General features: G+C 58.7%; 1 protein-coding gene across 4 annotated transcripts; it reads left to right on the top strand.

Moving 5' to 3' along the window:
* The first annotated feature begins 9,907 nt into the window (after positions 1 to 9,907).
* On the top strand, positions 9,908 to 67,430 carry PCDH1 (protocadherin 1). Of its 4 annotated transcripts, XM_056502126.1 has the most exons (6): positions 10,313 to 11,439; positions 17,317 to 18,131; positions 19,641 to 21,833; positions 38,637 to 38,856; positions 61,713 to 61,755; positions 63,564 to 63,650. In XM_056502126.1, exons 1-5 carry the CDS (start codon positions 11,376 to 11,378, stop codon positions 61,736 to 61,738), a joined length of 3,318 nt encoding a protein of 1,105 aa, XP_056358101.1. In that variant the 5' UTR covers positions 10,313 to 11,375; the 3' UTR covers positions 61,739 to 61,755; positions 63,564 to 63,650. The 4 variants fall into 4 exon arrangements, with proteins under 4 accessions (XP_056358102.1, XP_056358100.1, XP_056358101.1 ...); XM_056502127.1 differs by lacking the exons at positions 10,313 to 11,439; positions 61,713 to 61,755 and adding an exon at positions 9,908 to 10,279 and having other exon boundaries at positions 63,564 to 67,430; XM_056502125.1 differs by lacking the exons at positions 10,313 to 11,439; positions 61,713 to 61,755 and adding an exon at positions 9,916 to 10,283 and having other exon boundaries at positions 63,564 to 67,430.
* Positions 67,431 to 68,529: the final 1,099 nt, after the last annotated feature.

Genomic DNA, 68,529 nt, shown 5'->3' with positions numbered 1-68,529 from the left:
TCACAGCAGTGGTGTCACAGCAGTGATGGTGTCACAGCAGTGATGGTGTCACAGCAGTGGTGTCACAGCAGTGGTGTCACAGCAGAGGTGTCACAGCAATGGTGACACAGCAGTGATGGTGACACAGCAGTGATGGTGTCACAGCAATGGTGTCACAGCAATGGTGTCAGAGCAGAGGTGTCACAGCAATGGTGCCACAGCAGTGATGGTGTCACAGCAATGGTGTCACAGCAGAGGTGTCACAGCAATGGTGACACAGCAATGGTGTCAGAGCAGAGGTGTCACAGCAATGGTGCCACAGCAGTGATGGTGTCACAGCAATGGTGTCACAGCAGAGGTGTCACAGCAATGGTGACACAGCAGTGATGGTGACACAGCAGTGATGGTGTCACAGCAATGGTGTCACAGCAATGGTGCCACAGCAGTGATGGTGTCACAGCAGTGGTGTCACAGCAGTGATGGTGTCACAGCAATGGTGACACAGCAGTGATGGTGTCACAGCAATGGTGTCAGAGCAGTGATGGTGTCACAGCAGAGGTGTCACAGCAATGGTGACACAGCAGTGATGGTGTCACAGCAATGGTGTCAGAGCAGAGGTGTCACAGCAATGGTGCCACAGCAGAGGTGACACAGCAGAGATGCATCACAATCGCTGTGCCCTCCCCACCCTCCTTGGCTTTGTGCAGCTGCCCCATCCCACATCTCCGGGAGGTGACACTGTGGGTGTCACACAAGGCCAGGAGCTGTCCCCTGGAGCAGCCCAGCGTGGGCTGTGGGGCAGGGAAGCAGGAGGGGACCCAGATCTCCTTCTGCCCTGGATTTCAGTCTGGTGCTGGCTGTGCCACCCCCTCCTGTCACTGAGCCCTCTGGTGACACCAGCGCTGCCCCTTCAGCCTGCAGAGGGGCTGAGCAGCTCCCTGCCCGCTGCACAGCACCCCTGGCTGTGCTCTCAGCCCACTCCAGCTCCAAGGTGCTGCTGCAATCAGGCCAAGAGGTTTCATTTTGTGAGAAAACTGTGACCAGTTTCACTCCAAATGTCTCACTGTGAGCCAGGCCAACACCCTCCAATGACTTTCCTCCCTCTGCTGCTCTGCCCCTTCACTTGGTGTGCCTGGCACAGCCCTTCCCAACCCTGGTGGCACCAAACCCTGGCTCCACGCTGGGCACAGCTCAGTGGGATTTGCTGGATGGGGAGACCATGAGTTCACTTTCCTGCAGCTCCTCTCAAAGCTCCCTGTGACCCCCCTGTGCCATCTCCACACTCAGTCCTGATTTCCTGAAGGCTTTTGGTGGTTTTGCCAGGGACCTCAAGCTGAGGTGGCCAGGGATCTCGTTATCCCATAACAATGGGGTCTCATCATCCAAATCCCCCCTCCAAATTGTCTCATTTGCTGTGGAGACACCAGAAGGGCTCCTGCTTCCTGACCTCCACATCCTGCAGCTCAAAGTCTCTTTTGTGGTTGAGACCCCGATGACTCTGAGCCAGGATGAGGCTGGAGGGTCAGGGCCAGGCTCTGGCCACAGGGGGGGTGACAGGACGAGCACCCACCCCATGGTGAGACTGTCCCCATCATTCCCAGGCTGTCCCAGGAGCCTGCTCCCTGCCCTCCCCAGCCCCTGCATGGCTCTGAGACCCACAACTCCCTGCTCCCAGCCCCAGCCCACACACATCCCTCCAGTTTCCAAACCAAGCCCCTGGGCAGCAGAGCCCAGAGCTGGGAGCAGCACCTGGGCCACCAGCCCATCGTCCTGGGCCACCAGCCCATTGTCCCTGCAAGAGGCCATGCCATGGAGGCTGGGAGGAGACACAGGTGCCCACCGCATTCCCCAAACTCTCTCCAGGTCACCCCAGCACATCCCTGACCTGGCAGAGGGCAGTGCCAGTGCCATAGCAGCAGGGCCAGCTCCTGCCCTGAGCTGGGCCACCGGAGCTGCTGCTGGTGGCCATGGGCTCGTGTGCCCGCTCAGCTCTCTCAGCCCGTGGCTGCCAGGCTCCCAGGCATGTGGGCTGCAGTCCCTCCTGGGGGCCCTTGCACCGTGCCAAGGGAGCTTTTCTTATCTTCACAGGAATGAAAACCTTTCGGAAATCAAAGTGCTTGGGTGGCTTTGAAGAGTTTCCTCTGGAGATGAAACGAGGCTGTTTGTGAGCGCCAGCAATCGCTGCTGAGCTGCAGCTCCTGGGGACACTGGGGGCTGCTGGGCAGCACTGGGCAGTGCCCTGGGCTGGGCACTTTGGCCACTCCAGGCTGGCAGCTGCCCCTCAGGGCAGAACCCACCGACACCGAGCTGTTCTGAGTCATTCCCAGCCGGCTCCACGCTGGGAATTGAGTGCCATGAAAGGGAACCAACAAAGGGATGGCAGAGAGGATTATGTGGAGATGCTGGAGGTGTACAAAGCACACCCTGCACTGCCAGGGGCTGCAAATCCTCCAGTCCCCAGGACCCACGGGGCCCTTTTGTGAGGGAAAAAGGAATTAAGGGCCAGTGCAGGAAACTAGCCTGAAGAAAAACTGTCCCTCTGGAGGAACCCACCCAGCTGGTCTGATCTGAGGCACTGGTAAGGGGTGGATGTGGAGGGGCCAGCCTTGCACTGGGCTTGGGGCAGGTTGGGCACGTGAGGTGGCACTCAGCAGCACTGGAGCTGCCCTGGGGAGCAGAGGACACCTGGCAAGCCGGTGTGCAGGGAGATTATTTGTTGTTTGATATCTTCCCTTTAATGTGCTTGTCCCAAAATAAATACACAAAAGTTCAGGGCCCTGCAGGCTGTGTCTGTTAGGGATGGTGCAGTCAGGGATTGCTTTGGAGTGATCCATGCTGTTTGTTTACCAGGATGGGCAAAGTCTGCTCTCCCTGCTTGCTCCCACTTCCTCAGGATCCTTCCCCAAAGCTGCCTCACCCCCTTCCTGCTCAGCCCTGCCACCCTTCCCTGCTTCCACAGCCTTCCTGCTCCGGGCAGGGCACACTGGGGTGTGTGGCAAAGCTTCTTTTCTGGGGACAGATGGACTTTGTCCCTCTGTGGGGAAGCTGTGAGCTGTGTGCCATCGCCCTGGCACCTGGGCACAGCTGGGAGTGATGTCTCCTTCCCAAAATTCCACCCACTGCATCCCAGGCTCAGCACTGGCACTGTGCCCCAACCCCAAGAGAGGATTCCCACCAGGATCCCCCACTCCAGACCTGCAGTCATCCCATAAAGCCATTCTCTCCCTCAGGCTATGCTGTATCTGATCTTGGCTGGCCTTTCCCTTGGATCCCAGCTTGTCTGCCACTTGTTTAGCCCTGTATTTCCCTTCAATCCTCACTCTGGATTTTGCCCTGAGAAGTGCTGGCTCCAGGATATTGCAGAGCAAACACAGAGTGGAGATAAAGGGGCAGCATCACCCCCCAGGAGCAAACACAGCAAACGTCACTCAGGTCCGTGACTGCTGCCACCACTTCCCACCCCAGCCCCTTGCTGGCCCCCTGCTCCTGCCACATGCCACATCCAGAGGGACAGTGACCATCCCAGAGCCATTCCCTGCTCTCCAAATCCCACTGCCAGCTCCAGAGGGACAGTGACCATCCCAGAGCCATTCCCTGCTCTCCCCATCCCACTGCCAGCTCCATGGGACAGTGACCATCCCAGAGCCATTCCCTGCTCTCCCCATCCCAGTGCCAGCTCCAGAGGGACAGTGACCATCCCAGAGCCATTCCCTGCTCTCCCCATCCCAGTGCCAGCTCCAGAGGGACAGTGACCATCCCAGAGCCATTCCCTGCTCTCCAAATCCCACTGCCAGCTCCAGAGGGACAGTGACCATCCCAGAGCCATTCCCTGCTCTCCAAATCCCACTGCCAGCTCCAGAGGGACAGTGACCATCCCAGAGCCATTCCCTGCTCTCCCCATCCCAGTGCCAGCTCCATGGGACAGTGACCATCCCAGAGCCATTCCCTGCTCTCCAAATCCCAGTGCCAGCTCCAGAGGGACAGTGACCATCCCAGAGCCATTCCCTGCTCTCCCCATCCCAGTGCCAGCTCCAGAGGGACAGTGACCATCCCAGAGCCATTCCCTGCTCTCCAAATCCCACTGCCAGCTCCATGGGACAGTGACCATCCCAGTGCCAGCTCCAGAGGGACAATGACCATCCCAGAGCCATTCCCTGCTCTCCCCATCCCAGTGCCAGCAAGAAAGAACAAGAAAGAGCAATTTATTGAAGGAAACCTTTGCTTTAAATAAGACACTTCATGCATAACAAAATGCAGACAGTTCATTGGTCAGAGAAGGAGACATCTTTTGTCCCAGGCTTTCTCAAGGATCCAGCAGGTGTTTATCTTTGTTATAATTCTTTCTCTCATATTTACAGTAGAGAAACGGCTCTAGCTTGGGGAAAAATCCTTTAAGATTCTCCCTGGGCCTGTAATGGCCACACCCATGCACTGACCCTGCCCTCAGTCTGTCCCTGCCACCTCCTGCCAAGCCCACGCTCACCCTGAGCTCTCCTGGCTGTCCCCACCGCAGCCCCTGACCTGCTGCTGTCACCCACGATCCCCATCTGTGCCTGAACCCTACAGAACTCGCCAGGGATGAGGGATGAGCCTCTCCCTTTCTCCAGCTCCTCTCCTGCCCAGCCCAGGCTCCACGGGCAAGTGGCAGCCTGAGCAGAGGTTCCTGCGTGTCCCATCCCCGTGCCAGTCACGGGCAGGGCAGGTCTGCTCTGCTCTCCCCGAGTCTCCTGCTGCTCCTCTGGAGCGGGCAGGATGTGGAAACCTCCCTTCCCCGGTGCCTGCCTGCTTGTCTCCAGGGCTGGAGCATCTCCCAGCAGCAGCTGGAGGTGGGATTGCAGGCAGGAGACCGTTGGACCCTAACAAAGGCAGGAAATGGGTGTAATTCTCCTTCGGAGGAGGAATGAATAGCAGATCCCCGGAGGAGGCGAGGCCAGCTCAGCGAGCGGCAGCGCCGTGAGAAACGCGGCTCATTCCTCGCAAGGCTGCATTTCCTGAGACCTTCCCCCTTCCTGCTGCTCCCCAGGCTCCCCCAGCTCTGCCAGACCCTCGGCAGTCCAGCAGGAACCACCAGAGTCCTGCCAGGGCGCCTGTTCTTCCCCAAGCTGCTCCTGGCAGTCATGGGGAGCCCGGGCTGGGCACAGCCGAGGGGGCCAGGGGACCTGAATGATGTGATTTTGTGGGTGACATCCCAATTTTGCATTCAGACGAATTTTTCTTCCAACCCAAACCGTGCTGTGATTCCATGACTCTGTGACCCCACACCATGTACAGCCCTATTCACTCCTACCTCATACCCAGGAGCAGGAATGTGAATATTTTGGGAATAAAGAGAGTGCAGGGGATGGGAAGGACCCCACACCACTGGTATGGGAACAGCAGGAGCTGCCCCTTGGGGGTGGCTCCCACCCTGGGGAAGCTGCTGGAGCATCCCACGGGTTTCCAACAGCCTGGAGTGCCAGGGAAGCTCCTCTCCAGTCTGAATCCCAGGATCAGCACAGGCACTGAGCACCAAAGCTCAGTCAGCCACCAGGGTCTCATTTTGGGGCCCTGCTGCTTCTTCTTGAGGAGATCTCTGGTGCTGCAGAGGATGGGTGGGGATTGGAGAAACCTTCCTGAACCCTGGAGCAGGGGATTGATTAATCAGTGCTTGAATAATTGCAGGGCACTGCAGACATTCTGTTCCCGATGCTGTGAGGGAAGGGATGAGCTGGAGGATGGGGCCAGGGAGGTCACTCACCCCAGCCCGTCCTCACCTCAGCCTCAGAGCTGCTCCTAGGATTAAATGGTTTCTTTCTTCAAGTGAGATCTAATCTGGTGACAAAAGCTGCAGCAGCGCTGTGAGCCCGTCATCTCCCCGAGAAAAGCCTCTCCAGCCTTCAAATGCTTCCACCACTTGGCTGCTGGACTGCAATCCAAGGCTGAATGTGCCTCTCTCCAGCTCCAGCCCTGCTCTTGTTATGGGTATTGTTGTTTACGGGTTCCCCGCTCTGCTTTCCATGTGGGAGGACACGGCCAGGTGCTCAGATCACCTGATAACAGAGTTTTCACAGCATCACACCCCCAGGCCCGGCTTTTCCAGCCTGTGGTGGTGTCTGTGGTGCTCCTTCCAACCCTCCTGGTGTTCCCCTGACATCCCTGAGTGTGGGTGCCAGACAAAGAGCTCCAGCAGGGCGCTATTCACTGATTTCCAGCCCCCACACATCAGTACACAATGATCCCTAATTACTCTTTCACAGACAAATCTGCATCACTGGACCAGGCAGATATTCCTGGGAGGGTTTAAACTTAAAGCTCCCTTGGTTTCTGGTTAAAAGCCAGGATTCCTCACCCCAGCTTGTATGGGCATGTCCAAGATCCTGCTTTCCAAGATCCAGCCTGAGGGCTTCAAACCCAAACTTCAGTCCAGGAAATATTCCGAATATCTGCAGTCCAACACCCCCTGACCATTGAACCAGGTGAAAACATCCTCTTCCCTTTCTGTCTCATCGCTCTGGGTGTCATTTTCCAGCTTTCCCAGCACAGATTTCATCTCTTCATCTCCATCATTGATAAAAATGTTTCATAGCAGCGGACGAAGCGCGGGGCCCCGGGGGAGGGAGGTGGGAATAATGTTCCTTTCTGCTCTCTCCCCATTAGCAGCCCCCTCGGAGATCTGCCAGGGAAGCAGTTTGAATCCATCTCATCTGTGCCCTGTTAATTCCTTCTAATGCAAGTTTTAATCAAAATGTCAGGTGGAAGGAAGTCAAATGCCTCGGAGAGATCCGAGTGTGCTCTATCAACACAAGTGCCTCTCTCCCCCAGCCTGCTGATGCTGTCACACACAGACAGCAGGTCTGGGTGACAACCCTGCTGGCCCTGCCACCAACTCTCCCGAGTCTGGGGATGTCACATCACCAGGTGGGGCTTGTCCCAGGGATTCAGGTGTGGATGGAAACCCACGGGACACCAGCAACCCCCCCGAGCAATGCCCTCACCTCCTTCTCCAAGCCTTTCCTCCTTGTTGTCTGGGGAATGGTGCTCCCTGAGGAAGGGGAGGAGCTTTCTGGGATGCTCAGCACCAGTGTCCATCCTGGGAGATGATGGTGGAGCTGATGTGGCCTTGAGGGACAAGGGACAATGGTCCCTGAGGATGGGAAGAGCTTTCAGGGATGGATGAGGAGGTTGGAGATGCTTGGCCCCAGTGTCCACCCTGGGGGAAGCTTCCAGCCTGACAATGGTGGAGCTGATGTGGCCTTGAGGGACTGGGGACAGTAATCCTGAGGATGGGAAGAGCTTTCAGGGCTGGATGAGGACATTGGAGATGCTCAACCCCAGTGTCCATCCCAGGAGGAGTTTCCAGTGTGGTAATGGTGGAAACCATGTAGGAATGAGGGACAAGGGACAGAGATCCTTGAGGAAGGGTTCCCTGAGGATGGGAAGAGCTTTCAGGGCTGGATGAGGAGGTTGGAGAGGCTTGGCCCCCCTGTCCATCCCAGGAGGAGCTTCCAGTGTGGCAATGGTGGAGCTGATGTGACCTGGAGGGACAGGGAACAGTGATCCCTGAGGAAAGGTTGCTGAGGAAAGGTCCTTGAGGATGGGGAAGAGCTTTCTAAGCTGGATGAGGGTATTGGAGATGCTCAGCACCAGTGTCCATCCCAGTGGGAGCTCCCAGCATGACAATGGTGGAGTCCATGTGGCCTTGAGGGACTGGGGACAGTGATCCTGAGGATGGGAAGAGCTTTCAGGGCTGGATGAGGAGCTTGGAGATGCTTGGCCTCAGTGTCCATCCCAGTGGGAGCTCCCAGCCCGCGTGCCCTGGGATGTGGGGTGGGCCGAGCTGTGGGAGGACCAGGGCTCAGGGGCTTCCCCGGCTTGCAGGATCTTTCATCCTCCGTCACTACAAAGCCAGGCCAGATCTGCAGATTTGCAGCAGCCCACAGAAGCTGCCTCTGTTGTCTTATTTTTGTTATTTTTGAGAGGATATTTTAGCGCTGAGCACATTCCCTCCTGTTGCCATGGCAGCCGTGACAGGGGTTATATACCGTGAGAAAAATACCAAAATTAATGAGTGAGTGAAAGAGCAGCCAAGAGAAAAACAAGGTTAAAAAAAGAGTTAAAACAGTAATAAAAACAATCTCCCAATAATTTGGCAGCGAGCATCCCACAGGCAAGGCGGGCTGCGAGCACCCGAGCCCCGCGGCCGCTCCGTGGATCCCAGCCGGGGCTCCTGCCTGCATCCCACAGCCAGAGCCTGGCCGTGGTCCGAGGGATGCTGCTCCCACCCCGTCCCACCCCATCCCAGCAGCGATCCGGATGGGGCTGCACCCACCCAGCTCCTTCCCCCGCAAACCTGCAGCCCTCGGTGACGCAGGAGGCGAGCGGAGGAGAAGTTCTTTAATGTGCTCATTTCCTCGCATTTGGGTTTTGAGGATCTTTTTGTTTTTAATTGTAGAAACAAGCGGATTGTCAGAACATCTGTGTTATTAGCATTTGCTGCCCAAATCCGAGCTGCTGCTTCTCCTGCGGAGCCCAGAGCTGATGAGAGAGAACAGAGGAGCCTTTGAACTCCTTGCAGCAGACGGCAGCCAGGTTGCTGCGTGTGTGCGTTGGGGAGGGGGTATTTATTCTCTTGTAAGGTTCATTTGCTTGCCGTGTTTCCCTTTCTTCTTGCTTTCCCAGAGATTTAGCTGCATGCTCTTCCCTCGCAGGCTTTGTTCTTCTGACAAGGCCCCACTGGCACCACGGAGCTGCTGCCTCTGTGTGATGCCAGCACAGCCCAGCACGGGGCACCTGGAGCAGCCGGGCTCGGGGCAAGGCAGAGCCTCCAGCAGCACTGCCAGCCCTGCCGGGGCTCACGGAACAACTCTGCAGACAGAGCTGCAGCCTGAGGCTTTCTTGCTGCTCAGACTGGCTCTGCTTTCCGGGAACGGTGAAGACAAGGTGAGGATGGGTGACTCATCTGGAGCTGGTGCATATAAGGGTGGAATTCCTTCTTCCCTGTGAGGGTGGTGAGGCACAGGTTGCCCAGAGAAGCTCCATGCCTGGAAGTGTCCAGGGCAAGGTTGGACAGGGCTTGGAGCACCCTGGGATAGTGCAAGGTGTCCCTGCCAGATAAGGGTGGAATGAGGTGGTTTTGAGGGCCTTCCCAACCCAAACCATTCTGGGATTCTACAACAACGCACAGGAGAAGGAAGTACGGGAATGGCAAAGTTTCCTGTGTTGTCAGAGAGCAAGGAGCACTCTGGGAGGGGCTTTCAGAGGCAGTGGGGTGGGGGAGGAAGGCAGAGATGGACGAGGCACCCCTGGGATGCCAGGCCAGCAGTGGCCTGGACATGCCATCCCCTCAGCTCCTCTGGGCTGCACAGATCTGGTTCCCGATGCCAGGACACTTTTCCCCTGCATTCCTACAGCCTGGACCTGTCCCTCAGAAACGTGTGTGAGCAGAGGCTGAGGTGACAGTCACCAGTGTCCCACAAATCAGAGATCCATGTACTTGCCCAGCTCCCCGGCACTCCCCGTGCCGCTGCCGATCGACTGCCCCGTGACTCTTGTGAAATGCAAACCTTTGGTCCCCAGCAATCTCTAAAGTTTGCTGTTCCTGTTCCACGGGCAGCCTTGGATCCACGGGGTCACTCCCTCGGTTTCTCCCTTTGCTCCAGCTCTCTGTCCCTCCAAGGAGGGCTGCCAGTTACTGATCCATCAAACCTCCCCTCATCTCCTCAGAATTTCGCTCCCTCTCCCTGCCCAGCTCATGCTGGATCAGCAGGGCACAGCCTGACAAACCCCACAGCTCCTCTCCCTGCCCCAAAGGTGGGCTCTGACCTTCCCTGCCTTCTCACTTCACATCTTCTGCTAAATTGGCTTCATGTGAATTGACACTCGGAAAAAAAACCCCGCGCACGGACGCGGAGGAGCCGACATCTCTGCAGGAGCAGAAAGTCGGGGAGGAGAGTGGGCTCTCCATCCTGAGCGATGACTCTCCAGCCCCCTTTTCCTGCCTGGCGGGACGCAGCCCTGCCACGGGGCCGAACCCGCTTGCTGCCGGGGAAAAGCGGGGAGATTTGGGAGAAAAGCACGGCAATTTGGAGGGGAAAACGGGCTGATTTAGGGGGTGAGATGGAGCCGGGCTGCTCCGAGCAGGCAGGCGCAGCCTCTAGATGGTGCAGTCATGCAGCCGAGCTGAGCATGTGTGCAGCGAAGGGCGCTGCGCAACAGGTTGGCGTAGCTCAGCGGGGAGACGCGCTCCCATCCTCGCTGCGGCGGAGCGGGAAGCACTTTCCAGCATCCTGGCGAGAAATCCGCGCTGCAGCCGGCCCGGAGCGCGGGTGAGGGGCAGCGCCGCGGGCTGCGCGACCCTCGGAGGCTGCCGAGGGTTTCGGCAGGGTCGGGCTGCGGCTCCAGCCCTGGCAGGGAGCGCGGAGGCGGCGGAGGCAGCAGGGCTGTCCCCACAGCGCGGGGACTTTGCCGAGGTGCCGGGGTGAGGGAGAGCAGCTTGTGAGAGCATCGCAAGGGCGCTGGGAGCTCGCGGCTGCTTTCGGGAGCTCCGTGCCTGCTGCGCCCCGACACCCCGCAATAAATAAAGCCGTGATTCACCCAGGTGTGACGGCAGGGCACGGCCGCTCCAGCCCCAGCGCCGCAGCCCAAGAGGAGCTTTGCAGGCTGCCCGCAGCCCTGCTGGGCTGGGGGGCCGCGGAGGGGTGGGCACAGTCCCGCGGAGGGACCTCCCGGCCGAGCTGGCCCTGTGCAGAGGGGTTGTGGGGCTGTGAAGCGCCGGCTGGAAGAATAAATGGGCGAATTAATCATTAAGAGCACCGAGAGAAGAGTGAAAAGGGAGAGCCGAGCTTCACGTGTGCGGGCGCGGAGCGGAGGGGTCCCGGAGTGAGGGGCTCGGCGGGGACCCCCGTTCTGCACGGGCACGGCGCTGGGCGCGGTGCCGGCACCCCGAACCGGCGGCTCTGCCCGCTGGTCCCGGCAGCCCGGCCGGGCTCGGGATCTGATAAGGAGCCGGAGCTCCACCTCCCCGTGGTGGCGGCGAGAGGCGGAGGCAGCGGCGGGCGGGGGGGGAAGGGGCCGTGCCTGCGCTGCGCTTCCCCTGCACATCCTCACACACACCGAGGGACGGAGGCGGGCACGGACCGAGCTGCCCACCGGGGCTGCCTCCAGCCTGAGCCGCCGCTCCGCCGAAGGAGCCGCAGCCCCGGCCCGGGGAGGGGGGCGGTTCCCACGGGACATTTATATATTTTCTGCCCCCCCTCCCCCTTTTTTTTTTCTTCTTTTTATTTTTTCCTTTTTTTTTTTTCTTTTTTTTTTTTTTTTTTTTTTTAATTTTTTTTTTCCCCATTTGGTTTTCATCCGTGGATAACGCTCGAGAGGAGCCGGGGGGGTGGGGGGAGCCCGGTCCCGGCGGGAAGGAGGCGATGGAGACACCGCGGGACCAGCGCGCAGGGGCTCGGCACGGAGCGCAGCGCCGGCACCATCCAAGTAAGAGCTGCGGCGAGGCCGGGACCCCCGCCCGCAGCCAGGCAGAGCCGCGGGGGGGGTGCGGGATGCCCCGAGCCGGAGCTCGGCGCTGTGCGGGAGCGCGGGGCCGGGCGGCGGCGGGAGCGGCGCTGGCGAGCATCCCGCTCTCGAGCATCCCGCATCCCTCCGCTCCCCTCCGCGCCGCGCTGCGCGGGGCTCCGCGGCCAGCGGGGCGGCTCCCGCTTGTCCCCGCTCCCGCCCGGCGCTGCCACTTGTTGTGCGGAGCGGAGAGAAGCGGAGCGCGGCCAGCCCCGCACAGCGCAGGGCGGGCGGCGGGTGCGGGAGGGCGGCTGTGGCGGGGGGTGCGCGCGTGTTTCGGGGTGTTTATTTTTCCGAGTGGGGGTGGCCCCGAGTGCGTGTCCCTCGTCCAGCCCTGGGTGTGTGCGCCCGCGGGATGCGCGGCTGCGTGGGAGCCGCAGAAGTTGCGGGTGAGCCGGAGCCGGCTGGGAGCGGGGCTGTGCGTGAGCCGGGAGCCGGGAGCCGGAGCGGCGGGACCAGAGGGGCTGGCGGGGTGTCCGAGTGGGGTGCGTGCGAGTGGGGTGCGCGTGTGTGTGTGCGGAGAGGTGCGTGTGTGTGACGGGGTGTGCGTGCGGTGAGTGTGTCAGCCGGCTCTGAATGTGTCAGCCCGTTCCGGGTGTTTCAGCCGGCTCTCAACGTGTCCGCGGGTTCCGAGTGTGTCAGCCCGTTCCGGGTGTTTCAGCCGGCTCTCAGTGTGTCCGCTGGTTCCGAGTGTGTCAGCCCGTTCCGAGTGCGTCCAGGGCTGTGCGTGCCTGCGCCGCGGACGATCCGTGTTTCCCGGTACGCGAGTGAGCGCGAAGCCGGTGCCGGCAGAGCGGCTCCCGTGGCTTTTTTCACGGGTGTCAGCGTGCGTGTGTCCGTGTGTGTGTGCGTGTCTCCGTGCGTGTCTCTGTGCTGCCGGAGCCGCCTGGGGGAGCGGGGGCTCCGCTCCGCTCCGTTGCCCGCAGCCGGAGCCGGCGCCAGCCGGAGCCTCAGCCCGGGCAGCGCCGCGGGGACCGGGAGCCTCGGCCGCGGCGGGCGGCGGCGGAGCCCGGCCTCCATCCTCCCTGCCAGCCGCTGCAGACCATCCTCCCCATCCTTCCCCGGCGCGCTGCGAGGCCGGGGGGGACCCTGTCCCCCCTCTCCAAGGTCCCCCCAACCCCCCGGCTGCATCCCCCGAGCAGAGCCGCTCCCGCTGTGCCCAGCTCCCAGTGGCCCTGCCGGGGTGTTTCAGGCCCGCGACATTTTAGCCTTCCCCCAGGGTCCCTCTCCAGCCGGGGTGGACGGTGGGATGGTGGCGGGAGGGGACAGGAGCCCGGAGTGGCTGTGGGGGACCCGCGGCGGGGAGGATGGGGGTGCCACTCCAGGGAGGCTCTGACAGGTCTCTGCCTCGCTGGATGCCAGAGTTGGGAGGGATGTGGAGAAAGCAGCGAGAGGAGGGAGGGCCCTGGGCTTTGCCGGCTTTTCATCACTGCCCAGCTCCTCGGGGATGATTTTGGAGTGACGCTGTTGCCAGGCCGGTGGGGTTCCTCCTCGCGGGGTGCTCTGGCTCCGGGGCTCGGGCCCAGCCTGCAGAAACGCCGAGCAGCCGCAGTGGCAGCCGGGGCTGGAGCGAATCCTGGGACGTGCCGCGGAATACCCAGGATTCAGCCCATCCGTGCCTTCGGCGCAGGACTGACCATCGGCGGCCGTTCTCTGGGCTGACAAACCCCCGATCTCCGCGCCGAGCTGGGATGAGCTGTTTGCCGCTTGCTGGGGTGTCGGAGCAGGGCTGGGGGGAGCGCAGGGGGGGATTAGCACTTGTGTGCTCAGTGCAGGGTTTGGACTGACTTGTAAGCCGTGGCTCCGAGCCACGCAATCAGCCGCTGGGAGCAAGGAGAGGCTGGACTTCGGTGCCCGTTCCCGAAGCGGTGCTGCCTCCCGTGGAACGGGGCCAGGAGGCTGTGGGAATCACAGGGAGCACAGGCTTGTTCGAGCAGTTGCTTAAATTCGCGGCGCTTTTTAGCCTCTCTCTCATTAAGGCTTGTTTTTTTTTTTTTGGTGGGGATGGCTGAATTCTGTCGGATTTTGCATGCCACTGTCCTCCGAGAGCTTCCCAGTCATGCATTAAGCAGCGTGACTAACGCCTCTCTCATGTGGTTCAGTCTCTCTCACACTCTCCCCGTAGGGAGAATTGTGTGTGCGGAGGAATAGTTGTTTTGGGAGGGGTTTTTATTTTTAAGTGCTCTGTGCTTTGCCAGCAGGTTGGAAAAAGGTGCCTGGCACCAGAGAAGAAAGTGTGGGATGGTCCTTAGATCCCATGGGAAAATAGCCTGGTGCCTTGGACTGGCCCCTGGGAAGCCTGAGTCTCCTGCACAGACGTGCTTGTGGAGGCTTCCTCCTCCTCCTCCTCCTCCTCACGCCCAGCTCTGGGCTCTCACGTCTGCGCTGTGTCATTCGCACCCCTGGGTGCCGAGCAGGATTCCTGGCCCTGCTGGTTCCTTTTCCTGCCGAGCTCAGGGCCCCTCGTGCCTTCCAGCACTGCCCCTCAGGCTCCCAGCCCGTCTTCTCCTTCCACCTCTCTGCTCTGCAGGGTTCCTTCCTTCACCTGCAGGAATGGGGCTTGGGTTCAGACTCCAGCCCCGTTTCCGGAGCAGGAACCCTGGGTGCTGGGCACCTTTGGGTGACACCCTTCCTCCTCCGGGCTGGCACAGGGCTCCTGGCATTTCCAGCTGCTCCCTCAGCCATGTGAGGCATCAGCGCTGCCTTGAGACTTTCCCCTTTCTTTCCCTGCGATCTTTCACCTCGCACAGGCTTAGTCAGGATGTGGCTACGTCACAGCAGCCAGGGCCCAGCCCAGTGCAAACAGCCCAGTGCAAACAGCCCAGCGGCGGGCACGGTGCCCCTCCCAGCCCGGGCATCCTCCGGAGCCCTTTCCCAACGGCTGGAGCTGCCCAGCCTCCCTGTCCTCGCTCACAGCCATCCCCAGCAGGAGCGCAGGGCTGGTGGAGCTCAGGGAGCGTGGGGGAGGATGTGGGGGGTCTGGCGTGGGGGTGTGGCAGACACGAGTGTGACCCAGGTGGCAGTGCCCCCGCACGGGTGACATCACGCACAGGCACAGGCGGCAGTGCCATGCGCACACGCGCTCTGTGGGGCACACACGTGCAGGAGCGCCAGCTCACACCCGGGGCACGGGCCTGGAGCGGGCAGGGATGGGCTCCTTGCCCCGTGTGACACAGCTGGACACCCTGCCAGGGCACAGGTGTGATGTGTGTGCCTTTACCTAGAGACACACAGCCGTGCTCCGGGCAGGTGCACGCCCCTGGAATGCTCACAGGGCACAGCAACACACACTGCATGTGTGATGCACAGATCTGCTGTGCTTCTGCTCAGCTCCCAGCCTCCTCCATCCTCAGCCTGGCCCATGGATTAAAGAGAGCTTGCTCTCCTCATCCCTTCCCCCTGGAGTCACACATCCCAGCGCTGGTGTGGGCAGTTCTGCACGGCCTCAGCTGGCTGGGAATGGCTTTGCTCTGCACACGAAGGAAATGGCAGGACAAGGGGGCAGAGGCAAGCTTGGCTTCAGGGCCACAGTCTCCTCTCCAGGCACGGAGATGTGTTTTCACTGCGGAGGCAGAGCTCATCTCTTCCATGTCCCCATGTCCATGGGGAAGCAGAGGGGTGGAGGCACTGGGAGCTTGTAGGAAGTACCAAGGAGGACAGTGCAGGGTGTTCCACTTGCTGATGAGCCATGCAATGCCAGGCTTACCAGGAACTGAGCACTTGCTCTGTGGCACCACAGTCATGGAGCGCTTGCCCATGGAGCATTTGCTTATTCCTGGGTGCAGAATATGGAGAGAGGGAGCGACGGGAGCGGTGAGAGCAGGGTGATGCTCTGGGGCCTTGGCAGATGTTTGTGGCTGTTAATTTTAGGGCACCCAGTCCCTGGGCTTTTGGGTTCCAGTGAGCTGTGTTGAACCCCTTTATGCTCACGGCTCAGCAGAAGCTGTGTGGGTGCTCCTGGACCCTGGAGGAGGAAAATGTGTTCCCAGAATGGAAACCAGGGAACGGGAAGGCTGGTGGCCAAGCGCAGCACCAAATGGGCTTGGTGGCAGGGCACGTGGCTTGGCACAGGAGGGGACAGTCTGTGGGGCTGGCGGTGTTGCTGGCACGGCCTGGGCAGTGTGTGAGGTGCCAGTGGCGGGGGCAGCAGTGCAGGGGTGCAGCAATGCAGGGGAGTCTCTGCAATGCAGGGGGGCAGCGCTCCCGGCGCCGCCGCTGCAGCAGCAGGGTGGGCACCGGCACGGGTGGGCACCCAGTGCGTGCCATGTCCCAGACTGGAGTGGGAGGGAATGGGAAGGAACAGTGTGTCTGCAGTGAGGAAGGGAGCAGGAGCTGCTGGCGCAGGGTGTGGGGTTGCCTAGTGACTGTGCAGCGAGGGGGATGCTGCGCTGCCGTTGCAGTGCGCCGGGGCTGGGCACTGCTGGGGGCTGCCCGGGGGGTTCCTGCGCTGCAGCGCAGCCTGGGCAGGGAGCCCGTGTCCCTCTGGCTGCCAGGGCCAGCGGGGGTGGCAGCGCTGCACAGGCAGCGCGGGAGGGATGGTGCTCAGGCCGTGCATCCCTGCAGTGCCGGGTGGGTGGTGCCTCTGCACCTGGCAGTGCGAGGCTGGCAGTGCCACTGCTGCCAGTGCAGCAAGGGCAGCGCTGCTCCGTCCCTGCCACAGCGGTGCCCCACGGCCCTGCAGTGCTGGAGGGGTGGCAGCCCTGCATCTCCACAGCGCCCCAGGGCCCTGCAGTGCCCTGCAGCCTGCAGTGCTGGATGGGCAGCAGCCCTGCATTCCTGCAGTGTTCCCGAAGTGATGGCTGCTGCTGTTCCTGCACTGCAGGCAGTGATGGATGTGAGGGAGCTGTCTGCTGGCAGTGTCCCTGCAGTGCTGGGTGCATGGCAGCCCTGCATCCCTGCAGCAATCCCTGCAGCCCTCCATCCCTGCGTGGGTGGCAGCCTTGCATCCCCGCAGTGCCCTGTGTCCCTGGGTGGGTGTCAGCCCTGTGTCCCCTCAATGTCCCATGTCCCTGCAGGGCCAGATGGGTGTCAGCTCCACATCCCTGCAGTGTCCCATGTCCCTGGGTGGGTGTCAGTCCTGTATCCCTGCAGTGCCCTGTGTTCCTGGGTGGGTGTCAGCCCTGTGTCCCTCACTGTCCCTTGTCCCTGGGTGGGTGTCAGTCCTCTATCCCTGCAGTGTCCCATGTCCCTGCAGTGCCAGATGGGTGTCAGCTCCACATCCCTGCAGTGTCCCATGTCCCTGCAGTGCCAGATGGGTGTCAGCTCCACATCCCTGCAGTGCTGGACCCCGCAGAGCAGGCAGAGCTCCCCATTTAGTGCTCCCGTTTCTGCAGTGCTGGCAGCTGCGTGCAGTGCCCGTGTGTCCCTGCCGTGCGTGGCAGGCAGTGCCCCTGCACTGGTGGCACACAATGCTCCTGTGTTTGGGTGGTGAGGAGCTGTCTCAGAGTCTGGCCGGCTCCCATCGGGTTGTTGGCAGCAGGCTGCCTTCAGTCCACCCTGTTAGTGTGCCTCGTTGGGTCTAATTACAGTTGGTGTGGTGACGAAGAGGGTGGACAGTGGCAGGAGTGGCTTCCTGCAAGTGGCAGGGCTGAGGTTTCAATGACAGGGTTACTCACTCCAGCAGGGCGTTGCAGGAACTCTGCGAGCTGGGACGGATCCTCCGGGGCACTGGAGGCTGCCAGGAGCCAGCCCCAGCAGCCCCTTCCCTTCGGGAGCCGTGCCAGGACCGTGTGCAGTCCCGGTGGGATAAGCCAGGGAAGTGGGCTGGTCCCTAACCTCCGGTGTCTGTGTCTCCTCCAGCTCCCCTGCAGCGCAGGATGAACCCGCTGGCGTCCTGCCTGGGCCTGTGGCTCCTCTGCCAGCTGCCTGCCCTGGCCTCGGGGACACGTGCGATCTACAAAGTGCAGGAGGAGCAGCCCCCCAACAGCCTCATAGGGAGCCTGGCCTCTGACTACGGCTTGCCGGACATGGGGCACCTCTACAAGCTGGAGGTGGGGGCCCCGTACCTCCGTGTGGATGGCAAGACTGGGGACATCTACACCACAGAGACCTCCATCGACCGGGAGAACCTGCGGGAGTGCCAGCACCTCCTGCCCGGGGACCCCTGCTACCTGGAGTTCGAGGTGTCCATCACCAACCTGAACGCCAACAGCAGCCCGCGCCTGCTCGAGGGGCAGATCGAGGTGCTCGATATCAACGACAACACCCCCAACTTCGCCTCGCCTGTGCTCACCCTCTCCATCCCTGAGAACACCAACATTGGGACGCTCTTCCCCATCCCCCTGGCCATGGACCGGGACTCGGGCCCCAACGGCGTTGCCTCCTACGAGCTGATGGCAGGTCCGGAGGCGCAGGAGCTCTTTGGGCTGCAGGTGGCCGAGGACCAGGATGAGAAGCAGCCTCAGCTGATCGTCATGGGCAACCTGGACCGGGAGCAGTGGGACTCCTACGATCTGACCATCAAGGTGCAGGATGGGGGGAACCCCCCGCGGGCCAGCAGTGCCCTGCTCCGCATCACCATCCTGGACATGAACGACAACGCCCCCAAGTTCGAGAAGGCGCTGTACGAGGCAGAGCTCTCTGAAAACAGCCCTGTGGGGCACTCTGTCCTCCAGGTGAGTGCAGGGGACTCTTCTCCTCACCGTTTCACCTCATGCCTGGCTGTGGGGACAACCCAAGAGCTGTGGTTTCTCCAGGGAGGAGGGAGGGTTGGATGGAGGAGCCTGCAGTGTCACCCGGGGCTGGCAGGCTGGCCCGTCCCTGGGATGTCACTTCTGCTTGAGCGAGGTTGGAGAGGATGCGCAGGAAGGCACAGCCCGAGTGGGGCAGCAGGACACGGCTGAGGGGCAGCAGCAGGGCTGCGGGGAGCAGGGTTCTGGGTTCCTGGGAGGGCTGGGACCTGAGGGCCACCGGGAGTCTGGCTTGGGGCCAGCGCGGTCTCAGTGCTGCCCGCAGACAAGACACAGAGCCTTTCATGAGTTGCATTCCCTTGGCTGCTCCATGGAAACTCGGGAGGTGGGACAGGGAGCATCCCTGCTGCCCGTGTGCAGGGCTGGCCATGGCTCTGGAGGTGCCCTGCTGTCTGCAGCGAGCGGGGCTCTGCCTCGTCTCGGGCAGCGTGGCGAACTGGCCCGGAGAGCCCAGGGGGTTGGATCTTGGTGGATTTGGCTTGGAGGGGGCATTGAGATGATAGTAGTCGACATCTGTTTATCTGCAGCTGCCATCTTAATAAGCGGAGCGCGGCCAGCTCTCATCTGCCTGCTAATTCTGATGTGAATTTTTTAAGAATTCATTTTTCACTGTTAAGAGAATGGGAGTTGGAAGCAGATAAGGGAGCTGCATGGCCGGGAGGAGAATGGGCTGAGACGCCGCTGCTGCCATTGCTCAGCTTTTATCTTTCAGGGGGAAAATGACTTCCGCCTGTTTTGTGAGTGGAGGTAAAAGGTGGAATTTACATTTAACAACTTTCGTTCTCCATCCAAATCTGCTGAGCAAGATAACGGCGGAGCAGCAAATGGTGCAGAGAAGAGGCTGCTCAGAGAGCCGATTAGGGAGGCAAATGTTAGACAAACCTCATCTTCTTTAGAAAGCAAATAATAGGCGTAGAGGCAGGTTTATGGGGATGCAGGGCTCCTGGCGGGTGGGTGCGGATGGATGGTGCTGTGCAGGGCTCAGGCAGCCCCAGCCCCTGCTCGGCTGCATCCCCGGATGCCGCGGCGCAGCTGCCGCAGCTCCGCTCATCATTGCCTCCCTCCTTGCCCTCACCTGAGCCAGGCAGCTGCTCCAGCCCCTCCTCGGGGGCACAGCTGGAGCTGTCCCTCCCTGCTGCTGGCTGGCTCTCAGCGGCACGGTTCCATGGCTCCCGAGGATTCCCTGCATGCCGGAGCCGGCCGGGAGGGGAGCGCAGCCAACCGGCCCGGCCGGTTTCTCCGGAAAAGCGAGGCAAAGCCTCCGTGCCTGAGGGCGGCTCCCAGCTGCTCTGCCGGTCCCAGGCTCTTTACCCCACAGTCCTTGGCCCCAGAAGAGGAAATCCTGGTTTTTCCCCCCCCGGCTGTCCTGGTTTGCGGAGGGACTCACTCCGCCGTGCCCTCGTCCTGCTCACGGATTGTCCCTCTGTCCCCCAGGTGAAAGCCAACGATTCGGACCAGGGCGCCAACGCCGAGATCGACTACTCCTTCCACCAGGCCTCGGACATGGTGCGGCGGCTGCTGCGCCTGGACCGCGCCACGGGGCTCATCACCGTGCAGGGCCCCATCGACCGCGAGGACATCGGCACCCTCAAGTTCTCCGTCATGGCCAAGGACAAGGGCGCCAACCCCAAGAGCGCCCGCGCGCAGGTGGTGGTCACCATCAAGGACATGAACGACAACGCGCCCTCCATAGAGATCCGCGGCATAGGGCTGGTCACCCACCAGGATGGCATGGCCAACATCTCGGAGGACGTGCCAGTAGAGACAGCAGTGGCTCTGGTGCAGGTGTCCGACCGAGATGAGGGGGAAAACGCCGTGGTGACCTGCGTGGTGGCCGGTGACGTCCCATTCCAGCTGCGCCAGGCCAGTGAGACGGGGAGTGACAGCAAGAAGAAATACTTCCTGCAGACCACCACGCCGCTGGACTACGAGTCGGTGAAGGAGTACACGATAGAGATCGTGGCCGTGGACTCGGGCAACCCGCCCCTCTCCAGCACCAACTCCTTGAAAGTGCAGGTGATGGACGTCAATGACAACGCGCCTGTCTTCAGCCAGAGCTTCACTGAGGTGGCCTTCCCTGAGAACAACGAGCCCGATGAGCTGGTCATGGAGGTGAGTGCCACTGACGCTGACAGCGGCTCCAACGCCAAGCTGGTTTATTCCCTGGTGACAGACCCCTCCTCCAAGGGCTCCTTCACCATTGACCCTGACTCCGGGGAGATCCGGGTGAAGGCCGTGCTGGACCGAGAGCAGCGGGAACGCTACGAGTTTTTGGTGGTGGCGGAAGATAAGGGCAGCCCCAGCAAGCAGGGCACGGCGTCTGTGGCCATCAATGTCATGGACAGGAACGACAACGACCCCAAGTTCATGCTGAGCGGCTACAACTTCTCGGTGATGGAGAACATGCCGCCCCTCAGCCCCGTGGGCATGGTGACGGTCATTGATGCTGACAAAGGAGAAAATGCCCGGATCCAGCTGTCGGTGGAGCAAGACAACGGGGATTTTGTCATCCAAAACGGCACTGGCACCATCCTCTCCAGCATCTCTTTTGACCGGGAGCAGCAGAGCACCTACACCTTCCGACTCAAGGCAGTGGACGGTGGGGATCCCCCCAGGTCCGCCTATGTGGGGGTGACCATCAACGTCTTGGATGAGAATGACAATGCCCCCTTCATCACTTCCCCCTCCAACGCCACCTACAAGCACATCCTGCCCCACACCAGCCCCGGCCAGCAGGTGAGCAAGGTCAAGGCGGAGGACATCGACTCGGGCATCAACGCCGAGCTGATCTACAGCATCACGGGAGGAAACCCCTTCGAGCTCTTCCAGATCTCCCCGCAGAGCGGGGACATCACTCTGGAGAAGGAGATCCTGCGCAAGCACCACGGCCTGCACCGCCTGGTCGTGCGCGTCAACGACAAGGGCAAGCCCTCGCGGCACGGCACGGCTCTGGTGCACTTCTACGTCAACGAGACGCTGGCCAACCGCACGCTGCTGGACACGCTGGTGGGGCACAGCCTGGACACCCCGCTGGACATCGACATCGCCGGCGACCCCGAGTACGAGCGCAGCAAGCAGCGCAGCAACATCCTCTTCGGGGTCATCGCCGGCATCGTGGCCGTCACCCTGGTCATCGTGCTGGTGGTCCTGGTGCGCTACTGCCGGCAGCGCGAGGCCAAGAGCGGCTACCAGGCGGGCAAGAAGGAGACCAAGGACCTGTACGCGCCCAAGCAGGCCAGCAAGGGCGGGAAGAGCAAGGGCAAGGTGAAGAAGAGCAAGTCTCCCAAGCCGCCCAAGCCCACGGAGGATGAGGAGGAGACGGGGCTGCAGAAATCGCTCAAGTTCAACCTCATGAACGACTCCGTCAGCGACAGCCCCCGGATCCACCTGCCCCTGAACTACCCTCCGGGCAGCCCGGACCTGGGCCGCCACTACCGCTCCAACTCGCCGCTGCCCTCCATCCAGCTGCAGCCTCAGTCACCCTCCGCCTCCAAGAAGCACCAGGTGGTGCAGGACCTGCCGGCCACCAACACCTTTGTTGGCACCGGGGACAACAACTCGACGGGCTCCGAGCAGTACTCGGACTACAGCTACCGCACCAACCCCCAGAAATACACCAACAAGCAGGTAGGAGAGCTCATCCTGAGGCCGGCAGCGGCCCCCCCGCTGCACCGGGGAGCCATCTGGACAGAGGTGTGGGAGTGAGCCTGGACTGGCCCCCAGCCCTGCATGCGTGGCCCAGGGGGCTGGCGTTGGACTACCCCGGAGCCGAGCCACTGAGCCTGGGCGTGGTGCAGGGAGGGGATGGGGGTGGTGTGGGGAGGTCAGAAACTGTCCGAGCCCTTGTCGGAGCGCCCGGGGCTGGGTCCTGGTGGCGCTGCCTGAGTGACGGTGACGCGAAGGGCGCTGCATGTGTGTGGCTCTGCATGTGGGGCTCTGGGCAGGGAATGCCACCCGCCTGCCTCCCCTTTGGGGACCGCTCTAAGAGCACCAAGGAGGGCGAGCCCACCCTTCCAGCCCTCCCTCCGCTTGGGCTGGCTCATGGGGAGGAGGGACTGGTCCTGCTCCTGCCATAGCCAGGTTCAGCCCTGCCCTGCCCCAGGAAGCAGTTGGGAAGGCTCTGCCCTCACCTGGCTCTGCTGGTGCGGCTGAACTTGCCACCTTCCCTGCCCAGGGCGCCTCAAAGGGAGCTCTGCGCCCGCTGCCCTGCCCGGGCAGGTGGGGCTGGGTGGAGGAGCAAAGCTCTGCTTTTTTCCCAGGCTCAGGCTCCGGCTTCCCCCAGGCTCGGGCCCTCTGCCACAGCCGGCACGGTGAGGCCGGGCTTCCCTGAGCCCAGCGCCGGGCCGGGGCTGTGCTCTGCAGGAGGGGCTCGCAGGTCCTGGTGGCACAGGAACAGCCCGTGGCAGGGCTGGGGTTGTGCTGGGGCCGGGGGAGAGGGGCACCGGGTGTCTGCTGCGGTCGGGTCACTGCTCTTGGTGTCGCCGGGGGTTCTCTGCGTGCGGGGCGGAGGCAGGTCTTGGCTGCTGCTGGTGTGCACTGGAGCTTGGAGCTGAGCCACGAGGTCGTGGGCTGAGTGCAGAGCTTGCAGGACCCTCTTTCTCGGGCTGTCTGGCCACTTAGGAGCTTGCACCACATTTCTGCTTTGGCACTTCTGTCCTTAACCAGCCAGGGAGGGAGAGGGGGAGCGAGTGCCTGTGGCTTTGTCTTCTTCCTGGGGCCCCATGGGTGAGGACCACCCATTTCCCCCCCATGCTGTACCCCCTGTGCCTCACGAGACCCCTGCCCCCTTCTCTGTACCCCGGTGAGCGGCAGGCTGGGCTCCTGCCGTGGGGCTGAGCTCAGCTGCCCTGTTGGATTTGACTTCAATAAAGTTTTCTATTTTTGACCGGTTGTGCCTTATTTTCCCTGCTGCCCCTGAGGAGGCTCTCACTCCCAGCAATTTCCCAGGCATATTTTCCATGTCCTTGGCCACTGGAGCACCCAGGCCCTGTGAGGAGGCCAGAAGTGATGCTCACATGGGCTGGCCATCTCCACAAACCCTTCACCACACCCAGCGTGGTCATTCCAGAGGCCTCATGGTGCTGACCCTTCATCCCCAGGTTGATGTGCCCCATGTCCAGTCGCCACCTGGCCCTGTGAAGATGTTCCTGCAGGACAGGGCTCCCAACACCTGCACACACACACACACACACACACACACACACACACACACAGTGTGGATGTGGACGCAGTCTAACCACGGCCCAGCCTGCCCAGCTTTCATTTCATTTCACACCAACATCCTCCCTCCAAGCTTCTCCTGGTTGATCCCCACATCCTCCTGAGCCACACCCACGTCCCACAGGCAGATCCCCGTGCCTGACCCAAATCCCCGGGCGGGCTGGCAGCCGCCGCAGTGCTGCAATGAGGGCGCACGCGGTGCAGATGGAGCCTTGGCGTGTCAGCAGCGCCCGGATCCCGGCACTCCCCCTCCCCAGGAGGCCACGGGAAGGACGATCCTCTCGGGAAGGCTTGCTGGAGCTGGGTGGCTCTGCCCTGTGTGGGATCTCCTGGCAGGATGGATGGGGTGATGCCAATGCCGTGGGGCTCGCTCGGGGTGTTGGCTCCAGCTGTTTGGAGAAAAGACGGATCCTGGTGGGCAGGAACAGTCCAACAGCCCTGTCCCACCATCCCATGTCCCATCCCAGGGACCCTCTCCCTGGCCACCCGTTCCTGTTTCTCCTGGTTTTTCTTCCAGACTGGGGCACCCAGCCCTGCTCCTGTCACACCAGTTCACCTCTTCCCCAGGGCCTCCGGTGGCTGCCGGGGCCGAGGAGCTCTGGCGCTGGGAGAGATTAGATCAGCCGGGGAAACCAGTGGTTCTGGCTTCGGTGGTTTGAGCCCTGTGCCAGCCTTGGCTCTCACAGCCTCCTCGTTTGTTTTGCTAACAGCATAAGGTTTTATCTTGAACCATCCAGGAAGTGTCTGGGCCTCCTGGGCAGGCAGGGCTGGGACCCGCGGGGAGATGCGATGGCTGCAGAGGAGGAAAGGAGACACCAGCAACCACCTCAATAAGTGCTCCCCGCAGGGCTGGGCAGGGCAGTCTGGGGGCTTGGCTCAGCCCTGCTATCTGCTTCCCTTTGGGAACTTTCTTAGAGAAGTTTCCCTTCCTTCCTCGTCCTCGGCAGCTCTTTGATGAACCTGGGGTGAGAACCCAGGCGCTGGCGTGGGGAGCGGCTCTTTCTTCTGCCCGGCTCCCAGGCTCCATCCTTTTTTGCTTTATCCTTTATCCTCCACCCTTTCCCAAGAAGTGCCCCGGGTCCTTCCAGCCCCCCAGCACCCGGGAAGGCGGCTGGAGCGGTGTGAGGCTGAGGGAGCTCAGCCGAGGTTCCTGCACCTGCCCGCGGCTCGGAGCGCGGCGCAGCGTTAATTACTCTCCGCGGGAGGGGAGGGGAGGAATACTGTAGCTGTAATGGATAGAAATGAAATCGTCTTGTTCGAGAATTTAGCTCCGAGTCTCCATAAATTGCAGGTTTAGGTGCTGGCAGATGTCTGGGAAAGTCTCCCACTGTCCTGGGTCAGTGGGTTTTCTCAAGGTCGTTCACGTGGAATGAGCTGATAAATGGATCCAGCAAGGAGCTGCAGATGGAGCTGAGGGTTCATGGGGGACCTGCCCTGCTTTTCCCCAGTTTCAGAGAGACGCTGTGCTGGGAGCAGTTCCTCTGTGCTGTGAATCAGCTCCTGCTCCTGGGATCGATGGGGCTCGGCTCAGATTTGGCTCTGCCGGGCTGATACCGAATGAGAGAGGTGTGGTTGAGGGGCTGCGGATCCCCGGACCTGCTGGGAAGAGCGGCTGTGTCAAAGCCCAGCAGCTTGTGAGCATCCCTGGGATGTCTGGGGCAGCTGGGGAGCACAGGGCAGGGTGGGGAGCGGTCATGCACCGTGCTGGGGCGTTGTGAGGATGCTGAGGGCACCAGGGCAGGGCAGGAAGGTGTGGTGGCTCCTGGCACGTCTGTGCTGGGGACTTGGGGTGATGGCAGGGAGTGAGAGCACCGTGGGGTGTTTGGGACCTCAAAAATGAGTAGCTTCAGCCGTGGAAGGAGAGTACAGGCTGGGTGTGCAGCCAGGGGCAGCGTGGGTGTGCCGGGCTGTGCTGCAGGGGAGGTGACAGCGGGATGCTCACCGCCAGCACCCTGTGGTGTGGAGGGCAGCACGGTGACAAGGAGTGGCAGGGACACACGGACAGGCTGTGTGTCAGGGGCAGGGGATGCAGGGGATGCAGCCAAAGTCTGCCCCGGGGGGATGGTGGCTCAGTGCTGTCCCCAAGGAGGTGGCAGTGGGGACTGTGCAGCCTGGACAGTGGTAGGAGGTGGCACAGGGGGTGCACAGCCCCAGGGAGAGGGCACAGGGCTGTGCACAGGCTGTGCTGTGTGGGGGGTGGCAGTGGGGTGGGCACAGTGACAGCAGGTGACAGCAGGGTGGGAGGCCCTGGCCAGGTGACAGCGCTGTAGGCAGTGTCTGCGAGGAGGTGGTGGCACTTACTGTCCCTAACCCCTCAGGAGGTCATCAGGTCTCTCCTGCCTGGCTGTCCCTGGCCCCACCAGCACTGGGAACCTCATCCCTTCTCCCCTGAAGGCTCACCCAGCCCGTGCTCCTTTCCTGGGGCTGGGTGACATCCCTGCCCAGTTCCCCTCTTGCCATTCCTCCCTGCCCTCCTCTTCCTCTCCCCTCACAGCCTCAGCCTCTTCCCTGCCTGCTGCCTTTGGAGCCAGCATTGGCCTTTCCTAGTCTGGATCTGGGGAACTCCTCCTTTCCCCCCCCCAAATCTTCCTGCTGCTTTCACAGCCGCGTCTGCTCCTCTCCACCCTCTCTCCTGATCTCTCCCTTCGCCCTGGCTTTCCCCAGTCTCTGCTGGCCGTGCTGGCCCCAGCACAGAGGGATGCAGGGCTGAGCCCCTGGCTGGCCGAGCTGTGGATCCTGGGGGATGAAAGCCCTGGCTGTGTGTGCAGCTCCAAGCCTCCCTGATTGATATTCCCAGCACTGCTCTGCCCGCTCGGCCGGGCTCTCAGCTGCAGTGCTGTTCCCTGGAGCCCGGCCCTGCAGGCTGCTTCACCCAGCACCCAGACCCTGGGGCAGAGCCTGGGGCTGGGACAGGAGTGTCCCCGTGGTCCCTGTGTCCCTGTGTGTCCCTGTGTGTCCCCATGGTCCCTGTGTGTCCCCGTGGTCCCTGTGTGTCCCCATGGTCCCTGTGTCCTGTGTGTCCCTGTGTGTCCCCATGGTCCCTGTGTGCCCCCATGGTCCCTGTGTGTCCCTGTGTGTCCCCATGGTACCTGTTTCCTGTGTGTCCCCGTGGTCCCTGTCCTGTGTGTCCCCATGGTCCCTGTGTCCCTGTGTGTCCCCATAGTCCCAGTGTGTCCCTGTGTGTCCCCATGGTCCCTGTGTGTCCCTGTGTGACCCAGTGGTCCCTGGGTGTCCCCATGGTCCCTGTGTGTCCCCGTGGTCCCTGTGTCCTGTGTGTGTCCCGTGGTCCCTGTGGTCCCTGTGGGCCCTGTCCTGTGTGTCCCCATGGTCCCTGTGTGTCCCTGTGTGTCCCTGTGTGTCCCTGTGTGTCCTGGGTGGCCCCTCAGCCCACAGAGCACCCTGTGGATGAGGTGAAGCACGGAGGGTGGGATGCAGCTGGAGGGGGTGGAAGGGTGGGGTGTTCCCAGGTGAGGACAGAGCTGGGATGTTCTGGGATGTTCTGGGATAGGGTGGAAGGAGTAATGAGAGGGTGCAGGATGTAGGACAGGGTGTTGTGGAGGGAACAAGGGCTCAGGAATGCCTGGAGCAAAGGGCACAGAGTGGCTGGAGTTGTGTCAGGGCTGGGGAGGGCAGCCCTGGGAGCCATGGGACAGCAGCAAAGGGGTGGCTGCTGTGCTCTGGTGTCCAGCTGGGACCCCCAGAGTGAATCCCCCCATGCCAGGGCAGGCCCCAAAGAGCCCCTTCGTGGTTTGTGGGGTGTTGGACACAGCCCCCGTGGTGCCCTGGCAAATGTCCCGCTGGTTGGCACATCCTTTGGAATGCTGAGCCCTGTGCCAGGCCCAAATCACCTTCCTGCCCCTCCCCTGTCCTGTGAGAGCACCTGCCAGGAGCCCTGGGCACGGCCCATCCCCAGGGCAGGCTGTGCTGCCATTGCACCACCCAGCTCTGCTCCTGGCAGAAACCAAGGTGGTCAGTGGAGATTGTTCCCAAAGAGGCTCTTCCTGCAGTGCCCCAGTCCTCCAGCACCCCAGAAAGCACAGACAGCACAGCAGGGTTGAACAGGGGTGAGGAGGTCACCCCTGGCATCTCGGTGCCCCTTTTCTTGTCACCTCTGACTGTGGCTGCAGCATCCACCAGTCCAACCTGGGTGAAGCTCAGCCTTGGCTTCACCTCTGGAGTCAGACCTGCAGCTCAGAGTCACTCAGCTTCACCCAAAAGGTCCTTCCTTGACTTTGTCCTTTGTCCTGACCCTTTCTGTACTTTAAGGAGAGCCACAAAAAAGATGGAGAGAGATTTTACACAGGCAGAGAGTGATAGGACAAAGGGAACTCTTTTAAACTAAAATAGGAGAGATTTAGATGGGATATTGGGCAGGAATTGTCCCCTGGCAGGGTGGGCAGGGCTGGCACAGGTGCCCAGAGCAGCTGTGGCTGCCCCTGGATCCCTGGCAGTGCCCAAGGCCAGGCTGGACAGGGCTTGGACAGCCTGGGACAGTGGGAGGTGTCCCTGCCATGGCTGGGGTAGAATGAGATGAGCTTTAAGGTTCCAGCTCAAACCACTCCATGATTCCATTCTCTGGCTTTCTGAACTTTTCTGGAGGTCTCTGCACCCTTGAGGACCTGGTTTCCATATCCTACCTGGAGTAAAGGCTGCTTTTCCCAGCGTGATTCCCAACCCAACCCTCTTGAGAGGAAGAGGAGGTCAGGCAGAGGAGCAGAAAGAAAACAACTCCCCCAGATCCCTTAAAAAAAAAACATTCCTGGTTGTTTTGCATCAATGCCTTGTGTGTTGGAAGCTGTTTACTGCCTCAGCCCTTCAGCTGCTGGCAGGGAAGCGTGGGTGGGTTTGTGGTGGGAGCGTGGGTTGTGACCTGCCAGGAGAGCAGGAGAGAGCTCCAGCACCTCATCATTTCCATCCCTGTGGCACTCACAGCAGGCTTGTGGGTCCTGCCCAGAGATCCCCGAAGATGCCCCTTTCCCAGGATGTAAACATCCTTCTGAGCTCCTCCTGGCTTGCACAACACCCTCTCTGATCTCCTATCTGCACGTGGCACGGGGATCCTGCCACGTTCCACCAGAATTCTGAGCCCTGCTTTGGGGAGGGCAGCGCATCCCCCCCGCTCTCCCTGGGAGCTGATCCTGCTCTGGAGCTTTGGAGCAGCCTGCCCTGATTCAGCTCCTCAGACACATCCTGAAAGGTCCCAGCAACCTGGGAGCCTATTTTGCTCCCACGTGGCCTGGTTTTCACATGCTGCCACCTCCCTGGTGCTCAGCAGAGATCTGACCCTGCTGAGCTCTGGACTGAGATCCCGCTGCAAGTGTCCTGGAGTGATGTGTGGTGTTCCCCTCACGCTCATCCATTCATCTTCCTGCTTCTTCACCAAAAGCACTCGAGGCCCATGGAAAGCAAAACTGATGTTTCAGGTTGGAAGAGCCTTTTGCTCTTCATTCATGGGCAAGACCTCTTGGGGTGTTGTGATTCCAGGCTCTGCTAGTGCCTGGAGGAGCTGGGGTGGGTTTTTTCCCAAGGATTTCAGGTGGATGAGAATTTATTAGGGACTATCAGGGCGTTTCTTGTCTAGACAGCTCAAAAACCTTTGCTAATATGCTGGAAATTTGTCTGGAGCCAGGATCTGGTTTGGCCAAGGATGTGACAGCAATCCTGGGATTTGAGGAGCTCATCCATCCCAGGGGTCCTGTGCCAGTGGGAATGGGAATTAGAGCAGTGCAGGCGAAATCAGTGGCCCTAAGAAGCCTTCCCATGACTTGTCCTACCTGTTTGATGTCTCAGCTGCTATCTCCATTCATGGGGAGGTGCAGACCACTAAAGTGAGGGCTCTGCCCATCTCTGCAGTGTGTGGGTGCCCAGACTTCTGAACAGGCACAAATCCTTGGGCAAACAGGAAAAGCTGCTGCCCTTCGCCTGTGGAAGTAGAGCTGCTTGCAAAACAGGTTTGCCCTCAGAGGAAAATTTTCAATTTGGAAGCAAATCAGGAAGAACTGACAGTTTTTCCCCCTTTTTCCCAAGTCAATCAGAATATATATTATATATAAATTTATTTTTTTTCTAGTAATTTCTAAAGGCATGATTCTGCCTGACCTTTTTGAGCTGAGCTCCATAATTAATACTTGGCTGGAGTCCTGAAGTGAAAGGTACCTTTGCAAGAGCATCATTTTTTCATTTTCACGTGTCAGCAAAGATCTACCCCCCCACGCCCCAACCCTGAAACAAGGAGCTCTCTTGAATAATGATCTGATTTCAGCAAATTGACAGGTTTTCTGTGGAAAGGCTTCCATGGAAGCATTCCTGGTTATCTCTTTTTTTTTTATTATTTTTTTTTTAATAGAGAGCCCTGAGTCTACAGCTTTAGACCCCCTGCTCTCCCCAGAGCCTTCAACACTCCCTGTCAGCTCCACTGGGTGCAACTGGGAGCCAGATTAGCTCATTATTTTCCCAGCATTATTTCCCCACTCTGCAGCTGTTGGATTCCTCGAGGGTTTTATTCAAGTGTTGCTCCCAGTCCTGGAAGCTTTTTCTCCCTGGGATCCTCAGATGGTTTTAACGTGATTATGAGGCCTCCTGCTGCGTCCAGGGCAATTTCCACTCCACACCAACCATCTCCAGAATAGCTCCATTAGCAGCTGGATGCTGACAGGCATTCCAGGACAGCATGGCCAGGCCAATTTAGACATCATTCCATAAAGATTATGACCCCTTTCGATTTTGCCGTTCACCCTTCCGATGATTTATTTCCGTATTTCCCTTGCCCGTCTTCATTTCACCCAAAGAAAAGCCAAATGGCACCTCCTGGGTGGGCTCAGAGCTGGGATAGGCTGAGGGTGAGGCAGGCTCTGTCCCCAGGCTGCCTAAATGGGTTTCTAATTGCGTTAGATCTTGCTCTGAGTTAGATAAATTCGATCTGACCAGGCAGGTTGGCACCGGGCTTTGGCGGCTTCTTTGAGCATCATGCAAATTTCAGGAGGCTTCAGGGCACCTATGTGGAGTCAGGCCGCATTTTCCCTGGATTTATTCATTAAATAGTGCCTCGGGAGCTGATGTCCATTTGAGGCTGGCTGCTCTGCTATCATTATTCCGGCAGGACTTGGAGACTGGCTCTGCTGACTGCAAGGTCAGCACTCGCTAATTGTCAGCCGAGCAGCCACTCAGGAGGGGGAGCAGGTGGCTTTTTTGGGGTGGTACCTGGGTTTGGGGGGTGGGATTCCATGAATCCCCTCTTGTTTTTGCTCTGGTTGTGGATTCCTCCTCTGGTTTGTCAGCAGTGGGTTGTTGGGAGCAGGGATTTATGGGCAGACCACCCCAGACCCCGTGAGCACCAGGGACCAGAGCTGTCACCCCGTGGCTGATGTGCCCTCTGGGACCCCAGTGGCTGTGGTGGAGGTGACCCCAGTAAAGTCACTGGCAGGTCACAGATTTGGGCCTTTAACTGTGCTCCAGAATTGTCAGGGCTCTTTGGGAGACACCACATTCAGGGGCAAAATCTTGGGAGGGCCTGAAGGAGTGTTTTGAATGAAGGACGGGTGTCAGAGGTGTGCACAGACCACATCTTGGCCTGAAGATGGGTCTGTCCATCTCCCTCCCTTGTCCAAAGCAGGCAGAGCCCCTGGACCTGATCCCTTCCCTCGATTCCTTCCTGTTGTGCTTCCTGGGAATGCAGCCCTGCTTAACCACCTGAACACCTGGAGATGCTGGGGCAGGGCAGGGAGGGACCCTGGGGGCACACAGGACCCCCAGGCCACCAAAGGCAGGAGCAGAGGGGAGCTGTAGATGCCAGGAGGTGACACCAAGCCAGAGCAGTGCTTGCCTTGTCCCTTGTCCCCATCCCTCAGGGTGCAGCCGTGCCAGGAAATGCCCTGAGCTCTTCCCATCACCTGCAGGGTGACTGCAGAACGAGCAGGGAGGGCTCTTGGGCGGCTTCTCCTCCAAAAATCAGTGCAGTAGCTGCACAGTGTGCTGCTGGGGGGTCATGGAAAAGGACGGGAAGAGCAGTCCCAGCTCCACCCTCGCCCCAGCCCGGCAGCAGAAGCTCTCGTGGCTCACACGGGCTGTAAAATGGACGAGCTGAGCCTGTGTCCTGTTTCCTGGAGCTTGAGCGTTGCTCTGTGTGGTTTTGGCAATTCAGCTCCAGCTTTCCTCCAGGCCTGCCCTGGTTTCCATGGACATACCATTCCCCTCAGCCTGCTGCTCCGAAGGCTGTGCTGCACTGCACCGGAGCCCTCTCCTCGCCAGGCAGAGCAAATCATTCCCAAGCCTCCACCCACGGAAAACTGGCTCTGGGTCGTTCCAAGCACTGGGCTTATCTTTCTGTCTTCCTCTCCGTGCCCGGGGATGTTGCATGGCTGCAGGTTGGTTTGTAAAGGAGAGGGGCTCATGAATCCGTCTGAAGTTGAGCAGCTCCCGTGCCACAATGGCTCCCTTGTCACTTATTTTGATATTCCGGGCGCTGGCTCTGACATTGCCTTTCACTCCCGGCCCTGTGAGTTGCTGCATTGTGGCGGCTGTTGGGGAAGCAGCTCCTTTGGCAGCTGCCTGAAAGGAGGATTCTGGCGTGTGGGGAGGCACAGGAGCTGCCAGAGGAGCCCTGGAGCCGCGGATCCCGCTTTGGGATCAGCAGCGAGCCGGGTAACAAGGGTTGGATTTTCCCCACTGTGCTCGGGGAGGGGGAGCAGGGTGGCTCTCCTCTGTCCCTGCCAGCAGGAAAAGGGTGCCCAGGGTGGATTTTATGGTTTCCTTTGTGAACAATGGAATTTCTCCTGCTGCTCGGTCCCTGCCCTCTGCACAGGCGGTGATGCCGTGGGTTTGTGGGCACATGGTGACAACCCAAATTCCTGGCACTGCTGGCACTGCTGAGCTTGTTTTTCCCTAGGTTCAGTTTACCTGCATCAGCCTGGTGCAGGTCCTGGTGGGAGCTGGAGATGTTTGAATAAGGGAAGGAAGACACAGGAGGGAGCAGAGGGGCTGAGGAATGCGGGGTCCCTTTAGCCCCATCCAGCATCCATGGGTGGGAATCCTCATGGAATCATTAAGGTTGGAAAAGACTTCCAAGAGCATCAAGATTTGATGTCACCCAGCCCAGAGCACTGAGTGCCACCTCCAGTCATTCCTTGGAATGAGGATTCCACCACCCTCCTTCCAATGCCTGACCATTTCCATGAAGAAATTCCTCCCAATATGATTTTTCCTAACGTGCCCTCATGGCAGAAGGAATCAGCACAGCCAGGGATTGGTGTTGGGGGGTTTGGGTTGTGCAGCCAGGACCAGGCAGGTCAGGGACAGCCCATGAAAATTCCTCACTGAAACAAGTTCCTGCTACTGCCAGATGAGCCCCGAAAGTGGAGCTGAGGGTTTGGGGATGGCTTCCCTGTGGCTGGAAAACTGGGGTAGAGCTGGAACGGGCACAGGGAAGGACAGTAGGGCTGGAAGGAGCACAGGGGAGGGCAGCAGGGATGGAAGGAACACAGGGGAGGGCAGCAGGGGTGGAAGGAGCACAGGGAAGGGCAGCAGGGGTGGAATGGGCACAGGGAAGGGCAGCAGGGATGGAATGGGCACAGGGAAGGGCAGCAGGGATAGAAAGGGAGCAGGGAAGGGCAGCAGGGGCGGAATGGGCACAGGGGAGGGCAGCAGGGATGGAATGGACACAGGGATGGGCAGCAGGGATGGAATGGGCACAGGGGAGGGCAGCAGGGATGGAATGAGCACAGGGGAGGGCAGCAGGGATGGAATGAGCACAGGGGAGGGCAGCAGGGATGGAAAGGGAACAGGGATGGGCAGCAGGGTGGAATGGGCACAGGAAAGGGCAGCAGGGTGGAAGGAGCACAGGGATGGGCAGCAGGGGTGGAATGGGCACAGGGAAGGGCAGCAGGGATGGAAAGGGAACAGGGATGGGCAGCAGGGGTGGAATGGGCACAGGGATGGGCAGCAGAGATGGAATGAGCATGGGGAGGGCAGCAGGGATGGAAAGGGAACAGGGATGGGCAGCAGGGGTGGAATGGCCATAGGGATGGGCAGCAGGGGTGGAATGAGCACAGGGGAGGGCAGCAGGGGTGGAAAGGGCACAGGGGAGGGCAGCAGGGATGGAAAGGGCACAGGGGAGGGCAGCAGGGTGGAATGGGCACAGGGAAGGGCAGGCGGGCTGGACACAGGAGTGGAATGATCACAGGGAAGGCAGCAGGGCCAGCCAGACCTGCCTGGTGTCTGCAGGAGGACCTGGCAGAGCAGGATGCAGCCCGGATTTGTGGAACTGGAAAGGGGCAGAGCGAGGAGCAATTACTGCTGTTCCCTCACAACCCTGCAGGGTAGGAGAAGTTCAAGGCAAAGTGAGCAGGCAGCAGAGGCAGCAGCAAAGGGAAAAGCTTTTCCAGAGAGCACATGGGCCGGGAGTTCATTGCTGCTGGAATCTGCAGAGGCCAGAGCAGGCACGGACTCCAAAAGGCAGGAGAACACTTCACAGAGGATGGGGGGCATCAGAGGGAGAGCTGCCAGTGATTCCTCCTCGGGAAAAATCCCTGAGCTGTGTCAGCATGGAACCTGCAGGATTTTCCTGAGGATGAACATCCCTGCGGGGTGGGGGACAGGGGCTCTGTGTGTCCCTCAGATGTGGCACAAGTGTCCCCATCAGAAATATCACAGCGAGCACTGGGGAGCCCTGAAAAAGCTTTTTGTTTTTTTATTCAAAGCCACAATTTCTGAGCTGAGAAAACAGCTCTGCCCCAAATCCCATTCCAGCACAGTGGCAGCAGTTGGAAGCAGGAAACCAATAAATACTGGGGGTAAAAGGAGGGAGTTACAGCAATTAGGAGAAATGAGTTGTTCTGGAGGGTAGGAAATTAACAAGCAAAGCCAAAGACATTGGGGGAAAATCAATTATTACAAAATCAACACAATAAGTACTTTAAAAAATGTGCCGGGAAGAGGTGGAATTCAGGAACTGTCAATTCCAAGTGGAGATTGCAAAATTGTTAATTATGGAGAAAAATGCAAGAGTATTGACTAAATAGTTGGAGCAATTTGGGCTGAGACATAACAGCGTAGGATGTGGGATCTGCCCATGTGTTGGGAACCAACAAAGGCATTCCAAATACAGATATTTGACATAATTGGATGGAATAATTAACCAAAGGGTGGGATTGCTCTGCTCCAGAGGTGTCCATGGAGCTGGGGAGCCTGGATGGGCAGGCTGGGAGGGCAGTGATGCCACGAGCAGCTGGAAGAGCTGGCTGGGGCTGTGCAGTGCTCAGTGTCCTCGGCAGCCCCAGGGAACAACTGGATTAATGGCTAAAGCAGGGAATGGCTGATGGAAATAGCACTGACGTCAGTCACTGTGGCTGATGGCAGGGGACACTGGGCACTGGCATTACGTGACAGGTCTGGCTTTTAAACCTTTCCTAAGGCATGGTCCTGGCCTCCGTGAGGAACAAGGGCTGCTCCAGGCATTCCTGCAGGGCTGGAGAGGCAGAGCTGGCTTGTGTTGGGTACAGAGACTGATGGATGCACCCAGTTGATAGTGGGGAATTTATCGTGATCATTATTTTTATTTTTATTTTGTGTGGATATTGCTCTGAGGTTGGACATTAGGAAGGACTTCTCCATGGAAAGGGTGGTCAGGCATTGGGAGGAGCTGCCCAGGGAGGTTTGGAGGTGTCCAAGGATCACCTGGATGTAGCACTCGGTGCTCTGGGCTGGGGATCAGGCACAGCTTGGACTCGGTGACCTTGGAGGGCTTTTCCAGCCTGGGATTCTGGGATTCCCAGCAGGCCATTGTGAGGCAGAACTGGTTTATCCAGGGCTTGGAGAAGGGAAGCTTGGCTGGGATTCCTCGTGGAGCGAGGTTCTCCTGGAGCATTCACCGCCGCAGTCAATGGTCTGGAAGGAAATCTAAAATCACTGCTGATAAACCTGCGGCTGCCACGGAGATTGGTGGAGTGGGAGATGGTGCTGGGCACGGAGCAGTCATGCAGAGCAATCCAGATTGCTTGGTAAACCATTTAAACAAAGTGCATTTTAAATGCAGCGTGGAGCTGCGCGTGGAGAAACGGGGAATGCTGGCTGATACCCTGGGAAGTGCCGACCTGAAAATGGATTCAAGGGTCACGCTGCATGAGCAGCTCAGGGTTAAGAGGCTGGCACAGACCTCAGGTGGCAAAACCTGCGAGGTTGGAGGGGCAGGAAGGAAGCCCTGGCGAGATGGCACCTGCAGAGGTCACCTCTGATGAGGAGCAGGGAAAAACTGGGGCAAGCAAAGACGAGCGCCCCGAACCAGATTTGCTGTTTGCAGGTTGTGACTTGGACCTGCTGTGTTTGACTCCTCAAACAGAAGGCTCTGCTGTTCTGATTCCACTGCACAAGCAGCTCCTTGTGCAGAGGCCGCTGCCTGCTCAAAGGCTCTTTAACCTCTCCCAGAAAGGTCACACCAAACCCAATTTCTGCGAGTCAGGGGCAGAAAAATTGATTCCGTGCCTTTCCATGGCTCCAGCGTGGGGCTGTGCAGGTGGAGCTCTTCCCAGGGCACAGAGGGAGGGGGGCAGTCCCCGTGCCTGGTGGGGGACAGGGCCTGGGAGCCCTGCAGTGAGAGGAGCCCTTTCGAGGTGACATTTAAAGGAGGTGTTTTGCAGGTAAAAGCGCTGCTGCTGTTGGGACGGAGCCCCCCGGGGAGGGGGTGGGATGGTGGCTGTCACAGGGCTTGGGAGGCTGTTCATTCGTGTTATCACAGCACCCCGAGGAGCCTGGCTTGTCTGCAAGCACGGGGGGAAAGCAGGAGCCCGGAGTTCAGGATGGGCTGTGGCAAGGCAGGAAATTGGTTTCAGCTAGGTGGAGAGGGTGCAGGGGGTTTGCACAATCCCTGTGGGCTGGGAGGGGGCTCCAGAGGCACCTGGGCAGCACTGCCTTGTCCTCAGCTCCTGCCCAGGGGGGCTCACCTGTGCCCTAATGGCAGGGGTGGCACCCTCTGCTCTGGCACCCCACTGGCACAGGGTGCCTGTGTCCCATCCTGGCAGCATCCAAGGCCAGGCTGGACGGGGCTTGGAGCCACCTGGGGTAGTGGAAGGTGTCCCTGCCCATGGCAGGGTGGGATGAGATGACCTTTAAGGCCCTTCCAGCCCAAACCATGCCACGATTCTGTGATTGCACTTGGCCAAAGCTACCACTCTGGGTTTTTTTGCCATAGTGATTATCCCAGTCTTGCCTGCTGTAGGTAGAGGTCACTCCTCCTTATCTGCCAGTGGTCCCAAGCAGAGGCTTTTCCTTTCCAGCCTTTGCCACCCTTAACCTTCTCTTCCCTGAACCAATTTCTCTCTCTTTTTGAAATATTTTGTCATGGTTTCTAAGGACTGCTTGTCTGTGCTGAAGTGGGGCACTTCTACTCAAAACCAGTGCCCAGCTCAGCCTCCTGGCAGCCAGCAGAGCTGGCACACCCCAGCCTGTTCACACATCCCAACACTGATCATTTCTGGGTAGGAGGTTGGCGCCGTGGGTGGATCCCCAGCCCAGATGTGCAGGGATCCTCAGCCAGCTGTGCAGATGTGGCAGATCCATCCCACATCTGTCACGCCAGCAGTTAATGAAAACACAGCTCAGCAATGGACTTGGGACACAAGGTGGAGATTTAATTTGATCTGTGATCCCAGCTGAAAAGGCTGTCTGCAGGAATTCCTTTGGGAATAACACTTTCCAAGTGATTTGCACCCACATTACCCAGGCAGGGATGCACCTTGCTGCACCTCCACTGTTTGCTTGCATTACTTATGAGAAAATCAGCTAAAACAGTGTCAAAAAAAAAAAAACTTCCTCAAGTCAAGCTAGAACATTTACTGCTCCTCCTCCCTCCACGAGGGCTGCTGTCTTTTCAAAGGAAGGAGTTCAATGGTTTGACATGTTTGTTTGTGACAAACCTACAGTGGCTGTTACTCATTTCCTTGTTATCTTGTAGGTACTTACAAAGAGTTCTTTTATCTGCTTCAGTATTTTTCCAGGAACTGAAATTAAGCTAACTGTTTTATAATTCTCCAGCTCTTCTTTTTTCTCATCATTAAAGACAGGCGCTATTTTAGCTCGCTTCCAGTCTTCTGGAAGCTCCCTGATTCTCTACAAATTCTTCAGGAAAAAAAAAAAAAAAAAAATCTTGGGGGAAAAAAAAAAAAGCAGCCCTAACAGCTCTGAAGTTACTTAAATCAGGTCTCTAAGCATCTGTGGTGAATTTAATCAGGTCCAACCAACCTTAAAGCAGCTCATCTAAATGCTCCCTCTGTGTTCCTTCCCTCTGTTCGTCTCAATTCCTTCCCCTTCCTGGCCGGTGCTCGCTGTGTGTGGGACGCCTGATTGCCACTGATTTGTAGTAAAGACACCAGCACACAAAAAAAAAGGTGTTCAGCCTAAACGATGTGTTGGCTCCTCTCTCGCCTCATCACCTTCAGATCCCCATCAGATAATCCCAGTCTTGGGCTCCTTCCTGTGCTCCTGGTGCAGAAATGTCGTGGTGGCTTTTTCTGCTCTCGGTGGTTGCGTTTCATTCCCCGCTCTTGCCCCTTGAACTCGAGCTGCCCTCTCCACTCCTCGGTAATCACACCAAAGGAGGATTTGGTGGAAGGATTTGGAGCAGGATAATGATGTGGCTTAGTGGCTGCTGGCAGGGAGCATGAGGCAGAGCTGGGGAGGGAAAGTGTGAAGTGGGGTCTTTGAACCCACTTTTTGTCAAAGTTCGAAGTGGGTTTTGTGTGCTTAACACAAAAGTGGTGCTGGGGTGACCCTGGGCGGAGAATCCTGAGGATGGGAGCTGGGGTCAGGGCAGGGGAAGGAGGATGTGGCCATGGCTCTGTGCTGGCCATCAGAGAGGTTTTGAGGTGGTCATGGCCATGTGAGGCTCTGGGGTTGCGTTGGGAACCTCCCAAGTGGGGATCCCTGGTCCAGGGTGGGGACAATGCTTGAGGAGGCTGTGCTGATGGGAGGAACTGTCCAGAGCTGTCCTGCCGTGGGAGGGGACATGTGGGTGGCAGAAGAGGCTGGGACAGAGCCGTGAAGGGAGTGGGGAGCACAGGGACCGTGCAAAGTGTGCTCCCCATGTGATGGGGAGCTCTTGGCCGGGGTGGAGCCTGGTGCTGGTCAGGATGGCTCTGGGGATGAGGATGGGGTCAGGCTGGACGACCCCACCCTTTGCCTTCTGCCGGGTGGGTGACGCAACATCTCCTCTCTTGTCTGCAGTTACCTCATCGCCGAGTGACGTTCTCTGCAGCCAGCCAGGCTCAGGACCTGCAGGACCCCTCCCAGCACAGCTACTACGACAGCGGGCTGGAGGAATCCGAGACCCCCAGCAGCAAATCCTCATCGGGGCCCCGCATCGGGCCCCTGGCCCTGCCCGAGGACCACTACGAGCGCACCACGCCCGACGGCAGCATCGGGGAGATGGAGCACCCCGAGAACGGTACGCGCCCGCCCCGAGGCTCCTGGCCCTCCAGGACCCGTGCTCCTGCTGTGGGGCGTGGAGCTCGGCTGGGACACGCTCGGCTGGGTGGGCATGGGAGGATGGGGAGGAGCTGAGGCTCAAAGCAAGAGAGGGGAGAGGTGAGGGTGAGCTGTGGGATGGGAAGAGTCTAGGAGACAGGTGTGGCAGGAGATGGGGGTGGCAGGAGATGGGTGTGGCAGGAGATGGGTGTGGCAGGGGATGGGTGTGGCAGGAAATGGGTGTGGCAGGGGACAGGTGGGTTTGGAATGCTGCAGAGAGGGCCCAGCAGGGTGGTCAGAGATGGCAGTACAGGGGCGAGCAGAGGGGCTGTACCCCAGCCCATGAGGAGCTCATGTGCTGCAGTCAGGGGTCCCAGGGGTGCCTGTCCTCACCTCAGGGGAGCTGGGGTGTGCTGGAGCTCCCCATGTGTGTTTGGGGTCGGAGCTCTGGGAGGTTCTGGGGGGCAGAGGGCAGAGCAGGTTTAGTGGCACAGGCTGGAGTCCCATCGAGCGTGGCGTGGTGGTGGCGAACCCCAGAGCGACTGTCCCTTCACCCTCAGGCCACCTCCCGGCGGGGTCCAGCTTTCCCTGAGAACCCCTGGAGGTGGCTGTGGGGTCACAGCTCTCCCCCCTGCCCCGATGCAGCTTCTCTCGCCGTCGTGCTGCTCGTGCTGCCCCGCCTGGCTGCAGCCCACCCCCCAAGCTGTCTTCTCTGGCCAGCTCCCGTTGCTTCCTTGGGTTTGGCTCTGGCTGTGCACATAACATCTTCTCTCCTGTACCTGCTGCCTTCTGTGCTCGTGTCCCCAGGGGAGGTGGCTGTGGAGGTGGCAGGGTGGAAGAATCTTCTGGGAGGGAAGAGGAGGAGGTGGCAGAGGGTTCTCCTGAAGTCTCCTCCTGTTTCTGGGAGCTTCCTTGACTTTGGGACTGGTGTGAATGGTGGGAATGTGGCTGAGCGTGTGTTCAGCTGGTTTTTAGGGAGCTGCAAACCTGCTGGGTCCCTCTGGTGTGGAACTGGACAGGTCTAGTGGAACATTTCTTCCCAATTCCCAGGTTATTCCTGGAGTAACGCTGGCGTTCTCTGTGTTACAACCATTGGAGCAAGGCGTGGTGGGGTTCCCAAATCCATCTGTTGCACCCTCCTTGTGCAGATCACTTTCTCCCCAAAAGTGCCAGTCAGTCACCTGGGAAGAGCAGTTTGGAGCAGTTCCTGGAGCCCTGGCACACGGGAACAGTACTGGGCTTCCCTGAGAACTTTGGAAAAGAGGCTGGAAGGGTGGTGAGCAAGGAGTTGCCCCATGGATGAGCTGATGGAGGTAGTGAGGATGATGGACCTGGGAGATGAAAGGTTGACCCTGAAATGTGACAGGAAGCTTGGAGATGATGAGAGAGGAGTAGGGCTAAAAGTAGAAAAAAGGGGGAGAGAGAGGAGTGCCTGGAAGGTGGAGGGCAGAGAGGGTTGTCTTGGGATATTCCTTGGGACATTCATTGTGTGCCTGACAGGGATGAGCAGAGCTGGGGAAAGCCAAGGGACACAGCCTGGAGCCCCAGGAATGGCTCCCAAACCTCCCCCATAAACCAGCTCCCTGTCTCGGCACAAGGTGCCCTGTGTGTGTTCACCTCTCAGGAGAGCAGGAATCACCCACACCCATCCACCACCAGATCCATGTGTGAGGCTCCCAGGGAATAACCACAACCCTGTTTCGCTCTCCATCCCCCAGGGTGTCCTGTCTTGGCTCTCTTCCCACAGCAGGGGCTGGGAATCAGGCTCCAGTGGCTCCAGCATCTCTCCTGACCTGTACAGGGTGCAGAGGCCGTGGCAGCTCTCGGGAATCCACCAGCATTATCCTGAGCTGGTGCTCTGCAGATAATCTGGCACGGCAGCCCAGAGGGGCCCTGGGAGCCGGGATCAGGGTCATGATCCTCTCAGGGGATCTGTGAGGGGACCCTGGCCCTGGACAGGTGATTTGGCATTAGGAGGCACTGGGGGTGTTAGACCAGCTTGTGTGGCACATCCACCTCTGTGCTTCTTGTTTGCCCAGACAAGGATCTTGACTTGTTTCCCACAAAGGCTCTCCAGTGATGTGGGACCATCCTGACCTTTTGGGGACTGTCCCACCATGTCCTTGCCTTAGCTTCATCAGCAGCACCAGCCCCTCAAAGAGATCAGATCTTGGGTTTTTGGGCAGCCCAAGCTGTTCTTGACCTCCTGATAAACCGCGGAGACGCGCTGGATCCCGCACCCCCATCCCGCGGCACGAGCCTGACACCACTGTGCATTTTCTCAGCTTTCATCTGGTTATAAATATCCAACATAACAGGGCTTCCATTGCTTTCTCCAGGAGATTATCCCTGCAGCCGAACCAATCTGATAAGCAAGTATGCAAGGCTATTTATAGCTTTTCAACTGGAAGACAGATCCATGCCTTTTCTTTGTAGATGGTTCTTCACTTGATTAACACACATCTCAGTGTCCTCCTTTTTTGGACCCTTTCTGCTGTGCAGACTGCAGTAAAATGCTGTATTGCAGGGGCTGAGCCAGGCCCTTTGCAGGAGGAATTATGCTGGTTCTGGTGAAGACATCTCCAGGAGCTTGGCACTGACGTGGCAGCTCCTCAGTCATCCCAAGCATTAGTTGCTCCTGCTGTTTGCCCACTGTTTCCTCCCCATCCTCAGTGGGGCACACTGAGCTGGGAATTTTCCCAAAGACATCTGTTCCCCCCAGATCCCAGATTTGCTTTGGCTGGAAGGAGCTGGGAATGCTGGTGCTCCGTGGAGGCTCTGCCCTGCCATAATGCACGCAGGGTTTGGATGGGGACAGTGCCAGTCACTCTCCATCGGCCATCGAGAGAGTTTAACAGGATTTCAGGACCAAACACGAGCAATTTAGGAATTGTTACACAGAACTTGTGTTCCCTCTGTCCCTGCATGGTGCAAACATATCTGAGATTGTGATTTATTGGATGAGGCGTTTCTGATTCGTGTTTTTCCACCTCCAAAATCTGTTTTATGGCTGTTATTTAAAGGGGCACCCCATGCCATTTTTAATGCACGCAGTTACAGCCCTGCTCAGAGTATGGAATTAACAACCACCTCATGAGCTTTCCCAACACTCTCCGTGCCGTAGGATCTGCACTTCCCAGATGTTCATGACTTTATCCTCACAGTTCCAGGGAAGAAACTCCGCCGTAGGTGGGGAATGAAATAGAAAATGGCAATTTGCATTTTTCGGAGGTGGCTGCTCGCTCTGGGTGACCCTGGATGAGCTGGCAGCTCCTCCTCCCTCTGCCTTGTTGGGATCCTGGTGTTCCAGAGCACGAGGCAGGAATCTGGCTGCTCCCAAATGCCAGAGCCCAGGCTGAGGTGGGAGCAGAGCTCAGCTTTGGGATTTTGTGGCAGAGCCTGGTTCATCACCAGGGTTTTGCCAGGCCCAGTCTTTTCCCGGTGCTGTCTGAGCCTCTCCCAACACCTGGGCACAGCTGGAGCAGATGGATGGAGACACTGATTCCCAGGTTTGGCTGCTGGGCTCACTAAAACCCCGCCAGTCCAGGTTTTCCTTTGTTTCAGGGAAGATTTAGATGGATGCATTGCAAAGCCAGAAGGAGCAGCTGGTGTGTCTTCCCCGTGTGTGACACGGCCGTGAAATCCCAGCCCGTGATTTCTGCATCCCTTTGGGAATTCCCACTTTGGTAGCACAGTGTGTGAGAGCCCAGGTGAGCCCTCCCAGTGGGAGGTCCTCTCTGCCCCCAGTTTCACCAGCCTACACTTAAATTCTGCTTCAGCTCCTCCCATTTCTTCCCACCGAGTCCCACAACACCAGAATTCCCTCTCCTGGTGCGTACTCGGAGATCCCATTCAGGCAACCCAACATTTAAAGATCTCTTTGAAAGAAAACTGAGTCAGGTCCCTCCCTGTGAGCAGAGCCAAGGCAAGAGATTTTGGCAGCTGGGTCTCTCTTCCTCTCCTCCCACCCTTCCTCGCGCTCCTCCCGGCCATTGCCATCTGCTCCTGCCACCACCACAGACCTGCAGCTCATTCCTGGGCAGCAGCAACATCTGGCACATCTTGGATGTGTGTGGTGCTTTCTGGCAACCCGTGCAGAGGCAGTCTGGGAAGAAGTTTCCCTCCTCCTCCTTGCTAATTTCTGATTATAGTTCAAGCCTTCCATTCCTCCAGCTCATTCTCCTCTCTGCGTGGTCTCCAATTCGCCCACAAGCTTTTGGTGGGGTGGATGTGTCCAGGTGATGTCCCACAGCCCCCCAGCAGCACTTGGTGACATCCACAGCAGTTCCAGGTGCAGGGATGATGTGTCTGGGAGTGTTTGTGTTCACACTGTGACCATGGCATGGAATCGTGGCTGCACCTGGCTGTGTGTGCACTCTGCAGTGCCATGGGATCATGGAATGGTTTGGGTTGGAAAGGACCTTAAAATCCATCCAGCCCCAGCTCCTTTCATGGGCAAGGACACCTTTCCCTATCCCAGGCTGCTCCAGCCTGGCCTTGGGCACTGCCAGGGATCCAGGGGCATTTACAGCTGCTCTGGGAAGTCCATTCCAGGGCCTGTCCACCCTCCCAGGGAACAATTCCTTCCCAGTATCCCATCCATTCCTGCCCCCTGGCAGTGGAAACCATTTCCTGTGTCCTGTCCCTCCATCCCTTGTCCCCAGTCCCTCTCCAGCTCTCCTGGAGCCCCTTTGGGCACTGGAAGGGGCTCTGAGCTCTCCCTGGAGTTTTCTCAATGCTGAGCACCCCCAGCTCTGAGCTCCTTGAGAAGGTGGGTAGCTCAGAGTATTCCCGAGCCAACCATCCCCTTTTCCTGCTCACCACGAGGATGGATTTGCAGCCCTGGGCAGTCACTGCCTCCTGCCTCTGCTTTAGTGCCAGTCATGAGCTGCTTTTTAAGGTTCTCACTGCGATTGTTGTTCAATTCCTCGCAGCCAACAGATGGGAGAAAAAAATTACATTCTGTCTCCTTCCTTGGCACAGAGACTCCTCTAGATCTTAAAACCCATTCTCTTTTTCCTACATTATCTTTAAATGTCCCTTTTGTCTTGCAGAAAGAGTTCCAGGCAAATTTGCAGTCTGTGGAGTTGGGTTTGGTTTTATTTTTCAAATGTACCATGCAGCACTTCTGCTTTGTTGCAGAGGCTGAGGAATGCTTTGGAGTGGGATGTGGGATTCCGGTTAGATCCGTGTCATTCCTGGTCTTTGCTGGATCCAGCAGGTCACACATCTGCCCAGCTGAGCTTGGGTCTGGCTGCTGCTTGGACTCCTCTCTTGCTGAGACATTGTGGGTTTGGGGTTTCTGGAGCTGATCTTCAGCCCTTTTTAACTTCAGGGCTGGAATTCCTTTTGTCCTGAGCAGCAGCTCCTGCTCCTGCCCGGGTTTAGGGTGCCCATGTTCTTTGTGACCATATTCTGTTCCTCATCTGCCTTTGGAAATTATCTCTGTGTCCCTCGGTGATCCTCAGCACCTTCATTTCTTCAGAAAGGAGCTTCTCTCCTTTCCACACTTAATGTTGGTTCATCCCCAAAACCAGCTCCTGGTTTGCTTAATCACTGCTGGGAAAAGATTTTTATCAGGACAGAACATCCAGCAGATTGCAAATGGCCCTGGATTACCCCATCCCAGTTTCAACATTTCTGCCTGAGCTGTAATTCCAGCCCTGTTTCCTTATTTTCCATGTTTTCCAGCCTGTGTCTGGGCAAACTCTTGCGCCAGAGCTGCTCAGGGCAGGCAGTTGTCCTGCCAGGTCACCTTCCTTAATTGTCCCAGGAGCCTGGGCTAAAGAGGGGACGGCTGCTCCCCTGCCCCAGGAGCAAGAACACAGCTCCCAGCCCCAGACAGTGCCTTTAATCCTCTCAAGACCTTCTAAGAAGGCTGCTCCTCGCTTCAGACCATGTCCAAAATAGCTGGAACAATTTATCTGCCTCTCTTGCCTCACAGGATTACGCGGTAACGCACACAAGGGTGTCCTCGAGTTCTCCAGAGATCCTTGGCGGATCCTGGACATCTTTAGAGGAGTTCTTTGAAGAACCCAAATATCCCCATTGGATTCTGGTTGGTTTTTTTCTCCCCATTTCTGTCCCTGAGCCCACATGGTGTGATTGTGAGAGGTCCAGGCAGTGCAGTCACTCAGAGCCGACGCCCAAGGGACAAAATCTCCATATTTCGATGGGAAGGTGCCTTCTCTTGCAGCATATCGATGTCCCCATGGCCCTGTGTGTGCCTGCTGCATTCAGGATTGGATTCTGGGAGTTTTCTGCTGGTCCTTGCCCATTCTGGGCTGGGCTGGGATCTCTTCCATTTCCTCTTGCTGTCTCTGGCAAGCCGGTTGAAATCAGCGAACGCCCTCTCGCTTGTGTTATGTCCTTCACATTCCTCCTGCTCTGAATTTACTGGGTGGAGAAAATCTGATAATTTTTCCTGATCTTTATTCCTCTTTCCTCTCTGGAAGCCCTCCCCAGGATGCTGCTGTCCCTGTGCATGGTGAGTGCACAGCTCGGGGAGGTGACCCTGCCCTCCCTGTGCCGATTTTCCAGGCAATCCTGCAGAGACCCCAGGCCTGGGGAGCACGCTGGGAGCTGCTGACCCCAAACTCAGCCCGCTCCTTGGGACCACTCTTAGGCTCAGTCAGCTCCATGGCAAACTTTCCTTAAGGGAATCAGCTACAAACAGATGGGAATATGGAAGTTTTTAGCTAGGAATTATAAATGAGATTGTTGAGGGAAGGCGACTTCTGCTGTCCCAGGGAAGGGAGGATTTCCCATCTCTCCAACAAGGGAGGCCAAACCGTATCATGGAACTCCTCCAGTCCAAGGCAGGACCATTTTCCATCACATTCCACCTCAGCAGGCCTGGGAAAGGGCTCTCACCTGGCAGAACATGACCCCAGTGACACTAAAACGGGGAACTCAACCCACACAGGACTTGGCATTTTCCTTTTCCCTGGCAATGGTTGCAAATTCCGATGCAAATGCCCATGCAAATGGTCATGCACAGCTATTCTTATCTCTGGGCCAAATCTCAACATCCCTTCTTTGGTAGAAAGTCGATTTTCCAAAAATAGATTACGTCAGCCTCTAACTATTCGTGGCTTCAGCTCGAGTTTGTTAAACCCAGTTCCAGGAAGAGTTTTCCGAATTAGATCCTCGATGGGAATGGGAGGGTGGGGCCCTTCTTTGCTTGTCCCACTTGTTCCTCTCCAGGGAGGACATTTTCACTGGAGTGAGGGGTTGGGTGAAGCTGCTTCAGGCTCTTCTTTCGTGTTTCCCAGTCCATTTTAAAACACACACTTGAACATGGGACTTGCTGCCGTTCCTTTGGACAGCCAGGAATGGGAATGATGATTTCTCTTGAAATCATAAAATCTGTGTGTTTTGGGAGCAGAATAGGCAGGTCCCTCCTGTCCCTCTTGGTTGGCTCACCCCTGTCCCTGTGCCCTCCTGCTGTCCCAGCACAGTTCCGTGGTCAACTGGACAGGGAAGTGACCAGGCTGAGGTTTTGGTGGGTCACATTTTTTGGCCATTTTTGCTCTCCAGACAGAGCAGCTTTCCCACCTTGCTTGCTCCGTGGTTCCACAAAGAGCTGAACTTGCAGGAAGCCAGGATTCTGCGGGAGGCAGGGATTCTGAGCTTGGCATTCAGCTTTAGAACACGTCTAAACCAGAAAAAGCCACCGAGTGTAAAAGCAACAGACAGGCAGGATCCCTCAGCAGCCCCAGACTATTTGTTGTTTTCAAAGACCTGCTTCCTTAGAAAGCTCCTTTTGAAGTAATTTGACGTGCCATTTCCAGCTCCTGTGTGATCTACCGCAGCTATTCCCCCTTTATCTGCCTCCCAAGGCTCGGGAATGTCTCCATAAACCTGCCTGGCAGAGCCTCTGCCCGTGCAAGGGGCCTGCATTAGTGGGGGATTTAAACTTAATGCCAGAGGAGCTTACAAAGTCTCCCATTTGAGCTCCTCGTGGACTCCACACCGCAGTTCCTTTCTCATAAAAATAGTGGGTGGCTGAGTTTGAAGGATCGGCCGGGTGTGGATCCCTCACATGGAAAATCCCTCTCGCCGGCAGGAGACAGAGGATGAGGGATTCATCCCTGTCCCGGAGAAATCAATGGGAGCTTTGCTGTTGAGACAGGTCAGGTGTCAGTCTCAGTTGTTGGCTCTTCCCTGGGATTTGATCCTTTGTGCTCTCACCATTAAAGAATCTCTCTTCCTGTCTCCTTCCCACGGGCTCTCATCCATCCTGATTTGAAGTCCCCTCCGTTAAGTGGCTGGAACGCCGGCGCTCCGCTTCCCCGGCGGAGAGGACACTCCATAAATCTGCCATTAGTCATGGATGTGGCCAGCCATCCCAGGGATAGGCTGCTGTGCCTCAGAGGTTATCAAACCGTGGCAGCCCCTGTGTTTGCCTCTCCCTTCCCAGAGCTCAGCTCCCTGCCAGCATCCAGGGCTCATTTCCCGGGAGCTGAGGCGGCCACGCTTTGCTCAGGGACACAACAGCGACCATGAGTGCTCAGTCCTTGTGTGGCCCGAGCTGGCCTCCCTTTCCAACACCTCTGAGCAGGACAAGAAGCTTCCAACAAGCAGGAATGGGGGAATTTACGTGCTGGTGGTTTGAAGGCTCCTTTTTCCCAGGAGGGACACGCAGGGACATTGTCTGTGTGTGCAGTGGGGTGGAGAGGGGGTTGTGCCCCTGAACAGGGCACAAGGTTCCCAAATGATCCCTGTGAGGCATTTCAGCCTCACTCCTCATGGAAAAGGAGGGCTGAACCTCACTGGTGGGAGCATGGAACCTGCCAGGGTGTCACGGACACAGAGTCCTACCTGGATGCTCCTTCCAGGGCTGTATCCCTAAAAACAAACATCCAGACCTCATTCCTGGGCTGGAGGGACAGGAACAGGGAAGGATCCCCACAAACTGTTCTTTTCCAGGGCTCTTGTCTGGCAGGGATCTCACATCAGAATGAGCTGGATGATGAGGAGTCTGCTCGTGGTGGCTCTTGGATATGCTTGGATTTACACTTGGCACCTTTACGCCAGCACGAGACTGGTGTTGTCGGGCTAAAATAACATCATTATTCCAGTGATTTGGGGTAGGCTGGCAGCGATGCTGTGAATCAGGAATAAATCAACTCACGTGGCCCATGGGTGAAATCTGTGACTCTCCTGTAGTCTGTGTTCTGTATTGCTCAGATATAAAATGTTCTTCCAGGGGTGAACCCTCCAGACAAGGAACATGGGAGAGGTTGGGGAAGGGATCCAGCAGGAAGAGCAGGGTTCCTGGGAACAGCGGCTCTCCATCAGCTGTGTGTGTTTGGGTTAGCACAACCTGCTTGGACGTGAGGAAACGAGGAGGCAGCAGGAAAAGGAGGAGGGGGTCAGGATGTGATCCCTGCTCAGGGATGTCGGAATGGCTGTCGTGTTGTTTTATCGCTGCCGAGGAAAGAGAAAATGGAGCAGGGAATGCAAAATGACAGAGAGTGAGGAGATGTGATATTTGCCTGATGTATTTTGCTGGTAATTAGCGTAATGCCAATTAGACAGAAGTAATTTTTTTTTTCCCTTCTTCAGCTGTATGAATTATTGCTGGAATATATGCCAGCTCAAACCGAGATATTAAACTCGGAGTGATGTGGAGATCTCTGCTCCTTGAGGATCTCTAGATGAAATTACCCAGACAACAGGGATCTTGACAAAAGTAAGGCTGACTCTATCCAGAAATAAAACGAATCAAAGCCAGAGGAATTTTTGTATGCCACGTCTGGCGTCTTGCTGCTTATTAGCCACACAGAAAGGGGCCCCCACAGAGATGCAGCAGCATCAGTGAGAAAAGGCAAATATCTCGCCTTTCCTGCAAACAATGCCACTTCCAGGCTATTGTTCCCCTATCAGCTTCCCTGTGGAGCAGATCCCGAGCCCTTCCCCGTGCTCGGGCTGCAGGTAAGCCCTGCCCAAATTCCATTTGTCATTCCCCGAGCCCTGTTTTCTCCCACACCGGGACAGCAGCGCCGGGGATGTTTTGCCCCCGGGTCCCCCGGGATGTGAAGCTCTTTAATGATGATGTACGGCTTCCTTCAGAGGGTCAATTGCTGGCCTGGACCTCTCCAGTCGCGGATCCCTCGGAGCTCCCTGCCTGGGCACAGGCGCTGCTTCGCTCCGTGCTGCACACGGATTTTCCCTGCATGAGGAGCAGACCTGCTCCTCCCTTTGGAAAAATAACCGCTAAAAACGATGCCCTTGGGCCGATTCGGGAAATTTTCATCCATCTCTGTTGGACCGTGAAATCCAAATCTTCTCGTGATCATCCTGCTGCTCCCTGGTGCTGCGCTCTGGGCAAATCCCCTTTGCCAACCTGCCTCTGACGTGGTGGGGGGGATGATGTATCGCGCTTGTCCCGCCTGGATTTTAGGATTTTGTAATCCTCGCTGGCTCTTTAAAGCGTGTTTTATTCATGGCAGCCTTCAGGACTGCCTCTGGCAGGCCTCCCTCGAGTGGTGCAAACTTTATTGCGTCTCTCCTCCAGCATCCTGTAAACTGCAGCACCCAGGGGTAGCTGGAGTTTGATATTCCCTATCGGAAGCGATTATCCATCTTTTCCCTGCTTTCCCGCAAGGGCTTCTTGCTGCCATCCTAAAAACAAACACAGGGCACAGCAAAATTCATCAGGATCGGGTTTTTTTCCCATCACCAGGCTGCCCCGTTCCTAAACTTCCCCACATCCCGTGTTTGCTCCTTCAGCTGGATGCTTTGGCGCTGATCCCTCCCTCTTTTCCAGGAGAAGGGGATTTCTCCCCAGTCCTGGAGGATCCTTTCAGTGCTTGGTGGGCAATCACAGCAGGAGGGCAAACGGTCCAATTCCATGCCCAGGGTTGGTTCCTTGGGGTGAATTTTGCCTGCACCACAGGAGGACGCGACCGGCGCTGCTCCCGCCACGTGCCAGCCCCAGAACCTGTCCCCGCCGTGCTCCCACTGCAGATTTTCAGCCTCGCAGTCTGTGGGCGTCAGAGGCGTCAATAAGGAGCGTTTTCAGCTGCTCTGTGGCACGGCTGCACTGCAGAGAAAGGGGCTGGGCAGTCCAGGGGTTTGGGGCTCTGGATCTCCAAGCAGTCAGCAGAGAAACGGCCCCATTTGGTGTGGGATCGCTCCCGCAAAGTTCCCCGGCTCTGTCCCTGCTCTAACGCTCCCGGGACTGCTGTGTGTTGGATTTCAGGGGGGTGTGGTTCCCCAGGGCTGGGTTTGGGATCCAGGGCTCTGTGAGCCTCCATCAGGCACTGACATTTCCCCTCAGTGCAGCCCAGGATCCCTCACCCTGCATTCAGTGCCCGTCCCCTGATCCTTCTCACAGCCACCAAAAATTCCGGCAGGGATCTGCCTCTTCTCCCTTGGTGTCTGCAGGACAGCTCGGGCAGGGTCAGGACAGGCTGGAAGGACATGAGGGTGCTCCCTTTCCTCGGAAACAGCCCAGGAAAGATCCGTGGCAAGGAAACAAAGCGTCCGCATGCAAATCCATCCTGTCATTTCCTCTCCCGGTTTCCTTGGGGTTTGGCTTGACTCTCTTCCAAGGGCTCTTCCTTCTCCCTGCTCTGCTTCCCTCCGAGTGGTCTGGGTTGCCTTTGTTTGCAGATCCCCTCCTCGAGACGAGCCCTTTTCATAAACTTGTGATTTCTTTTGTCACTTAAACACCTCCCCGGGCTTCAAAGGCCGGGAACAGCACTTGGCTCTGTGGCTCCCGGCCCCCCTGCTCCAACGATTTCCCCCCATCCATTGTCCTGCCCGGGAAGGATTATTAAATTGTTGATGGAGCTGAACAATGGTTCTGTTCAAAGGCAGACATGCGAACGCCACTTCTTTTCTCCTTGACACAAGAGCTTTAATACCCGGGAACAATGAGAGGCAGCCACCAAGGAGCAGGCACTGGAGAGGGCTCACAAAGCCAGGCCGGGATTCCCAAATCCCAGTGCACACGAACTGGTGCTCCTTGGAGTGCTCCCCGTGGCTGGAGGTGAAGTGAGGGGTCTGACCCTGCTAAGAATTTATTAGAAATAATTCAAATATTGCCTGTTAATACTGGCTTGTGTGATTAGGACATGAGCAGGGGGAGGGAGAGGACCACCCTTTGCACAGAATCATGGAATTAAGGTTGGAAAAAACCTCTGAGATCATCAAGTCTGATCATCTCCTCCAGCACTGCCAGGGCCACCACTAACCCCTGTCCCAAGTGCCACATCTGCATGGCTTTGAAATCCCTCCAGGGTGACTGGACAGCTCTGCCAGGGCTTGACCATCCTTCTGGGAAGAAATGGTCCCTGATGTCCAACTTGAACCCCTCCTGACACAACCTGAGGCCGCTCACTCTGTCCTTGTCCCCTGGGAGCTGCTCCTGGCTGCTCTCTCCTGTCCTGGGGAGCTGTGCAGAGCCCCCAGGTGCCCCCTGAGCCTCCTTTTCTCCACCTGAGCCCCTTCCCCAGCCCCTCCCCGGGCTGGTGCTGCCATTCCCAGCCAGGGCTCGGTTCTGAGCACGCACACACGCGGCTGGAGCAGCTCTGGGAGCCTGCAGTGAGGATCCTTCCCCGCTCTGCGCAGCCTCAGGCTCTGACATTTTGTGTTGTACAGGCTCCGTTCGGATCGCTTATCGCCTCAGCTGCTTCCCAGCACCACAGCTTCAATTTTCCATGCTGGGTTTCCCTCAGGTTGATTTCTTTTTCTGTTTTTTTCCTAAGTTTCAGCAGAGCTGCTCCAGCTGGTTTTGGAGAACAAGCCGTGCTGCCTCAGCCCTGCTAACAAAATGATGATGAAAATTTCCTTTCAAGATCCATTAGCTTAACCACGCTTTGAGAGGGAGGTGTGGAATTTGGCATGGGAGCTGCCAGCAGCAGTTGGGGGCTGCTTGTCCCAAAATGTGCCCTGAATGTACTGCAGAACACATCCCTGGGGAGCTGTGCCCACACTGCCCTGTGTGGTCTTCAGGCAACAGCATTCCCAGGGTATATCCATCAGAGGAAGGGATTCCAGCTGACACAGAGCAGGGGTAGATTGATATCAGGAAAAAGTCTTTCCTTATGCAGGTGGTGAGGCCCTGAGGGTGCCCAGAGAAGCTGTGTCTGCTCCTGGATCCCTGGCAGTGTCCAAGGTCAGGCTGGACAGGGCTTGGAGCAGCCTGGGACAGTGGAAGGTGGGAAGGAAGATGAGCTTTGAGGTTCCTTCCAACCCAAATTATTGTGTGATTCCATGATCCTGTGATCCGTGTTCTCTTCTGGAGACGAGCCAGGGTTTGCTGCCATTGCTTTGTGGACATTCATCCTGTTCCTTGACTTCTTGATTCACATCCATCCAGGTCCTGATGGTCTCCCTCCTGGACATTTCCCAGTACTCTCTGGTCCCCAGTTTTCTTTGGGATGCTGGGTACAGCATGGCAGGGATTGCCCTTTTCCTCTGGGAGGGTTGAGCATGGCTGGCTCTGCTCAGGGACTCTGGGGTCAGGGTGCACCTGAGGGTGCCTTGCTGGGAGCCCAGGGGTGCCAGGTGGCACCTGGACCAAAACCAGTGTGGCAGCAGGAGCAGGGCAGGGCCTGTCCCCTGTGCTGGCACTGCTGGGGCACCTCGAGGGCTGTGCCCAGCTCTGACCCCTCATGGCCAGAGAGCCCTGGAGGGGCTGGAGCGTGTCCAGGGCAGGGAACAGAGCTGGGAAGGGGCTGGAGCCCCAGGAGAGGCTGAGGGAGCTGGGAAGGGGCTCAGCCTGGAGAAAAGGAGGCTCAGGGCCCTTGTGGCTCTGCACAGCTCCCTGCCAGGAGGGCACAGCCGGGGGGGTCGGGCTCTGGGAACAGGAACAGGGACAGGAGGAGAGGGAACGGCCTCAGGCTGGGCCAGGGGAGCTCAGGGGGGACAGCAGCAGGAATTTCCCCATGGAAAGGGAGCTCAGGGATTGGAACTGCCCAGGGAGGGTTGCAGTGCCCATCCTGGAGGTGGCACTGAGAGCTCTGGGCTGGGGACAGGGTGGGGATGGGGCACAGCTGGGACTGTGATCCAACCTCAGTGATCCTGGGGTTCTGTGGGAGAGCTGCTCTGGGGGGATGGAGCCAGCCTGAAGTGCCTCCCACCAAGGCATTCCCTTGGCTCTTTCCCAGGCTGTGACACTGCCCAGCTCCACCTGGAGCAGCTGTCCCCACATCCCCCACTCAGGGCACACTGGGGTCCCTCTCTGCATTCCCAGCCAACACAACAGGACTCTTCCTTTACCTTCTCCTCCCTTTGATTGTCCTTCCCGGGCCGTTCCCTCCCTTCTCCTGCTCCTCCTGGCAGGGGCTGCCTCAAGCTCCAGTGCCCTCCGTGATGAGCTGCTGCCAGCCAGGGAAGCAGGGCTGCAGCTTTAATTAAATGATAAGGGCAGAGCCCCGGAAGTGGGGAGATAAGTGCACTGGTGTCTGCCACCACACTTGCCCAGGCTCTTTCTAATTAGCTTTGAGAAGCTCTGGAGAGGCAGATTAACCCTTGCAGGTGCTGGATGCAGCAGGAGGAGGGTGCCCAGGCCATCCCAGAGGTGCCATGCTGCAGTGCCATGGTTTGGGTGGCACGGGGCTGCAGGGGACCCTCTGTGCTCCCCCCAGCCTGGGCAGAGGGGACAGGTCAGGGAGGGTCAGACCTGGCCTTTCACAGGCTCAGGAATGAGATAAAGCTCAAGGATTATGTGTTCAGGTTCCTCCTGGGAGAAAGATTTGCTGCTTTGACAACTGGGGGGACTGTCCCCAGCCCCACAGGGCACAATCCTGCCGTGGCTCAGGTCTCCAGCCCCTCTGGAACCACACCCAGTGATCCTCTAGAGCTGGGGACATGGGGACACGGGGCAAGAGGAGCACTGTGTGTCACCAACCCCTGCTAATGTGGACTGGCAGCTCCCTGGGACCTGGTGCCACCAGGGCCACCACCCTGGGCTGTGGACACTGTGTCACCAGGTCAGTGGGTGGTCAGAGTGGCACTGGTGACACTGCTCCTGGTGGCCTGGCCCCTTGTGGCCACACTGGCTGCCAGCACACCTCAGAATGCGCCAGTGAGCTCTGGGTGGCCACTCCTGTGTCCCCAGGGAGCTCTGCCATTCCTGTGTCCCCAAGGAGCTCTGAGTGGCCACTCCTGTGTCCCCACGAAGCTCTGTGTGTCCATTCCTGTGTCCCCAAGGAGCTCTGAGTGTCCATTCCTGTGTCCCCAGGGAGCTCTGCCATTCCTGTGTCCCCAAGGAGCCCTGAGTGTCCATTCCTGTGTCCCCAAGGAGCTCTGGGTGGCCATTCCTGTGTCCCCAGGGAGCTCTGAGTGGCCATTCCTGTGTCCCCAAGGAGCCCTGAGTGGCCATTCCTGTGTCCCCAAGGAGCTCTGGGTGGCCATTCCTGTGTCCCCAGGGAGCTCTGCCATTCCTGTGTCCCCAAGGAGCTCTGGGGTGGCCACTCCTGTGTCCCCAAGGAGCTCTGTGTGGCCATTCCTGTGTCCCCAATGAGCTCTGGGGTGGCCATTCCTGTGTCCCCAGGGAGCTCTGGGTGGCCATTCCTGTGTCCCCAGGAAGCTCTGAGTGGCCATTCCTGTGTCCCCAAGGAGCTCTGGGTGGCCATTCCTGTGTCCCCAGGGAGCTCTGGGGTGGCCATTCCTGTGTCCCCAAGGAGCTCTGAGTGGCCACTCCTGTGTCCCCAGGGAGCCCCTGCCTGGAGGAGGGGACAGCCCATCCCCAGAGCCCCCCGCGGGCGGATTCCCCTGCATCCATCAGCAGAGGCGAGGTGGGAATGCAGGCAGGAGCAATCGCGGAGGAATTTGGGCAGCAGGAATGCGCATTCGAGGCATGCATGAGCTGGCAGCCCCCGGGGATGGCAGGTGGTGCCTGCTCCCGTGGGATTTACATAACCATCATTAGCCCGTGCCCCAGCCAGGAGAGCCCTGGGCTCCCACCTGCCCCAGCTCCTGCGGCAGGGAAGGAAGGAGGGCAGCTCCATTGCCCCAAATTCCTTGTTTTTAGGATTTTTGTGAGCTCCTAAAGGAAGCTCGGGCGTTGCTGCTCACCTGGATGCTGCAGGAGCGAGGGTTTGGTTATTCCATGGGTTGGTTTGGACTCCCCAACCTTCCTGGTGGATATTTGTGGAATGTCTCTCGTCTGTAGGACAGCCAGAGGATAATGTTGGGATTTTGATGGATCCAGGATTTCATTCTGGAGCTGGACTGGGTTGTTTCATGCAATGTGAGTGAGGGGGATTGCCCAGCAGCGCTCACTCCTTGTCTTTGCTTTTGGCTGCTGCGAATTTGAGCTGCAAGGACCCGATTTTTCACAGAGGGCATGTGCCAGATACCAAATATTTTGAGAAGTGCCAGTGAAATGTGCCCAGATATTTTATTTCCAGAAGGAGGAGAGAAAATTGCTGTTTTTCCTCATTAGCAGAGCAACACCCCCCCATCCTCCAGCCCGTTTTTAGAGGAGGAATTTTCTCTGATCTCTTGACCCTTTCCTTGCACCTTCCCCAGTTTCTGCAGCCTCTGGGGCAGAGTCTCACTGGCAAAGCAGTTTCTTCCCTGTTAAATCTCCCAGGTGGTTCTGTCCTCTCCCTGGAAGCCACAAAGAGACCTCAGGGGAAATATTTCCCACCAGAGTGTGACTCTGGTCTGCATCACAAAGCGCTTTCAGGAGGAGAATTAAGGCTGCCTGGACAATCCTAATTTTGGCATTTCCTAACCTTTGAACCCTGTAATCCTATTAAGGTGCTTCTTAACATAATTATTCAGCAGTTTAATGTAATAATTCTGCTTTTTATAGTCCAGTAAAGGTTGAAACCCCTCTGTGCCAGGGTAGGAGATCATGGAGGTGGCACCGTGAGCACAAAATCTGTTACAGGGAGGTTGAATTTGTTTCACTGGGTATCACGGGGAAACTGTGGGGTGATGGGGATTTTAGGAGCCCTCAGAGCACTGCTGAGCCCTGCAGGGACAGGCTCAGTGTCAGGGAACATCCATCTGGGTACTCTGCCTGCCGTTGCTGTGGCGATGTGGCCGCTGTCACACAGTGCCCGTGGTGAGACTGCAGCAGGGAGGAGGCTCCGGCACCCAGGGGAAAACAGGTCCCCTGGGAGAGGGAAAAGGGAAAACAGATCCCCTGGGAGAGGGAAAAGGGAAAAACAGATCCCCTGGGAGAGGGGAAAAGGGAAAACAGATCCCCTGGGAGTGGGGAAAAGGGAAAACAGATCCCCTGGGAGTGGGGAAAAGGGAAAACAGATCCCCTGGGAGTGGGGAAAAGGGAGAACAGTTCCCCTGGGAGCTAGAAGGGAAGAACAGATCCCCTGGGAGTGGGGAAAAGGAAAAAATAGATCCCCTGAGTGAGGAAAAGAGAAAACAGATCCCCTGGGAGCCAGAAGGGAAGAAGAGATCCCCTGGGAGTGGGGAAAAGGAAAAACAGATCCCCTGAGAGTGGGGAAAAAGGAGAACAGATCCCCTGGGAGAGGGGAAAAGGGAAAACAGATCCCTGGGAGTGGGGAAAAGGGAAAACAGATCCCCTGGGAGAGGGAAAAGGGAAAAACAGATCCCCTGGGAGAGGGGAAAAGGAAAAACAGATCCCTTGGGAGCCAGAAGGGAAGAAGAGATCCCCTGGGAGTGGGAAAAAGGAAAATAGATCCCCTGGGAGTGGGGAAAAGGGAGAACAGTTCCCCTGGGAGCTAGAAGGGAAGAAGAGATCCCCTGGGAATGGGGGAAAAGGAAGAACAGATACCCCAGGAGCCAGAAGAGGAGATCCCCTGGGAGTGGGGAAAAGGAAAAACAGATCCCCTGGGAGTGGGGAAAAGGGAAAACAGATCCCCTGGGAGTGGGGAAAAGGGAAAACAGATCCCTTGGGAGCCAGAAGGGAAGAAGAGATCCCCTGGGAGCGGGGGAAAAGGAAGAACAGATCCCCTGGGAGAGGAGAAAAGGAAAAACAGGTCCCCTGGGAGCCAGAAGGGAAACAGAATCCCTGGGAATGAGGAAAATAAACAACAGATCCCCTGGGAGCCAGGCAAAGCGCCCCAGCCCCAGCTGTGCCAGCGATGCTGAGCCGGGCGGGTGCATCTGCCCGCATCCATCCCGGGATGGGATCTGCGGCTCTGGGACAGCCCCAGGGGCTGGGGGCCGCTCCGTGCGTGCAGCTGGGGGCTGGCAGCCCGCTCTCCGTGCCGCCCGGAGCTGCTGCTGCTCAGCACCGGGGCCGAGCCAGCGGGTGGAGGGGCCGGGGATGATGCTGGGTGTGTGTTCCATCTCCCGGCTCCGGAGCCCGGGACAAACCCGTCTGAGCGCTGGCAGCTCCCGCGGAGCTCCGGGGATGCTCGGGAGGAGCGGGGGCTGCTCCTTCTTGCCCCGGGAGCCGCAGTCACCTCCTCGGTGGGCAGTGCCGGGTCGGGCTCCGGTACCGGGAGCCATCTGGAGCGAGGGTGGGAAGTTTGGGAAGCCATCTGGCTGGGTGTTGTAGTGCTAGAATTGGTCCCGCAGCCGTCTGGCTGGGTGTTGTAGTGCTAGGAATGGTCCTGCAAGCCGTCTGCACGGGAAGGGGTGAGGGAGGGAGAGCTGGGGCTGGGAGAAGCTGGGGCTGGGAGAAGCTGGGGCTGGGAGAAGCTGGGGCTGGGAAAAGCTGGGGCTGGGAGAAGCTGGGGCTGCGGGGAGCCCCGTGCTGGGCTCGCAGCTCCCGAGCTTTCTGTGCCCGTCGGTCCCTGCAGCAGCGCTGTGTGACCCAGCAGCCTCCAGCAGCTCCAGCAGGGACATTGGTGAGCTCTGAGCTTGTCCATGTGGGAATTTGGGCCAGAAATGGGTGAAGAGCTGTGGGAAGGATCCTGCATCCAAAGGGTGTCCTGAGGGATCAGCAATCCGAGGCTGGGGCAGCCTCACCTTGAGTTCTGAGACAGTTTGGGTGCCACAACATCAGAGAGACCCAGAGCTGCTGCAGAGTGCCCGAGGAGGAGCCGGGGCTGGGGAGGCTCTGGAGGGGCACCCGAGGGGCAGCTGAGGGCACTGGGCTGGCTCAGCTGCAGCTCAGGAGCTGAGGGCACAGCTCAGGGAAGGAGGGAACGGCTCCAGGGGCTTGGGATGGAGAGCAGGGAAAGGCTCTTCCCTCCCCCAGAGGTGCTGGCACTGCCCAGGCTCCCCAGGGAATGGGCACAGCCCCGAGGCTGCCAGAGCTCCAGGGATGCTCAGGGGGGTTGATGGGGGTCTGGGCAGGGCCAGGGGCTGGATCTATGATCCTGGTGGGTCCTTCCAGCTCAGAACATTCCATGATTCCCTGCTGGGATAATGCACTGGCTGTGCCCTCATTTGAGCCTTGTGAGGAAGATCCTGGCTCCAGAGCCACCTGCAGCACAACTCCCCTCTCCCAACAGCTCTGGCAAGGGGAGAACGTGTTGGGAATGAGCCACAGAGCTCCTGCTCCCTGCAGGAAGATCCTGCTGGGATGGGATGGGATGGGATGGGATGGGATGGGATGGGATGGGATGGGATGGGATGGGATGGGATGGGATGGGATGGGATGGGATGGGATGGGATGGACAGGACAGGACAGGACAGGACAGGACAGGATAGGATAGGATAGGATAGGATAGGATAGGATAGGATAGGATAGGATAGGATAGAAATTGAGCTAACCAGTGTAAGAACACGGGATGTTGGGCTGCACAGTCCCAGCTGTTCCCTATGGTGTGAGGAGGGAGGGGAGCAGCAGCACTGTGCCTGGAGGAAGCAGCTCTGCAGGGAAGTGGTACCTGGAGGGAGCAGCGCTGTAAAACATGGCACCTGCAGGAGATGGCTCCACTGCAGCAGAGCTGCCTGTAGGGAGGGCAGCAGCGGGGGGAGGCTGCACCTGGAGGCAGCAGCAGCACAGAACATGGCACCTGCAGGACGTGGCGCCGCGGGGGACCCGCACCTGCAGGCAGAACTTCCCGGGAATGGCGCTGTGGGAAATGGCACCTGGGGGGAGCAGCGCCGTGGGACAGCTGTGCCGTGGGGGACACTCCAGTGGGGGACACACCTGTGGAGGACACAGCCGTGGGGAGTGGCACTGCGGGAGAGTTGCACCTGTGGAGATCGTTGGCGTGGCGGATGGGGCCTGGCAGCAGCTCTGGATTGCCAGGAATGGTTCCTGGAGCAGCCATGGTGCAGGAGAACAGCACCAGGAATGGTGGAACAGGGATGGTGCCGGCTGCCAGGAGCTGTGGGGCAGGAAGGGAGCCCTGGTTGCACAGGGAGGGGACAGTGCTGCTGGGAGGTGATGTCACGGGAGGCCACCACCCTCAGGGACATCCCAGAGGGCTCTGCAATGCGAGAAGGGGCATTTCCAGGTGGCCAGGCTGCCTCTCCTGGGAACACTACCCCTTTCCCTGGCTCAGGACTGACTTTTGGAATTTTTGGTGTAGTGTGGGCCCTGCTCTGTCCCTCTGTCCCCAGGGCCAGCACAGCTCAGGGTCTGGGGCTCTGCTCTTGGGGCAGCTGGCTGGAATGAGTTCTCCCCAGGGAGGGGAGAAGGCTCTTTCTGATCCCAGCTTTGGGAAAGCATCTGGTTTTCCTCCCAGCTGCTCTCCCCACACTCCTCTTCCCCTTTTCCGCACACTGCTGACCCTCCCCAGTCCCTCCTGGCATTCTGTGCTTCCCTCCTCCCCGTTCCTGGGCTTTTCTGCATCCTCTGCCGTGCTCTGCTCTATCACAGCCCCTCTGCCTCCCCTCCCTGAGCCGCTCCAGCACATCCCCTCCCTTCCAAGTCTTCTGTGCTGCATCATCCAGCCCTGCTCTCCCTGCACTGACGCAAGTGGAAGACACGGGAGGACCAAACCAGGCTGGAGCCGTTGCAGAAGGTGGCATAAAAAACGAGCTAGGGGCTGGCTCTCAGCCTCTGCTTGGAGCTCCCAGGCTTGCAGAGGGCCAGGGAACCTCTGCCCGTCTCCTGCAGGAGATGGAAGCGCTGCTGGCTGAGGCTGCTGCTTTAGCCTTGTTCCCAAAGCGCCCCAGAGCTCTGCTGGAATCCCCCAGAAAGGTTTTCGAGGAGCCCTGCAACGGGATGAGCTCCTGGATGGGGAGAGAGGGAGACAGGAATAATTAGCAGCAGCAGCCTGATTTTGTGCTTCTTCCCAGAGGAGCCAACCTGGCATCTCTGAGGGTGTCCTGGTGTAAAACCCCAAAAAACCAAAGAGATCCCAACTTTTCCTGCCCTGGATTCATCCCTAAGGAGGAGAGCACCCCGAGGCAGCTGAGAAGGGGATGCCAGAGAAAGGCAAATCTGCAGGAAGGGGTAATGTGAGGGTTGTGAATGCCCAAGCAACCACTTGCCTGGGAAACACCGTCTGGTGGCCTGGAATAACCAGGATGGGCCAAAGCTCAGGAAAACACAGCAGCTGCATAAAGCTTTACTTGGCATGGTCAGGACACCGTGATACTAGAGAGGGCGTGGCCATCCTCTTCATCCCTGGGAATGTTGTCACATTCCTGGGCTTCAGAGGCACAAAAGTGCATTTTGGGTGGAGGAGGGATCCAAAATCCCAAGTACCCTTTGTGCACCCTGAGGTGTGGGCCTGCCTCCTCACCCTGCCACAGAACTGGGGAAAAATTGAGCAAAAATTCCCATCCAAGAGGGATTTGTGCTTGTCTGGTGGCACATCAGAGTCCCTGAGCCACCAGCATGTGCTGGGAATTAGGCCATGGGGTCGTGTTTTCCCTCAGTCCCAGCTATTCAGGAATTCCACCCTGCCCCGTTCCGGGCTCATGGCACCGAATCCGCTCCTCAGCAGCTCCACAAGTGAGGGGACAATGCTGGAAAAAGCCTTCAGTGCCAGCAGCAGACAATGGGAAACGCAGAATAAAAGACCCTGAACACAACGTTCCTGCTTGATCCTGCCATTCCCAAGCTGCTGCTGGCACAAGGAAATCTCCGTAGCTTTATTCCCTGCAGAGGTGGATTTTATTTCAGTCCTGCCAGTCCCCTCTGTGGGCTCAGCAAAGCTCCTTTTGCCCCAGGAAGCAGGGATGGCTCCTGTCCACTTCCCTGGGAGCACAGAGCACCAGGGCCTTTCTGGAAGAGGAAAAGATGTCCAGGAGGAAAGTTGTTGAGGACAGGATGGCGATAATTCCTCTTGGACAGGAGTGAAAGACCACAGAACACAACCTCAAAGTGACCAAGCCATTGCATGGCCACCATCCTGCGGATCCTGAGAGGAAAACCCAATGGATCCTCCGGGATTCAGATTCCATTCTCTGCTTGGACTCGCCCAGGGCAGGGGTGAAAACGGAGCTGTTGTGATGAAAACCAGAGGGTTTTGTGTCTCACATGGGAGGAGAATGGAGGCAGTTCCCCAGGAAATGAGGCAGCTGGTGCAGGGCCAGCCCCAAGGACGTGCCCTGCCAGCCGTGCTCTCGTGCTGCCACCACCACTGCCACGTCCCCTGCGCTGCTTTCGTGCTGCTGCTGCTGCTTTCTGTCCCCGCGGCGCGAGCATGGCTGTCCCCCGCCTGCGCCGTGGAGGGCAGAACATCCTCTGGGATGTATCCCTGTGCGTATCCATGGGGTGCATCCACGTGTGTGTCCATGCGTGTGTCCCTGCGTGTGTGCACAGCCCCAGCCTGAGCTTCTGGTGTCACCACCCAGCTGCCTTCGAGTGTCCCCGTGTGCGTCCCGCCAGGGCCGCTGGGCTGCAGGAGGAGCGGGATAAAGCTGGAGCAAGGAGCGAGGCAGGAGGAGCCCAGCGGCCTCCAGGAGGCTGGAGCAGGGCCAGGAGGCAGCGGGGACCGGGGGACAGGGGGTGGCAGAGGCTGAAGGGGGTGTGGAGGCCGGGGCTGTGCACTGATGTGACGCTGTCGTCCTTTTTCTGCCCCTCATCAGAGTCCCCTGAGCGGAGCAGGCTGTGAAGGGGGGCTGCCATCAGGTATGTCCGTGTGGCTCCTGCCAGGATATCCCAGCTTCCAGGGGGAGCCTCTGTGGGTGCCAGGGATGGAATGTGGGCACAGGCCCCAGGGGGAAACTGGACTGCCTTTGGGGATGGTTTTGGGGCAAGATGTGCTCACACAATGGTTGGCTGCTGATTCTGCCCCTTCATCCATGCCGGTGTCGAGCATTCCCAGCATTGTCTGGAGCCTTCTCCTGCATCCTGTGTGTGGAAGCTGTGCCAGGGTGACTCGAGGGTGTGACAGTCCCAAACTGGTGGCAGGAGGGAGCGTTGGCCAGGGCAGGAACCTCGCCATGGTGCTCTGGTTTGCCTCTTCCCAGGGCTCAGGGAGCACCCATGGCTCTGCCCTGCTTTTGGGATCAGGGAATTGTGTGGGAATTGTGTTCACACACAATTGTGTTCACCACATGTCTCAGGTGCCCAGAGTTCCTCAGCACCTCCCTCCATCAGTCTGTCAATGGAGAGAGCTCCATGGTGGTGGAGATGTGGAGAGGATTTTTGGGAACCACAGGGACATCTGGAAGTCTGCATCAGCACCAGGCTGGATCTGCTTGTGGCAGCAGGCAGTGACGTGTCCTGGGGCACTCTGTGGTGTCCCAAATTGGGGCAGGGATCAAGGAACGGCTCGTGGCTGGGGTGGCTCTGGGAGGGACACTCAGCTCAGCATGGACATGCCAAATTCTGTCCTCAGGAGTCTTGTGATGGGTGCTGCCTGTGCCAAGGACACCTGGCCAAGGCTCAGGGACACCTGGGGCAGGGGGTGGCTGGTGTGTGAGGACACCAGTCTGTGGACTGGTGTAACTGGTGCTCAGTGTCCTGGCTGTGCCAGGAGCAGGGAGCTCCTGCCCTCGGGTGCTGGGCTCCCTCAGGAGCAGGGGTTTGGTGCACAGGGCACCCCTGGCATCCCCACAGGACACCCCTGGCATCCCCACAGGGCACCCCTGGCACCTCCAGCCTCTCTCAGAGTGGGCATGGCTTTGCCTCCTTGGGCTCAGGGATTCCAGGCTCCACAGGGGACCAGGATTTACTTCTGGCTGGACTTGTGGCTCCTGCTGAGGGAGGCTGGAACACGGCCTGGAATGCCTGGTGGGAGCAGGGCAGGGCTGCCCGAGGATGCTGCCCAGGACACACGGCTGTGCCTCGGGGCCGAGTCCAGGACACTTCTGTCCCTGCACAGTGAAGCCATGAGTGGTGCCCAGTGGGAATTCCTGGAGCATACCAGGTTCAATTCTGGGATGACAGTCCCGGTGTGGCAGCATGTGTCCTGCTGAGAAAATCCAAACTGTGCAATCCTGGTCTTCAAAGGGGCTCGGGCAGCTCAGCCCTGTGCTCTGCCTCCTGTTTCTCTGTGGCTGTGGGTTTCCCTCCCAGCTCTGCCTTGCTCCCTGGCTGTCTGTGGGTCTGGCTCCCAGGTTCTGGGAATGCTCCCAAGAACCTGCAGGCCATGGTGAGGGGGGAAACTCTGGGGAAAAACTGGGACAAATGGGAATCTGGGAATGCCCAGAGCTCAAAATGGCTGCCCTGTGCTGAGGGCCATGGTGAGGGGAAAAATGGGCCCAGAGCCTGTGGTGAGGGGAAATTACAGGAAAAAAGAGGGAGTTGGGAATGGTGGGAATGCTCCCGAGACCCTGCAGTCCACGGTGAGGGGAAAAACGCTTGGATGAGGGGAGTCCAGGTCCAGCTGTCCCTGCCAGCGTGGGTAGGATGGAGATGTCCGGCCCCTGCCGCCCGTCCCCGCATCCCGAGGGGTTCCCGGGGGTAACGCCGCTGTCCCTTGTTCCCCGCAGATCTCCGGCCTCTGCCCGATGTAGCCATGACTGGGACCTGCACCCGGGAGTGCACAGAGTTCGGCCACTCCGACACCTGCTGGATGCCCGGCCAGTCCTCCCCCAGCCGCAGGCCCAAGAACGCCCTCAAACTCTCCACTTTTGTGCCTTACCAAGACAGAGGGAGTCAAGAGCAAGTCGGGAACGGCAGCCCCAGACTGTCGGAAGAGCGCAGCACCAAAATGGCCAACCTCCGCCTGCTCCCCACGTACAGTGCCTTCTCCAATAGTAGCCATGAGCCCTGCAAGGACTCTCCCATGGAGGAAATTCCTCTCACCCAGACCTCGGACTTCCAGCCAGCCACCACCCCCTCGGCGCAGACCACCAAGAGGGAGATCTACCTGTGAGGCTGGGCGTGAGGGGCAGGGAGCAGAGGCCAGAGGAACGTTTTCCACTTCGATGCTTTATGGCTCCGCTTCTCCAGGCAGGGGGCTCTGCGGGGAGCAGGGCAGGGCGAGGCAGGGATGAGAGGAGCGCCTTTTTAACCCCGTGTTGCCCTGGGGCTGGGGGTGGGTGGATGGGGAGGATGGAAAGCATCCCAACCCCGATGGCCGAGCATCCCGAACTGCTGCCGGGGAGGGCTGGGCAGGCTCCTGGTGCGGAGGGCACGGAGAAGGGAGAGAAGGGCTTACGTACCAAAGGTCCACGCAGAGCTGGTGGAGTTCCTGGGGCATAGGACGAGGGGTGTCCCCGAGCACGGGGGGAGCCAGCTGCCTGTCTCTTTGCTGTAGACTCCTGTAAATACGAATCTTATAGGAATGACATTCAAGTCCTGCCTGATCGCAACTTTTTATTGTCCTTAAAATGAAAAAAAAAAAAAAAAAAAAAAAAAAAAAAAAAGACATTTAAAGAGAAAACAAAACTAAACAAAACAAAAAAAAAAAAAGCAGAAAAAAAAAGAGAAAAAAACAAAACAAAGCAAAAAAAAAAAAAAAATTACAAACCACAGGGAGCAAGTTCCAGCTTTGAATGGTTTCCTGCGTGGAAGAGCCCCTGGGAGCGCAGCGTCCGGCCCGCACTCATGTTCTATATTGTAAATAGAGATGTGATCAGTCCCTGAAACAGCAGCTGGGGAGCTGGAGGAGAGGGGCAGCATCCTGGCCGGACTGTAGGGACTTTGCTGTTTTTTCAGCTTGGATCTCTTTCTGAACGTTGTCACTGTGCCCACAAGCTGCAGGGTCCCTAGGGACTGCCCGGTGCCATAGGTGGGGGCTGCTTTGGGGGTGTGGGGGTCCCCGGTGGTGGCCCTGCGCCTGGCGGGTGGAGGAGGGCTGGGGAAGCCCCCAGCCAAGGGTCCGGCGGGGTCCGGGGAGGGGATGTCCCCAGGAAGGGACCGGCTGGGTCCGGAGAAGCCCTCAGTCCGCCTCTGCCGCAGGGAGGCCGCCAGCGGCTCCGGCTCTCGGCCCATCGCCTCGGGCCTCCTCCGGGGCAGGGCATGCCCACGAGGCCAGGCTGTGCCGTGCCCTCGACCTCCGTCCCGCCCGCCTGTAAAGCCACCATTGCCTTTGTGAGGAGGAGCTTTGTCTCAGGGTCACACCGGGGGCCGCCGAGCCCCTGCCCGCTGGACTCCCGCTGCCCTTAGGCCACAGGGCCACTCTCACGGGGTCCAGCTTTCTCTTCCATTGTCAAAGGCCACCGGCCTCCCCGGCAGGTCCCCGCTGCCCCGGCCTCCTCAGCTCAGTGCAGGGGGGAGAGGAGCCCTGCCCCTCACAGGGCTCCCCAGAGGGGACCCCTGCCTCTGCCGCCGCTCCCTTGGCAGCCGGGCACAGGGCTGGCTTGGGCTGCACCCCTGGCAGGAGGGGTCGGGGCCGCTGGCGCCCCATTGCTGGGTGCCCTCGCCAGCCCTCGCCCGCCAGGCCGTGGGAAGGGCCGTGCTGCACCCTTGTGCTTCCCGTCTGCAGCTCTGGCATCTTCCTGAGGGAGCGAGGCCGGCAGGATGGCGCATCCTCGGGCCGCACAGGGCTGGCGTGGGCTCTGCCGGGCACAGGGACCCCGCAGGGCCGGGCTGGGCCGGGGCAGGGCCTGCCCTGCCATAGCTGTAGTGCCTGTCGGGACCCCCCTGCCCAGCCTCCTTCCCCTGCACACCCCGCTCTGAGCAGCTCCTCTCCCTCGGCCGGGCGGTGGCAGGGCCGCCCGAGGGGACGCGGTGCCAGCCGAGCCCGGGGGACAAAGGAAGGGCGGCAGAAGGCGCCTGCTCGCACCCGCTGCCTCGTGTCCCTCGCGTCCCTCGTGCCCCAGCCCTGCCTTGCCCGAGTGGCACCGCTGCCACTCGGCGGCCCCGGCGCCTGGCGGTGCCACCCGGAGGAGGCAGGACCCTCCTCCCGGCCCCCGCTGCGCCCTGCCCGGCCGGTGTCCCTGCAGGCGGGCAGGATGCTCCGCGGCATGTCCAGCCGGGATTCCTGCTCTGCCCCGCGGGGCCGCGTTCCCCCGCTCTGGCTGCCTGAGCAGGTGCCGCTCCTGAACTTGTTTTTATTGTAGCTCTGTAGTTTCAGGGCCAAACTGGGCAGAATGTGCAATTTGGCCGCGCTGGCCACGATCTTTGACTCCACTGCCAACTCGGCTGCTCACGCCTCCCCTGGGCTCAGGCAGTGGCAGTGTCCAGTGCCCCTCCTGGGGACCCCCGGGGGAGCCACATCCGAGGGGGGCTTGTCCCAGACCACCTTATCCCGGCGGGTGGGCTCCCTACCTTGTGCTGGGGTCTCCAGAGGGATCCCGAGGCTGGAATTCCTGTGGCTGGAATTGCTGTGCTGTCTCCTGGAGCACCTGGCGATGTCCTCAGTGCGAGCACGGTGCGGGGGGAGTGCGGAGGGATGGAGGTGGGGATGGGTTTGGGGGTGGTCTGGGGTTTGGGGGTGGGTGAGCCCTGTGGGGTGCACAGAGGGCTGGTCGGGGTTTGAAGGGGAGCATAGTGGGGCCAGGGTTGGGTGTCTGGGGGTGCAGAGGGGTTGGGGGTGTCGGGGCACTGGGTGGGAGTGTGGGGAAGGCCAGAGGGGGCAATGGGACCAGTGGGGTGCCAGGGGTGCGGTGGGATGGGTCCCTGGGGAGGAGAGGGCGCTGGACATCAGTCCTGGGAGAGGGGTTTGAGGGGATTTATCCCGGGGGGGGAAGCTGCCAGTGTGGCTGGGGATCAGTCCTGGGGGAGGGCGAGGAAGAGGTGCTGTGGGAAGAAGCTCATTTGCACAATTATAAGCCAGAAGGATAAAGCCTCTGTGCGCGTGGGGGGAGGACAGCTCCCCACGGGCTCCAGTCCAGACAAGCACAGGGAGGAGGAGGAGGAGGAGGGTTCACTGTATCTCACACTGCACTAGGACAAGCCAGGGGGGAAAACCAAAGGTGGGAGCCAGGGAGCAGGCGGGCTGCGTGGGAAGGATCTAAGCGACCCCTTTGTAGCTCTTCAGTGTTGGTTCTATTTATACGAGATTTCATTTCCTTGCTTGTGATGCCTTGTTTTTTGTACAGTTTTATGTACATGCAGGTGTAGCTTTTCTAAAGGAGAAATCCTATGGCAGAGTAAAGTACCCCCACTATTTTTCAGATGGTGCCCTATGTCTAAGGCGACGCCTCTTGCTAAGGTTGTACTGCTCAATGTGTGATGCATTTCCCTGTGCGGGGAAGCCCTCGGGCCTTGGGCTGGGTTTTCCCCGGGCGCTGTGAGCACAATTGATTCCCTTGTAACTCTTTCTGTTCGGAGCCGTGAGCATGACACCGTCGTGATTCCCCCTTTCCGTTCTTCCCCTGTTCCGTTCGTTTGCTGAGCTGTCGAGATGACCAACTCCATTGTAATTAGCCCTTCCTAAAGCTTTACAATAAAAGTGTGAAAACCCGGCTGCCTGGGCCCTGCTGCTTCCTGAGCATCCTTTGGGGTCTCCCTGCCTTCCTGCCCCGCTCTTGGCTCCCTGTTGTCCTGCTCGAGGATGTTCCTGCACAAGGAGGAGGGTGAGCCCCCAAAACACTTTGTAAGAGATCAGACTCCTTCAAGGCTGGGTTGGATTTGGTTTGGATCATCCTTCTCCAGTGGAAGGTGTTCCTCCATGTCCCTTCCAGCCCAAGCCATTCCATGATTCTGGGATTGATCTTATCGTTGAAACCCAAATATGTCAATGAAAAAACATCCCCAGCCCCAAGGCCACCTCTGCCTGTCACCAGCCAAGATGGAATCAGGGAAAATCCCATCAAAGCTCTCCAGACCCCAGCCCATCTCCACCACCACTCCTTGGAGGCTTGCTCCAATTCCCACCATCTCCTTTCCCAGGCATGGCTGGGGTTTTTGGGTGTTTCAGACCCTCTGGAAACATCTGGGCTGCTCCAAGCTGGGGCACATTTGTGGCTCTTCCCACCCCAGCTGCAGGGAGCCCCTCCAGCCATGGCTGTGGGGTTTCCCTGCCTGCCTTTGCACAGGATCCCAACGATCCTGAGCTTTCCCGGCTCGGGGTAGAGCTGCTCTCCTCTCTGGTGGGTTCCATACAGCTGTGGCACATCTGGGCTCACGCACATCTTTGCACCTCTCCATGCTCACCTCTGGGCTCCCTGTTTTTGGATCACCCAAAAAAAGCCTGGAAGACTCCAGGAAGGAAGAGTTCCCATGAAGATGAAGCTCCCTTTTCCAGAGACCCCTTTTGAGCCATCCCCTCCCCAGGGCTCTGCAGGGCCACGAGAGGGGACCCGATGCCCCCATTCCTGAGGGGTCACCCCTCGTGGTGAGAGCTGGGGGCTCTCAGCTGCCCCTCAGGCAGGGATGGGAGCAGGGAGGTGTCTCCAGTGCCCTTTGCTGCCATCCCAAGGAAAGAGGATCTGGATGCTGAGGGTGGTGCCAGGCTGGCACAGCTGGCACAGAGGGCAGAGCTCCTGTCCCCAGGTGACCAAAGGGTGTTTTGCTAAGCAGAGACAGTCCCAGGCTCTCCCTGTCCATCCTGAACATTCCATGCTC

The sequence above is a fragment of the Oenanthe melanoleuca genome, chromosome 13, assembly GCF_029582105.1.
Source record: "Oenanthe melanoleuca isolate GR-GAL-2019-014 chromosome 13, OMel1.0, whole genome shotgun sequence".
Lineage (NCBI taxonomy): Eukaryota > Metazoa > Chordata > Aves > Passeriformes > Muscicapidae > Oenanthe > Oenanthe melanoleuca.
This window is presented reverse-complemented; position numbering and strand designations above follow the sequence as displayed.

Bases quoted from the DNA above. Each gene is read 5' to 3' on its own strand.
- PCDH1 (XM_056502127.1), top strand. From the start codon at position 9,931: ATGACTCTCCAGCCCCCTTTTCCTGCCTGGCGGGACGCAGCCCTGCCA. The intron at 10,280-17,316 runs GCGGGTGAGGGG...TGTCTCCTCCAG, and splicing joins CGCTGCAGCCGGCCCGGAGC to CTCCCCTGCAGCGCAGGATG. The intron at 21,834-38,636 runs GTAGGAGAGCTC...TCTTGTCTGCAG, and splicing joins AGAAATACACCAACAAGCAG to TTACCTCATCGCCGAGTGAC.